The 69984-nt window shown below is 52.1% G+C and overlaps 1 protein-coding gene across 3 annotated transcripts; it reads left to right on the forward strand.

Annotated features, from left to right (window-relative positions):
* The first annotated feature begins 6338 nt into the window (after positions 1–6338).
* Positions 6339–56495, forward strand: SLC9A1 (solute carrier family 9 member A1). Of its 3 annotated transcripts, XM_081225629.1 has the most exons (13): positions 6339–6601; positions 6950–7488; positions 43051–43511; positions 46571–46821; positions 47728–47945; positions 48930–49132; positions 51094–51183; positions 51658–51728; positions 51847–52020; positions 52257–52371; positions 52524–52625; positions 53943–54015; positions 54637–56495. In XM_081225629.1, exons 2-13 carry the CDS (start codon positions 7137–7139, stop codon positions 54975–54977), a joined length of 2451 nt encoding a protein of 816 aa, XP_081081755.1. In that variant the 5' UTR covers positions 6339–6601; positions 6950–7136; the 3' UTR covers positions 54978–56495. The 3 variants fall into 3 exon arrangements, with proteins under 3 accessions (XP_081081755.1, XP_081081754.1, XP_081081756.1); XM_081225628.1 differs by having other exon boundaries at positions 6339–7488; XM_081225630.1 differs by having other exon boundaries at positions 6339–7488; positions 54691–56495.
* The last annotated feature ends 13489 nt before the right edge of the window (positions 56496–69984 follow it).

The following is a 69984-nucleotide window of genomic DNA, read 5'->3' on the forward strand; positions in this document are numbered from 1 at the left end:
TGGGTTCAGTCCCTGGTCTGGGAAGATCCCACATGCCGCGGAGCAACTAAGCCCGCGAGCCACAACTACTGAGCCCGCGAGCCACAACTACTGAGTCCACGTGCCACAACTACTGAAGCCTGCATGCCACAACTACAGAAGCCTGCACGCCTAGAGCCCGTGCTCCACAACAAGAGAAGCCACCGCAATGAGAAGCCCACGCAAAGCAACGAAGAGTAGCCCCCACTCACTGCAACTAGAGAAAGCCCGTGCGCAGCAACGAAGACCCAAAGCAGCCAAAAATAAAACAAATTAAATTTTAAAAAAAGCATTATGCTCATGATAGAGATTGCCCTGTCATTGGTAGATGCTGATGTACATTACTTTTTTTTTTTTTTTGGCCGTGTAGCATGTGGGATCTCAGTTCCCCGACCAGGGATCGAACCCTCACCCCCTGCATTGGAAGGGCAGAGTCTTAACCACTGGACCATCAGGGAAGTCCTACATTACATTCTTGATAGAGGTTGATGTCAGTGAAGGTTCAAAGAGACTTTAAAATTTGATAAAATAGTGCAGATATCTGTAAAAAAAAAATTGAAGGCAAACAGAACAAATGTAACAGCTGATAATTCAGAAAGGTAAAAAGTTTGATGTTTGTTATATTATCTTTACACTTTCAAATGTCTTTATAAATAATTAGAGGGCAAAAAAAGTTTGTGGCCCTGAATGTGTGAAGGCCCTTGAGTGCCATGTCAGGAATGGGGTCTACAGCTGTCTAAACAGGGGGGCCATGGCTCAGAATGTTCTCCCTGAAAGCTGTGTATAGCGCAGACTGGATGTGGGAACAGTAAAAAGTTTACTTTAATAGTCCAGGCCAGAGTTTTCCAAAGTGTGGACAGGACCATCTGCCCTCCCAAGGGCACTCAATAAAATTCAAACCCTGGGCCTTTCCCCTCCAGCCTCCTAAATCCTAATGTTTCCAGCAGGGCCAAGCAATCTGTACCTGAGAAGGTGGAGTAGTAGCAAGTTCAGGGGAAGGTGGAGGGCTGCGTTTAGTACCTGTGGAGATGGAGGTACCCACAGGACTTCCAGCCTGTGAGTAGATATAAGAGTTTCAAGTTCACTGATGGGTGTTGATCAGATCCATAGTCAAGTCTCCCACGGCAGGAAGCACAGGGACTTGCACACAGTAGGTGCTAAAAGTTTATTGAGTGAATTATGACTTTAGCTTAAAAGCCATTCACTGGATCACAAGTTCTACCTCCTTACCAACTCTCTCCTAGTTGCCGAGGACGTGCATGTTTTTTCATGCTGGCTATCAGCCCAGAGAAGTGGGAAAAGCTTGGATTTCAGAGTCAGACAGACTTGGATTCTCACCTGGCTCCCCTTCTTCCCAGCTCTGTGGCCACAACTGACTCTCTCCTTGGAATCTTAGTTTTCTCATGTGCAAGTAATATACCCTGTCATTCATTCATTCATTAGGGCTCTCTTGCTCTCCTGGAGCTCACATCCTATGGGGGGGAATGGCAGTAAACAATAAATACAGTAAATAGGTTTATTATATCATATGTGAGAAGGTGGCTGGGCCTGAGTGGTAGTGGTAGTAGTGGTCAGGTAGGGGAAGTATCAGGAGTCACCACATAGTAGTGGTGAGAAGGAAGATTTGTGGAAAGGCTTGAGGGATGTGATGGAGTAGGCCAAGTGGATATCTGGAGAAGAGTGTTCCAGGCAACAGGAACAGCAAGTGCTAAGGCCCTGAGGTAGAAGTGTGGCTGGCAGTGTTTGAGAAATAGCAAGGAGGCAGTGTGGTTGGAGTGAAGTGAGTGAAGGGGAGACTGAAAGAAGAGGGCCTTGGGACTTCCCTGGTGGTCCAGTGGGTAAGACTCTGCACTCACAATGCGGGGGGCCTGGGTTCGATCCCTGGTCGAGAAACTAGATCCCACATGCATTCCGCAGCTAAGAAAGTTGCATCCTGCAACTGAAGATCCCGCATGCCACAACTAAACATGCTGCAGCGAAGATCCCGCGTGCTGCAACGGAGACCTGGCGCACCCAAAATAAATAAATACATACATAAATATTTTTTAAAAGACTATTAAAAAAAAAGAAGAGGGCCTTGCCGGGCTGTGATGTTATATAACAAAGGAAATAAGGAAATGAACTCAGTTACAGAGTGCCAATAATGTGTAAGGACCTGAGCTTGACATACATCAGCCATTTAATCCTTGCACTAACCTTAAAGGCAGGTGTTCTGACCTCACCCACTTTTTATACACATGAATAAACTGAGTGACATAAACAAAATATGACTTGCTCATGATGTACAGCTAGTAAGTGGCCCAGAGGATCCTTTCCAAGCACTACACATTGTTTGCTATGTATCTGTCATAGCTATAGCAATTCCATAAAATTCCCATTACTTTTAGCAAAAGGAGTCAATGAGGGGGACTGAGGAGCAGACATGGCCTAAGCAAGGGGGGATACCACCCAGGCCCAGGCACCTTGCAACTGTTCTGGATCTGCAGGAAGAAGAGTCTGCAGATATATGGCCCCTCTGAGTCAAGAGCAATGTGGGCCTGCAATGGTTTAAAAATGAGGACTTGCTAGACTTCCCCAGTGGTCCATTGGTTAAGACTCCGTGCTTCCACTATAGGGAGCATGGGTTCGATCCCTGGTCAATCCCTGGTCCAGGAAATTCCACATGCCGTGTGGGGTGGCCAGGAAAAAAAAAAAAAAAAAGAGGACTTGCTAAAACACGGTTACAAATATTGCAGCATATTTTAACTGATTACCTTCAACAAAATCATGCTTTTAACATGCAGAGGGACTTCCCTGGTGGCGCAGTGGTTAAGGATCCACCTGCCAATGCAGGGGACACGGGTTTGAGCCCTGGTCCGGGAAGATCACACATGTCGCAGAGCAACTAAGCCCATGAGCCACAACTACTGAGCCCGTGTGCCACAACTACTGAAGTCCACATGCCTAGAGCCCGTGCTCCACAACAAGTGAAGCCACAGCGGTGAGAAGCCTGCACACCACAATGAAGAGTAGCCCCTGCTCACTGCAACTAGAGAAAGCCTGCATGCAGCAACAAAGACCCAAAGCAGCCAAAAATAAATAAAATAAAATAAATAATAAATTTTAAAAAACATACAGAATACACAGCAATATAATTTATATAAAATTATTAAATTTATAGCATACCACAGGGGGAGTGGTCTGATGATGGGACCAATTTCACAAACGTGAGGGACTTCTTTCTAGCCTGTGTTTCTGTGTCTGAATGTATAACTTCATGTGGCCCTAACACAGAAAATCTACATTTGAGGCCCTCAGTACATGTAAATAAAGATAAAGATGGTAAATATATGTGGTACTTGCTGGCTGCTGCCCTGAGTTCTATATGTACATTGGCTAAGACCCTTAGCCCCATGAGATTGGCATTATTGTTTCCATGTGTTGGAGGAAGAAACAGTGAATCAGGGAGGTTGACTGATTTACTCAAGGTCTTCTAACTAGTGAGTGGTGGTGTGGGGATCTGAACCTAGACAATCTGGCTAGATTCTTTTTTTTTTTTTTTTTTTTTTTTGCGGTACGCGGGCCTCTCACTGTTGTGGCCTCTCCCGTTGTGGAGCACAGGCTCCGGACGCGCAGGCTCAGCAGCCATGGTTCACGGGCCCAGCCGCTCCGCGGCATGTGGGATCCTCCCGGACCGGGGCACGAACCCGTGTCCCCTGCATCGGCAGGCGGACTCTCAATCACTGCGCCACCAGGGAAGCCCTAGATTCTTAATCTTAATTCTTATGCTATACTGCCTGGTCTAGGCTGGGCCTTGGCCATGGGCTGCCCCAGGTGGTTTTTCCCAAGGGCTCTTTCCTGGCACTGTCATGTTGATACAACCTTCTCCAGGCTGTGGAGGATCTTAGGGCTGCTATTTCCTGGTTCTCATGGGATCTGCTACCTCCAAGGTTGGCACCCAAGGACTGACTGAGGACCAGAATGCGGGAAAGTCAGAGAGTGAGGAGGATCAGAGTGCATGGGTGAATGTTAACCTCAAGACTGGAAAGGACTGGGAGTTCCATGATGATCTAGTGGTTAGGATTTGGCACTTGCACTGCCGTGGCCTGGGTTCAATCCCTGGGAACTGAGATCCTGCAAGCCACACAGCATGGCAAAAAAAAAAAAAAAAAAAAAAAAGAAGACTGGAAAGGACTATAGGTCTCAGGGTTCTGGCCCATGTCACCTGCATGAAGTCCCTCCACTAGCCCCACCTTTGCCTCCTTTTTTCTACACTGAACCTGTGGTGTTTTGAAAGAGCTCTGGATTAAGATGTCAGAAAACTGACTTAAGTCCTGGATCTGTTACCTAATAGCTGTGTGATCTTGGCCAAATGGCTTTATGTCTGTGAGTCCTCAGTTTTTTCATCTGTAAAATGGAAATGAGAATAATAGCTACTATTTCTTGAGCACCAGGACTTGGATCATTGATAAACCTGGGGCACTTGGTTGTAAACTATAAAGGACCGAACCATGTGAGACATATTGTCATTGTTTTGATCCTTGTCCTAAATGCTTTTCCTCTCTTTGGTTATTTCCATTATAGCTGATGTTCTCCTTTCATCTGCTCCAGGTGACACAAGGCCCTTGGATTTCTCTGAAGGCTTTTCTAGGCTCTTCTGTCATCTCCCAAATGGCTGGACCTGTGCCAGGAGAATGTGAAGTACAGAGAGTTCAGTTTAATGTTGGCACCTTCAGTCACAATCACATCACTCTAGTAGCATTTGAATATACTTTTATGTGAAAGGAGAGCATATCTCATTAAAAGTACACAGATCATGAGTGCTCAATGAGTTATCACAGAACAACTACATCTGTGTAAACTTTGTAACCACCACCCAGTAAAGAAAATGTTATCAGCACCCTAGAAGCCCTTGTTGTATCCACTTTGTGCCCCCTCCTAACCACTGCCACCTCCTTCCTCCCCATGTCTATGTCTGTGTTGCCAAAGCCCAGCACAAAGCCTTGTCAAGAGGCCCATAAATAGTTGCTAAACTGAACTAAGCCCTTTGACATCATTTTGTGATCTCAAGCTAGTCACTTGGACTTCCTCTGCCTTGATTCACTCTTCTGCAAAACAAGGGTGGCATTTCAGTAATCTCAATAATTCTCAACCCTAGTTGAGAATCACCTGGGGAAACTTTTGAAAAACTATCCATCTTGCTTGGGCACTACCCTGGAGGAAGTGGATACAAACCTCTGAAGGTCCCAGGCAATGGTAGTGTTTAAAAGCTTTCCAAGGATTCCAGTGTATGGCCATGATCTCTCAAACCTTACAAATTCCAACCAACACTATATGTTCCAATCTCAGTTCCGCTGCTGCTGTGGGTTGAATGGTGTCCTCCACAAAGATGCTGAAGTTCTAACCCCCCAGCACCTGTGAATGTGGACTTATTTGGAAGTAGGGTTATTGAAAATGATCAAGTTAAGATGAGGTCATTGGGGTGGGCCCCTAATCCAGTGTGACTGGAAACCTTATAAAAAGGGGAAATCTGGACCCAGAGACAGAGACACAGGGAGATCACCACGTGAAGACTGGAGTTATCAAGGAGCACCAAAGATTGTTGGTAAACCACCAGAAGCCAGGAGAGACGCATGGAACAGATTCTTCCTCACAACCCTCAGAAGGAACCAACTCTGCTGACACCTTGACTTCAGATTTCTAGCCTCCAGGACATGAGACAGTAAATTTCTGTTCTTTAAGCCACCCAGTTTGTGGTACTTTGTTACAGTAACCTTAGCAAACCGATATAACCATTTACATACTAGTTAAGGAACGCTCTTTACCTGTTTCCTCATCTGCAAAAGTGGAACCATAATAATTGTTCTATGTGCTGGGCTCCATTCTAAACACTTTACATAGATTATCTCATTTAGTCATCACATATACTATACTACAGCAGATCAGCAGATATAGGTACTCCTGTTATCCCCACTTTTTCAGATGAGAAAACTATGCAACAGAGAGGTTAAGTAATTTGCTCAAGATCACACGGTAACTAAATGTATAAGATAATACTACATCCTTCACAAGATTATTGGGGAGTGTCCATGAGACTGTGGATGTGGATGTGGATGTGAAGGCGCTTTGTAAATAGTAGAGCATTTTACTCATGTTAGTCAGAATCTCTGTAGATTCCGGACTTTTTTTTTTGCCGTCTCTGACGCTCCCTCCTCTTTCGACGCGATACTTCCTTTCCGCGGCGACAGGGGTCGCTGCGTTGAGCGGGCGCTGACAGGTCCTTCTAGCCCGCTGCACCGGCTGCTCGCTGGTGCCTATAAGTGGCAGCGCCGGGCTCAGAGAAGCATCAGTCCGCCGCCGCCGGGGCTGGGGCCGGGGCTGCAACTGGAAGTGGAGCCGGACGCGGAGGAGCTGAAGCTGGGCCAGGGCGCAGGGCAGCACCGCGCCGGGGCCGCAAGGAGGGGCGATTCGCTGCTGGCCCACCGCGAGCCGCCCTCAGCGCGCGCCAAGGCGCTCTCTCGCCAGGCCGCCTGCCTCCGCCTTCCGCCTCCCTCCATTTCCCCGGAATCTCAGCCCGGCGCGCCTGCACCCGGTCCTTCTTTGGGTGGGGAAACTCCCGGCCGCTTTCTGGCTTCACTTCCTCGCAGCCTGGGCTCTCAGCCCCCTCTCTTCTTCTCCACGACTGGGTCTCACCCCCTTCGATCCCCTTCCTTTAGCTCAGGCTCCCTGCCCCTTACCTTAGCCGAGTCCCAGCTCATCAGTCACTTTCCTCAGCCGAGGGTCCCCACCCTCCCTTTTCCTTTTCCTTGCCTGGGGTCCAACCCATCCTGTCCCTTCCTCTGTCCCTAGGGTGCAGTCTCTCCCCTCCCCCACCCCCTTTCCCAGGCCTGGAGTTCCAGACCTTTTGGTCTTCTCTTACGGTCCTAACTGAGTCCTTGTCCCTCTTCCCCAGTTTGGAGTTCTAGATCGTGAACCCAGCCTTCCTCCACTTCCAGAGGACTGCTTCCACAAAAACACATCTCTAAAACATGAACTTTGCTTAGAGACTCCCCCAGTCTCTCTTCCCCCGCTGCTGACTCCCTGCTACCTATGTTCCAGGTCTTACTCTCACTCTGCTAAGCGTTGAGGGTGGCAACAGGATGCTTCTCTGGTCTGGTGTCTCTGGCCTCTCTCCGCCTCGAATCTTCCCTTCGCTGCTCGTGGCAGTAGCCTTGGTGGGGCTGCTACCCGTTCTTAGAAGCCATGGCCTCCAGCCCAGCCCTACTGCCAGCACCATCAGAGGCTCAGAGCCGCCACGGGAACGCTCCATTGGGGAGGTCACCACCGCCCCGCCGGAGCTCGCCCCCGAGAGCCGCCCTGTTAACCATTCCTTCACTGAACACAGCCTGAAATCTCGAAAGGCCTTTCCAGTCCTGGGCATCGACTACACACACGTGCGCATACCCTTCGAAATCTCCCTCTGGATCCTGCTGGCCTGCCTTATGAAGATAGGTAAGTGCAGTTCGCCCCTGACGCTTCCGCCGCCACCAAACTAATGAGCTTCTTGAACCATCCTTACCACTTGAGGCTGCCTAGGAATAAAGGTCTGGACTACTGTAAAGTAGGCAGCCTCTATCCCATCATCGTGGTCCTTCTCAAACTGGAGCTCCGTGGCCTCTGTGGTCTGAGGCCTCCTAAGATTGGAGCCAGCATTGTTCATGGGAGAGAGCAGGACCAGAGGATGGGATGCTTCAGGTACTAGGTACCTTCAGCGAGGCTTCCAGGCCTGGCAAGTCTCCTCTGGCTGGGACAGACCCCGAGGGGAGCCAGGCATCCAGCTGTGTGAGACAGGAGTGTCTTCAGCAAGTGGCACAGTCCGCTCTGTCAACAGCGACCAGTGTAATTACATGCTTCATGGGAGGGTGTTCCAGGATGGAGGCTATTTCTACTTGGTTTGTCTAAGGAGTTTGAGTGTAGAGGGGGACCTGTGTGCTGGAGACTTACAGGTGTGGTGGAAGATGAGGCATCCCCATATCCTCACCTTCCTTCATCCCCAGAGTGTTATCTGTCGGCTTTGCCTGCCCAGGCTGGTCAGGAGCCCCTGAGTCAGTTTCCTGCCTGGGAATGCCATTCCTTATACAGTTTATGGGACAGGGGCCTTGGGAATTCCCGAAGTCTGGTTTGGGGGTGGAGGGAGAGTGGAGGAGGGTCAAGCTTGGTCTGGCCCCAGCTCATCTCCAGGTTGCACCCAGCTGTGTCTCAAGGTGCTGTCATGTTGGCCTGCCTGCTGCTCATCCAAGAGGGAGAGGGACAGGTGGAGGAGCTCAGCATGTTCTGATCTGAAGAGACTTTGAAACGTTCTTTTTGGGAGAAGGAAACAGAAAAGTTGTTCCCTTCCAGAGGATTATCACCCTGCTAGGCCTGAGCACTCTGTTCTGCTGGGTGGTTGATGGAGCTCACCAGAGCCTGCATAGCCCAGAAGTCCCTTGAAGTGGTGTCCGGGGGGCAAGAGGGGGGGGGGGTTTGAAAGCTGCTTTTGCTTTTCTAGCCCCCAGCTAGCTGTGGAAGGCACGGGGGCCTGGAACTCTGCTGGTTTGGGTTTGGAGAGTTCGTGACTCTTGGCAGGAAGCCTTGCAGCTTTCCCAAGGACATGCAGGAGCTGAGTGGTGATGCCAGGCTGGTATGAGGCAGGCTCTGGGACATGCTGCAGGAGGGCACTCGTGCTTCTGTTTTGACAGATCCAGGAGCTGGCTTCCTGATACGGGGCTTTGGTCCTGTGACAGTAGCAGGCCTGCACATGGAGCTGGGCCACCAGCACCTACCCCTGAGGGCAGCCAGCTTTCCGGAAAAAATCGAGGTCTGGGCAAGGGGAGCCATGTGTACCGATTCGGACAAATACATGACCTTGAACAAGCTGGGGCCTTTTTCTGCAGGTCTCGCCCACCTGTGAAACTGGCAAGAATCTCTAAATTTTACCATATCAATTGAATCATGAAACCCTGTGTCTTAATTTGTTGGTAAGAAGCTGAAGTGACTGATGTGTCATTTGCCTGTGTGAGACCAGGAAGAGGCCTCATAAGCACTATTTATAAATTGCCCTCCTCTTTCCAACCCCCTCACCTGACATTGTGTTAGGGCAGTAGAGGCTAATGCACACACTGTGGGTCTCAGTGCCTTCTGGTGGGTCGACAGCATGACCACAAAGATCCTACTCTGGATAGTCAGGAGTTTGTCTCTGCAGGCCTGATTACCTCTAATCCTAATGGGGTCAGGCTTGGCCTGCTTTGTCCCTGCCAAAACTGTGCCCGGGACCCTGGGCAGCTGGCAGAGGTGGTGCTATGACAAGGGTATCAGTCTAGAAGTTAGGAAACTTGGCCTCTAATACCACCTCCCTCTGTGACCTTGGGCCAGTCATGCCTCTCCACTTGTCAGTTGATCTTTGTGGCCTCTTGCAGGTCTGACATTTCTGCCATTCCACTGACTTGGGTAACCCTGGCAAGTCACCCTTGGGCCACAGTTTTCTCATCGTAAAGTGAGGAGGCTGGATATGATCTCTGAGGGCATTTGTAGTTCCAAGAGACTGTGTCTCTGGCTTGATAGGGCAATTTTCTGCCTCTGAAAACAGGGGTGCCCTAGCATCTGGCCATCCTGGAAAGAGGGTAGAGAGAAAGATGGCCAAAAGATCTTAAGGGTCCCAGTTCAGGTGGCAAAAAGTGAAAGCCCATTTTTCCCTTTACCTTGCAGTGTTTTGGTTTTTTTGTTTTGTTTTGTTTTGGCTACACCGCTTGCGGGATCTCAGTTCCCCAACCAGGGATTGAACCTGGGCTGCGGCAGTTGAAAGCCCCGAATCCTAACCACTAGGCCACCGGGGAACTCCCCCTTTGCAGTGTTGAATTGAGGTTGGCACCACTCTGCCACTTACCCTCTCTGAGCCTCAGTTTCCTCAAGTATAAAAAGGGGGAAATAATAGTATCCTGCTCTAATGCTGCTGGCGTGATGACATAAAGAAACGCACAGTAAAGCTGGCTTTGTACCTATAGGAAGCACTCAGTGAGTTGCAGCTGCTCCTGTTGGTATTTTAACCACCTAAGGTAAATGCATCCCTACCTCAGCCCCTCCTACAGTCTTCCTCTGAGGCTGGAGGATTACAAATCTCTCAACCTAGGCTGCCACCAGCAGTCCTTCCCTAAGGTTTGAGGAAGGACTGAAAGTCAGTCCTACTGACTTTGTTCTTCCTTCACTTAAGCTGCCTCCAGAGCAGGTCCTGTGGGGAGGGGACATGGCACCAACCGACTTGGGGGATGGGGGGTGTGCCGAGGCCATGCTCCCTCTGTACTATCAGTTACCCAGGAGCCTAGGAGTTCATTTGGGGGTCTTGCCTATTCTCTCAGCACCCCAGCATGGGTAGGAGCTATGTTGGAGGTCTCACTCTGTCATCTGGGGCAGCTGCTTCCCTTGCAAGTTATCCCTCCTTTAAAAATAGAAGGTGCTGTGTGCAGTTCTCACTCCTATCCTAATTGTTGAGCAGAGCCTCAGGTAGATACTGTGGGAGATGCGTGTGGGAAGGGTAGGGTTAGAGCTGAAGTTCTAAGGTAGATGCTTCTGGATTCTTTCCTAAGTGACTCAGTGGGTCACATTAGGCAAGTCACTTCCCGTCTCTGGGCCTTTTTTCTCTGACAGTCAGGGATTCTTGCCTTTTCCTTGGTGAGGAGGGGCTCGTGACGTGAGTTGGAGTTAGACTATTGGGAGAACTCTGAGAATGACTCCAAGCCTTCGGTAGGCCCCTTCCCCTCCCCCACCTCCGCCTCACATTGTGGTTTGGACCCTGCATGAATTCCACGTTGTCCCTGTTTACCTGCTCCCAGTCCAGTGCCTGTTTCAAGGGAGAGCCTCACTGTAACCCAGCTCACCACTGGCACCCCCTGTGTTTGTTTACGGATATCCCGGACCCGGAACTCCTGGCAGCCTATGAAGCAGGTATTCATCTCGTCTCCTGACCAGAGACAAAAAAACCTTCCTTTGTCCCAATCACATCTTACAGCTTTTTCTGGTTTTGGTGTTTGCAAGGTGTGTTCTGCCATGTCCTCCTTAGAGCAAGTCTGTGAGGAGGGGAGATGGGGATCATTATTGCCCACTTCACATGCGTGGATATCAGACCCAGCAACTGGTTTCCTGTGTAAGACTAGAACTCGCCTCTCTCACTTCTCAGAAGTTGAGAGGAACAACTTAAAGGTCACCTTGAAACTGTCTCTAGAAGCCCAGATGGAACTCTCCAAAAAGAAAAAGGTGACCTTTTCCTCTTCGGGAAAACAGCTGAGTGACTGCAGGATAGTGGGAGGGGAGGTCATCTGGGGACTTGGAAGAAGCTTCAGGTAGGACATGTGTGTCCTGAGGCTCCAGGACACTTAGGGGGCCTCTGTTGGTCATATCGCCTGGACTTCATTCAGCTGAACACCCAGGAGGTGCACCTTGCCTCTCCTTCCCGCCCCACCTAGCCCCTCCAGCTCTGGTGGGAAGGACAGACGTTGTCACAAAAGCCCGGGCTCTGCCTCTGCCCCTCTGTACCTGTGTGACCAGGCCCCTGGTTTCTCTGAACCTGACTTGCCTCATCGGGAAGGTAAGGATGCCGTCTCTACCTTCCAGGATCGATGTAGAGACCAAACGTGGGAATGCTAGCACAGAGCCCAACGTGCTGTGGCAGCTTTCAGGGCCTGTTCAGATTCCTCCACTTTGGGCGGTCTTCCCAGCCCACTCCAGCCCACAGCCGTTGCTTTCATTTCTCCGCTAAAACCGTATCCCTTACTGTTTATCCACAACTTTGGCATTAGGCCTGGCCTGCCCTGTGACATCTCTTCTGTTGGCGGGGGGGAATGTGTGTTTTAGTAAGAATTACCATTTATTGAGTATCTACAGAGTGGTGTCAGGCACTTTATAAAAGTAATCTCATTTAACTCCTACTATCATCCTATGAGATAAAGGCTCTCTGTCTCACAGATGAGGAAACAGCCCAAAGGGGTTATCTGCTCTGATGCTGAATTGCCATTTATCTTCTGTTTGAGCCTTGGCACAGTCTCCTCTCAGGGTGCAGCTGCATCTCCTGCCTCTCACGTCCTCCTCAGCAGATGCCCGGGACCCTGCACGGGGTGGGTACCCAGCTCACTGCACCTGCCTTCCGGGATTTTAGGACTCCCTCTGGGGGCTGGCACTTGTTGATGGTGGAAGCCCTCTCCCTGCCCTGGGAAAGCTGTAGGGGTTCTGTGCTGGCTTTGGGCCCATCCTCTGTCCCTGTGAGTCCACATATGTGTACCTGAATCCCGCAGCCAGGCTGGGCCTATCCCTTGTCCTCTGCTAGTGACCCTGCCTGCCATCTCTTTGCTCTCTCAGTGGTCTGACTGAGCTTGCTTCTTCCCTGCTTGGGCAGGGGAATGCCACTTAAAGAGTAGTTTCCTTTGCCCAGCAGGGGATGGCTAACCTTGTGATTACCATCTCCTGCTTCTGGGCTGGAAGGGTACTGGGCTGCTTTTGGTTACCCTTGGGGCCCAGCAGGATCCCCTGAGAGGCAACCTCTGTGCTGGAAGCAGATGGCACAACTCTCTTTAGCCCTGTAAGGCAGGTGGAGTTTAGTAGTAATTCTCATTAGTATTGTAACTTGTTTCCAAAGCACTTGTGTGTACAGTATTTAATTCCGATCTTCTCAATGGTCCTGTGGGTTAGAATAGCAGGTGGAATTGATGTAACCATTTTACATCGAAGGAAACCGAGCCCCAGGTTGTGACCTGCCTGAGGTCACTTAGCAAGTAAGTGGCAAAGGACACAATCCCTGGATTTCTAACCCAAGGCGGTGTCCTCTTTCCTGCCTGGTCAGGTCGTTGTGAAGATCAAGGGGGACCAGAGGTCCCAATGGTCTTTAACTAGAGTAAATGACCAGGCACAGCCACGTTGGTAACTTGAGTGGTTGACAGGAGAGACACTGTTTCCTCTTGGAGGAGCGAGGGGCTAAAGGAGCATGGTGGTTTGGGTTGGTCTGGAGCCCAGGTCAACTTAACTCCAAGTTCTTAACCCCTCAAGCATGCCTGTATTTGTACGAAGAAAGTGTGTGAGAGTGTGACGGCTGACTCAGCCTTGGGACCTGTCATTCTCACAGCCTGTGGAGCAGCAAACTTTTGAAATGGAAACTTTTCCTTTCCCTTGATGTGTTGTAGGCCCTCTGGGAGGAGAAAGGAGAGGCAGAGAAGTGAATTACAACAGAAAACATGCTGAATGGGGCAGGAGAGGGAAGGGGTCAAGAGACCCTGAGATATGGTGTGGTGCTAGCTTTTTGCTGCTTAGCTGTGTGACCTTAGGCAAGGCACTACTTCTCTGAGCCCTCGTTTCCTAATTTGTAATATTTATGTTAAATATTTGTTAATTATATTAGCTGTCACTTATTAAGCTCCTGTTTCAGAGGCTGTGTCAGGTACTTGCACAGCTAGAAAACAGTGGGGTTGAAGCCCAGATCTGTCTGACTTTGGAGCTCTTGTTCTTTTTATCATCATGCCCTGATTCCCTTTCGGTTCAAAAGTTTTATTTTTCCCATGATCATTTTGAACAGGGAAGGATTAAAGGCATTTCAAGTCTTGGCTGCTCTCTGTGGATCATTTCTTGGGGTGGGGGGAGGAAACTGTGACCCCCCCCTCTCTTCCAAGTCTTACCATGAAGCAAATAGCCCTTCTCAGAGGTGGTGGCATTCAGAAACACAGGAGGGACAGGGCATTGGAGCTCAGCAGGCCTGGGCTCCCTTCGGGAATGCCAGCCTGTACACAGCTGGCGGGCCTGCCTCCCTCCCTCCCTCCCTCCCCTCCTCCTGTCACCCTCCCCCACCTGCCCCCCTTCCCTTCCGTGGTGGGGAGAGAAGGCTCACTCAGCAAACCCAGGACCTGGGTGATTCCTGAGTCATCCATTGCCTGTGTGGGCCTCCTTCTGCAGCACTCACTCCCCCTGTAAACGTCTGAGTCAGACATGTCTCCCCAAGATTGTCTGCACACACTGCGCTGGGCCCAACCATCTCTTTAGATGCCGACAAACATCAACTGATACTTTAAGGCAGGCCGTGATTATATGTGAGTATTTTTAATCTTACAGGCTAATCTAATTTTAACTGAACTAAGTTTTGAGTTGGGCCGGGATCAGTGGGCTGCCCCGCTTCCCTGGGATCGTACTGACTTCATTTCCTTCCCCGGAAAGCTCTTTCAACATGCGGGGCCAGTTTTGGAGTCTGTTAGGTCATACATGACCCCTGAGTTCTGACACTGACTTTCTGAGAACCTGGAGTTTCCCCAAATTACCCAGGCAAGCTCTTTCCTGAAAACATACAGCCTTAAGCAGCTCTGAGTGAGCTTCAGCATGAGAATTCCTATTCCTTCCCAAGTCCCCTTCCCGGTCCCTTGGGGGACACTTACCCCTAAGCCCAGACTGGCCCTTCCACAGCGCTGGGCCTATCTGAGGCCAGGCCACTGAAAAGCGGAGAGGTGACATCACAGCTGTGTCAGGCAGAATCTATGAGCTCACCAAAATAATAAGTAGCTAACACTTACGTAGCACTTGCTGTGTGCCAGCAGACTCACAGAGGCTCTGGCTTTGGGCTGGCCAGCCAGGACTGAGAGCAGCTAATTAATTCATCTGTCCAAGGTGGGGTCGTAGAAGCAGGTCAGCTGAAACCAGCCAGCGGGCTCTGAGCTTGTGGCACATCGGGGAACCAAGAAGAGTGAGACCCAGGCCTGGCTCACCAGGAGCTTCCAGTCTGTTTGGAGAAAATGGTCCACCTGTGCTGAGGTCTCGGCAGACTCCTGGCAGAGGCAGAGTTCAGAGGGAACAAGCAGTCCCCGAGGGCACAGGTGGTTAGGGAAGGCTTCTCAGAGGAGGTGGAATTTGAGCCAGTCTTGAAGATGGAGAGGAATTAGGCAAGCAGGCGGGACAGAGAGAGCTATTCTTAGGACAGGCTTCCTACAAGAATGGAAGCCCCTTGAGTGCACAGCCTTTGTTTGCTTTCTTCTCTGTGCCTGGCACAGAGGGAGGGCTCCTAAATACTTGGGGGACAAATAAGTGCATGACTGACTTCCGTGTAGAGATCGTGTCCATGTGAAGCCTTTGAGGAAGACAAGAAACCAGCCTGACACAGAGTGATGCTCTAGGCGTCAGCCAGCACCTGTGTAAGTGCTGTTGCCACAGCCGCCTTCCACCCCCTCTGCCCCCCTCGGCTTGGCTCTAATGGAGGGTCTTCTAGGGCATCCTCTCTGGGCTGGGTGGGGTCTCTCTGGGAAAGTCTGCATCTGTTTGGTTTACCCTCAATTTGTATAAGTAAAAGCAAGATACCAGAGCTTCCTCAGGGAGCTGCCGAGAGCCCTAATTGAATTAAGCTTTTCCTAGGAAGATTCATCGAGTCATCAACCGCACTGTGACTGTGAATTAATGAGACCAGTGCCGTAAACCATGCAAAAAGGCAGTCTTGCTACTTTATAGTTGTACCTAGACAGGTTGACTTATGTCTTCTCTTTGTTTTTGTGTGTGTGTTGGGAGTGGGCTGGGGCCAGAATCTCCTTTCTGTGGCAGGTTTATTTTTATAATATGAATAAATAAAACATGTTCAACAGTAGACAGGGGTATTAAGGTAAAAAGTAAAAGTTTTCCTCCTCACTTCTCTGACCACCTCCACTGTCATACTCCCCAGAGGTTACCACTGTTAACTTTCTCATGCATCTTTTCAGAAATTTTCTGTGCGTTTATGAGTGTGAGAGTGTGAAGGCAGATTTTAGTTTTTAATCTTTTTTTTTTTTTTTTTTTGTGGCTGCGAGGCTTGCAGGATCTTAGTTCCCCGACCAGGGATTGAACCCGTGCCCTCAGCAGTGAAGGCATGGAGTCCTAACCACTGGATCGCCAGGGCATTCCCAGATTTTGTTGTTCTTTGTTTTTTAATCTTAACATCTTTATTGGAGTATAATTTACGATGGTGTGTTAGTTTCTGCTTTATAACAGAGTGAATCAGCTATACATATACATATATCCCCATATCCCCTCCCTCTTGCGTCTCCCTCCCATCCTCCCTATCCCACCCCTCTAGGTGGTCACAAAGCACCGAGCTGATCTCCCTGAGCCATGTGGCTGCTTCCCACTAGCTATCTACTTTACACTTGGCAGTGTATATATGCCCATGCCACTCTCTCACTTCGTCCCAGCTTACCCTTCCCCCTCCCCGTGTCCTCAAGTCCATTCTCTACGTCTGAGTCTTTATTGCTGTCCTGCCCCTAGGTTCGTGAGAACCATTTTTTTTTTTTTTTAGATTTCATATATATATGTTAGCATACGGTATTTTTCTCTTTCTGACTTACTTCAGGCTGTATGACAGATTCTAGGTCCATCCACCTCCCTACAAATAACTCAGTTTCATTTCTTTTTATGGCTGAGTAATATTCCATTGTATATATGTGCCACATCTTCTTTATCCATTCATCTGTTGATGGACACTTAGGTTGCTTCCATGTCCTGGCTATTGTAACCGGATTTAGTTTTTATAAAGCCACTTGTGTAAGGAAAAGAGCTCCAGGCTGGGAATCAGGGACCTGGGGCCTAGTCCTAGCTCTGCCTCTTTCTTGAATATTGTCATCTTGCCTCCCTGGGCCTCAGTTTCCCCGTCTGTTGATTTCAGTTGTTGAAAGGCTCTCCGGGACTTTCCAGCAGGAAAGGCAGTCGTCCCACAGGAGCCCCACCTCTGGTGAGGCCTGGGCAGACTGAGGCCCTCGGAAGGAGATCTCCACAGCCCCATCCTCTGGGGGAATGGGCCACTGCTGTCATGAGCACTGGCTTCAAAGCACAGAATTCTCAAGTTCATGGTAATGGTCATCTCCAACTGTAGCTCAGGGTTATGGGGTTAAATGAATGGGTCTGCAGAGAGCCAGCTCTCTTGCTGGGGAAGTAAGACAACACACAGGGGAGAAAGCACAGGTGGGAAGTTGTGTGGCTCTGGCTAGGATGCAGAGGGGCTCAGAGAGGAGGGGGAGAGACAAGGGAAGGCTCCCTGAAGGAGGTGATCTTGAGCAGTGGGCCAGGTGGAGAAGAGAAACATCACTCAGGGGGCCTTGCTGTTAGAAGGGATCCTGGCTTAGGTGGGAGAATGGACTGGGTGACCTGCTGTTCTTCTAGGATCTAGATCTAGGTTTCTGAGATTCTTTCTGAGTTCTTGATGGAGTTCAGGGGACCCATGGACCATCCCCCTCCAAATATCTGCAGACATTTGTTTGTTTGTATCAGAGGAAGAAAGCCCATAGTAGCCACAGATTCTCAGCAGGATTTGTGCCCCCACCCCCCGGCCAAAGGTTAAGAGCTTTGGCCCTTGTCCTGTGGGAATCTGAAGAAGGGTAAAGGGCTTTCCTTGGACGAAGTGGTACTTACCTCTGGGAGGAGAGGGGTTTGCCTGGGGAACTGCAGAACTCCTTCTAGGCAAGGGGAGTGAACCCAGTCAGAATGAACAAGCTGTGTCCCAGGAGAAGAGGAGGGAAGATGATTCTGTAAAGTAGAGAAAACCTTTTCCGGATTGAGGATCAAAGCAGATGAAGCAGGCTCCCCCTGCCCAGTGTAGACAGGGAAAGTACTGGGTTCATTCTGCCCCTGGCTCTGGTGGGTTTCCAAGGTGAGCTCAGCTGACACCCTGGGAGGTAACTCAGTCCTCCTGCCCTTTTTCCTAAAGTGGCCAGGGCCCAGACAGTCCTCTGAGACTCTGTTACGGGAAGCAGCTACGTCGGAGGCGGCAGAAACAAGGCATTGCCTCTGAAGGAGACAGGCTTTGAGGGCACAGTACTAGGCAGCCCCGATTGGCCTCTGCTGTTTCTTGGATTGAGGACCCCCATCTCCTGCTCTGACTCTGCTTCCGGGAGTGAAAGTAGACAATATTATTCTACCTGTAGAATATTAGCCTGTGGCCCCAGGGCCCAAAGGAGAGATGGAGATGTTTTGACCCAGTCCTCTCATCTCCCCATTAAGGCCGAGAGAGGATGTGCCCAGAGCCACAAGTGAATTAACGGCAGGGCAGGGAGGGCTTTCCCTGCTCTGTTAACTAACTCAGGGGTCTCTAGGCAGTAAGAGCTGGACCAAGAAGAGGGGCTGTGGTCTTTGGCCTTGATGTTGGTACCTAAGCATTGGTACCTCTCTAGTGGGCCCTAAAAGCCTAAGGAAGGGCAGCTTCGCGCTGGACTATCCATCAGAAGAGCTGTTCCTGGCCGAGAAGCCATTTGGCTTTGGTCATACAGGTCCTTGCAGGAGAACCGAGTGCAAGCCTTGGGACCCAGAAGCTTCTGCCCTCACCCATCAAATCCTTCAGGCTTTTGTGCTCCTTCACAAGCCAATACGGAGCCTAGGTGCTCTGCTTTTTATAGCATCTTTGCCCTCAAACCAGGGAATGAGATCTTATCTCCTGGGGCCAGGGCCCACAGGAATCTGGATGCCGTACCAGGTAGGCAGGATGCCAGTGTGGAGGCAGGGCCAGCTCACCTCACCGAGCCCAGCCCAAGACTCAGATTACAGCTCAGTGGGGGAGGGGAGCTGGCACCCTACCACACCCTTCGGGGCCTGCCTGGCTGGTGGAACAAACAAAGATGCCCAAGAGCTGCTTCTCTCAAGGAGCTCAAGGACTGGTCTGAGAAATTCAGTATAGTTGCAGGAGAGTCAGGCAGTAGACAGTGGGTGCGAGTCGAGGTGCAGATGGAATTTTCTGAGGGTTTAGAGGAGGCAGAAAGACCTTCCCACCTGGGAGGATCAGGGAGGCTTTATGGAGGTGACTGGTGAACTAGGCCTTAAAGCATAGGTAGGATTTAGATGAGATGCTCGAGTGAAACAGGGCTCACTGGGCACAGCCAGAAGCTTCTACTTGGGGCAGGACCTTTGGATTGCAGAGGAGTGTCCGAGAGCAGTTTCCTTTGGAAACATGGTGGTTAGGAACACAGGCTTTGCAACTTGACAGACCTGGGTTCAAATCTAAGCTCTACCACAGTAGCACCTTAACTATGGGCAAGTCACTTTACCTGTTTGTCTCATTTTGATCATCCCCAACATGGGGCAACACCTGGCAGGGATGTTGGGAGGATTCAGGGAGAGTACCCTTGTAAGATACATGGCACAGGTTTGACACATTCTGAACATATGATAAATGGTGGCACTTAGGAGTCCTTCTAGAATCAGGAGGAGGAGAAATACCAGCTTCTTTTCTGTGACTCCTGAATCTCCCAGCAACTGAAAAATCACTCAGCAAGACTTACTGATGCCCTGCTGGGCATCCAGTGCTGTGCTAAACACAGGAGGCAGGTGGCTCCAGGTAAATAAAATTTATTATTATTATTATTATTATTTTAATTTATTTTATTTATTTAGTTTTGGCTGCGTTGGGTCTTCGTTGCTGCGTGTGGGCTTTTCTCTACTTGCGGCGAGCGGGGGCTACTCTTCGTTGCGGTGCGTGGGCTTCTCACTGCGGTGGCTTCTCTTGTTGTGGCTCACGGGCTCTAGGCACGCGGGCTTCAGTAGTTGTGGCACACGGGCTTGGTTGCTCCGTGGCATGTGGGATCTTCCCGGACCAGGGATCGAATCCGTGTCCCCTGCATTGGCAGGCGGATTCTTAACCACAGCGCCACCAGGGGAGTCCCAAAATTTATTATTTTAATGAAGTGGGTAGAGCCCTTTCCGGCATGCATCAGGAAACCTTTTGGGGAGATACTGTCCTTCTCCTTTCTACAGATGAGGAAACTGAGGCCCAGAGAGGTTAGGTGACTTGCCTAGGGTCACATAGCCGGACTATGGCATAGCTGAAGCCAGACCCAGGGCTTCCCATTCCAAGTCCTATGCTGTTTCTCCTACATAACAGTCCTTTCACCACCCAGCTGGAGTAGCAAGACTTTTCACTTGAAACGTTTAATGAGCACGATTTTGTATGACAATTTGATGTGTAGCTATAAAAGCACTAAATTTTGCAGAACAGATGATGGTTTTTTAATAAATTTATTTATTTACTTATTTTTGGCTTTGTTGGGTCTTTGTTGCTGTGTGTGGGCTTCCTCTAGTTGCGGCGAGCAGGGGCTACTCTTCGTGGTGGTGCGCGGGCTTCTCATTGCGGTGGCTTCTCTTGTTGCGGAGCACGGGCTCTAGGCATGCGGGCTTCAGTAGTTGTGGCACGCGGGCTCAGTAGTTGTGGCTCGCAGGCTCTAGAGAGCAGGCTCAGTAGTTGTGGCGCACGGGCTTAGTTGCTCTGCGGCATGTGGGGTCTTCCCGGACCAGGGCTCGAACCTGTGTCCCCTGCACCGGCAGGTGGGTTCTTAACCACTACACCACCAGGGAAGCCCCCAGATGAGGATTTTTAAAATAGGCCCAGCTGTGATGAGGTGCCAGGTGATCTGTGCCAGCGTTAAGGGCAGAAGATTCTGCCACTTCGTAACCACCCCACCCTGCGAGCCTCAGTGTTCCCAGTCAAATGCGGTAATGTCTGTAAAGCCCCGAGCACATCATAAGCGCTCAGAAATGGGAGTCACCACTGTCCTGTAACATTAAAGGAAAAGGAGGGAATTCCCTGGCAGTCCAGTGGTTGGAACTCCACGCTCTCACTGCCAAGGGTGTGGGTTCAATCCCTGGTTGGGGAACTAAAATCCCACAAGCCGCGCAGCGCAGCCAAAAAAAATTAAAAAATAAAAAATAAAATAAATAAAATAAAGGAAGAGGAGATGAGAGTGAAGTCTAGCAGTGGAGGATGGTTTTAGGTAAGGGGGCCGGAGGACATTGGGGTAGGGCTGAATGTCACCAGGAATGGGGTGGGCATAAAATGAGACTGTGAGTTGAAGTGTCTGAGTTTGGCCTTCAGGTGGAAGACGGGGAGACGCACACTCAGTAAACACTGATGTGTGCGTGATAAATGCTGTGCTGAAGATGGAAAGATGAATAAATATAATCCCAACCTCATGGGAGCGGCTGACATGGAAACTGGCACTTGCCATGTGCTGTGAAGTGCCACAGTAGGGGCCCACAGGACTGTGGGTGCACGGGAGGAGTTGGGTGGGAGGCGGATCGGGAAGGCTTCCCAGAGCTTGAAGGTTAAGCAGGAGTTTGCTCATTTCACACGGAGGGAGGAGCTGGAGAAAGATGAGATGTGGATAATGCAGAGCATAGATAAGGCAGAGCCATTGACTTTTGCTTTTGAAAGCCGTTGGGGCATTCTGCATCCCCTCCACCTCACTCACCCCCAAACGTACTTAACCCACGTGCCTGGCTGGGCAGAGGAGCCGAGCTTCCATGTGGGACAGTGGGCACCAGGGATGGGAGTCCTCATATGCAGGCGATAAGGAGGAAGCTACCATTGAGTGAGACCTACCGAGTGCCTGGCCTTGTACTGAGGGCTCCACACGGCGCATCACTGCCTGAGTGTCACGACAACCCCGAAGGGTGCGAGTCATGGTATTTGCCTTTATCCAGCTTACAGCTACCTCGGGAAAGTGGAAGAGGGAATAATTAAGTGCTTGATGTGCCACTGTCTCAAAGCCCAGGAGGACTTCAGAGGGGAGAAATGTGGCTGGAATGAGCAGGGAGCAGGGGCCTTTGTGCAGGTGCCTTCACTAGACCCTCATAAGGGGAGGGCAGGTGGCAGGTCAAGTGAGGGTTGCAGCACCTGCTGCAGGTGTGACTGGGCAGCTGAGAGGAGGCCCAGCCAGCTGGGGGGAAAGTCTGGGCTGGGGTTTACTGAGAAATAAGATTGGGTAGGTGGGCTGGGCTGGATTCCCAGGCGCCTAGAACTCCAGCCAGAGGGATATAGAGTCGGCCAGGCCTCTCAGGCCAGTGGACAGATGGCTCCACGGATCGAACGCTTTCCTCTTCCCTCCATTTCCACCTCTGCTCTCCCTATCTAAGCCACAAGCATCTCTAACCCGGATGCCTCCAGTGGCCTCCTGGCCCCACTCCCCTCTGCCTGTAATCAGCTCTCCACAGAGCGGCCAGTGGGGTCGTTTAGAAACGTGACTCACAATGTGGTGTTCCCCTGCTAAAACCTTTCAGTTGCTTCCTGATGAACTGGGATAAAATCCAGGAGAGGTGTGGCCTATTCCTCTCTCTCCTTCACTCCCTGCTGCTCTTTCCCCACCACTCCCACCAACCTTCTTGGGTTCCTCAAACACACAAAGCCTTGCCAGACCTCTTCCCCTTCCGCAGGGCCGCGGCGCTTGCTTTCCCCAACCTGGAAAACTGCCTGGAGATGGCCACAGGCCGTCTGCCTTATTCATGCTCTGGGTCAGATGCCGTCTCTTCAGAGAGGGCTCCCTGGCCACCTAGTCTAATACGTAACACACGCCTCACCACCACCGGCCCCGGCCCCGGCCCACATCAGACAGTCTTCTGGGTGCTGAGGACACAGCCGGGAGCAAGATGAGGAGGCTCCAGATGTCAGGGGGCTCACAGGCCAGTGTGGGGTGTTGCACGGTGGACACAACGTCAGGCAGTGATAAGTGTCCGGAAGAAAATAAATATGAGAAAGATGTGCTACCTTGGATGGTCAGCGAAGACCTCTCTAAGGAGCTGGTTTTGAGCTGAGCCAATGGCAAGAAGGCACCCACATTTCAAAGATCAGGGCCCCTGTGGAGAGCGTCTTTGAGGAAGCTGGGGTGGAATAAGAGGGAGGCGCGGTGTGAGGACAGAGAGGAAGGCGGGGGCCAGACCCTGCTTGGCCCGTGGGCCTTGGGTTAGGCATCGGATTGGATGCTAGGTGCGTGCAGTGCCACTGAGCTGGGGAGGGATGTGCAGAGCAGCCGAGGGGTCAAGAGACGGCTCCCAGGGTCGGCTCTGGCTTTGGGCCACAGCGAGCCAAGCAAAGCAGGGCCCTGGCCCAGGGCTACTCAGCAAGGTCTGTGAGAGCAACAAGAGCAAAGCTTCCCGGCAGGCACCTCTGGCCAGGCCAGGGGCGGGATGGAGAGCCGTGCCCAGGGAGGAGTGCCTAGGGAGCGGAGCAGGAGGGGGCGAGAGCACGTGGCGAGGGGAGGGGCTGAGTGAGGTGCCAGGCTTTGCTGGACTCCTGCCCCCTCCCCTGCCCAGCCCCAGCACCTCCAGGCAGGATGTCACCAGACCTGTCATGTGGGAGGCGTGGCGCCGCCAAGCGCCAGGGCCCTGACATGCCTCCTACCCCCTGAACCTTACGGTCCCACGTGGCCTGGGGAGTTATCAGGCCCAGAAAGGGCAGGCCTGGAATCAGAGAATTGGACTTGATTGTTGGGAGGGATGCTAGAGACGGAGTTAGGAGTCCAGGAGGTGTAATGGAAAAAGATAAGGGCGTCGGGGGTTAAAAGGCCTGGACTCGAATCCCGGCTCCTGTCCTTGCAGCTGTGTGGTGACTGACGGGCAGAGATGTGGAGGTTCCGTGACAGCGCCGTGCAGGGCCCCGAGCAGCGGCGAGGCCTCCTCATCTTGCAGAGGAGGAAGCAGAAGGCCAGAGAGGAAATGACTTGCCCACAGGCCACAGGGGGGCGGTGGCAGAGCTGGGCGAGTGCAGGTCTTCAGCTCCTGGTCCGGAGCTCTTCTGTGACGGAGTGAGTGGCCCTTCCCTCCTTCCCTCCTGCACTGTTCCTCTGGAACAGTCCTCTGGCCCTTCTGCAGGCGTGAGGCTGCTGGCCCTGGGCGTCCCACCTCCTCCTCAGCTTGCCTCTGAGCACCTACTACGCAATGGCAGGGCTGTGTGGGAGATAGACATGTAAACAGCTTAAATACAAGGCAGGCTGAAGTGACACAGGGAGGCGGCACCATGCAGCGTGGGCCCTGGTGGCAGACGGTCTCAGTTCTGGCGCCGTCACTTAGAATGTAGTGGTGATGAGGCCCGCACCGAAGTTGGGCCAGATCAGAAAGGCTTCTGATTCACTGCAGAGCAGCGAGGACTGTAGTGTAGTGGTGGGAACTGCGGAGGTTTAGGAGGGAGGTGTGACCGTGACTGACTGGCTTGTGTTTAGGACAGAGGCTTTCCTGGCAGGTGGAGAATGAACTGGATGAACTTTTCCCCAGTGTTCTTGGCTCTGGGAATTTTCCACCTCCTCCCTCCCTGGATAATTATGCTTCTTAAGAAACTGATCAGATGGGAAGCTGCAGGAAATGATTTGGGACAAGGATTGTGTAGGAGTTGGGGAGAGAGTGGAGAGGATATAGCGGGAGAGAGAGATCCATGCCAAGCAGCAGGAGGTGGCTCCCTTTGGAGGGGGAGGGGAGCCTGGGCAGGCTGGAAATTTAAAGCAGAATGTGGTGGCTCTGGGGAAGCCAAGTTCCTCAGAGCTCCCCTGTTCCTGGTCCCTGGTGGGGAAGAAGGGTGAGATTGACTGGCAGGGTCTGGCTTTTCTGGGTCAACAGGAGCTGAGGTCCTAATGGGAGAATGTGAGGCAGTGAAGCCTCGCGGCTGGAGCGCTGGGCTGGGTATCAGAGCCAAGCCCGGGCCCAGCAGTGCTGCTTAGCTATCCTTACACATCTGAAATTCCATCACTGTGGGCCAGGGCCTATTATGGTGAGTGGGTGTGTACCAGGCACCCCCTCCTGGCACAGGGCACTCCTCGCATCCCAGCTTCCAGTGGGCCCAAGACTTTAGCTGTGGGTGTGGCCTCTGCTCCTGTTTGGCATCGCTGGTTAAACCGCAGCCCTCAGTGTGCCGAGCCTTCCGGGGAGCCAGGCTGCATCCACTTGGTGTGAGCAGGTGACTGAACCACAGTGGTAACAGTGAAGAGCCAGATGGTCTTAGACGGTCTTGAACCCAGGGGCAAGGCTGCCTTTGTAGTGACACAGGGACCCACTGGGAGGTTCAGGGCATCCTTCAGGGCAGTCAGGGGTCAGTATAGCCTGGCAGCTTAAGGTCTTCAGAATCTAACAAACCTGGCTTTGAATCCCAGCTCTACTACCTGCCAGCTGTATAACCTTGGGCTGAGTACCTGACCTATCAGCATCATTTTTATCTGGAAATAATTCTCGCCTGCATGCTGTTGTTGTTTTAAATTTTCTTTTATTTATTTATTTATTTATTGGCTGCGTTAGGTCTTCGTTGCTGTGCGCAGGGTTTCTCTAGTTGCAGCGAGCGGGGGCTACTCTTCGTTGCAGCGCACGGGCTTCTTATTGCAGTGGCTTCTCTTGTTGCAGAGCACGGGCTCTAGGCTCATGGGCTTCAGTAGTTGTGGCTCACTGGCTCTAGAGCGCAGGCTCAGTAGTTGTGGCGCACGGGCTTAGTTGCTGTGCGGCATGTGGGATCTTCCCGGACCAGGGCTCGAACCCATGTCCCCTGCATTGGCAGGCAGATTCTTAACCACTGTGCCACCAGGGAAGTCCCTCGCCTGCATGTTTTTTTTAAACCATTTTCCCTCTGTTCATTTAATCGAGGAATAACATACATACATGCCATAGAGTACGCTGATCTTAAAGTGTACTTATGGCTCACTGATTATTTACAAATGTTCACGTCCAGATGTAGATAAAGGACATCTGTGTACCTCCCCAAAGTCCCCTCTGCCCTTCCCAGTCTGTATCCCCACTCTCCCCTGTGGGAACCACCGTTTTGTCTTCTGTCATTGTCACTTGGTTGTACCTGTTCTTCAACTCCATATACCTGCAGTCAGACACAGGTACCCTTGTGTCTGGCTTCTTTTGCTCAGCATTTCTGGGAGGTTTCCCTTTATCTTTGCATGTCCCAGAGGTTTGTTTTTTCCGTAGCTTTGCGGCATCGCCTCGTGTGAGTAAGCTGCAGTTGGTTCATTCTCCTGTTGGTGGGCATTTGGGTTGGTTTCCTTTTTTGACAATTATGAATAAAGCTGCTATGAATATTCTTATCCTCCATAGGGTTTTTGTGAAAATTAAGTGAGATAATCAATTACAGTAACATGTTTAATGCTGAGTTTTGACTTAGAGCTGCTGCCCAGAAAATTCCCCCCAGATTTTTGTTGTCGTTTGTAAAAAGGAAAAAAAAAAAAAAACAACAACAACCAACAAACACTACATAAGTATTTAAAGAAAAAAATGCAAATCATACCTTTCACCCCAGCTGCTCCTCAGAGCTTATCAGTCTTCACAGTTCAGTGTGTCTGCCTGGACTTTTCCCTACAGTTGTATGAAGTTCTTTTTAATAAAAAACAATTTCACAATAATAATCATGCTGTCCGTAATCTTTTGCAACTTACTTTTGTCATTAAATCTGATCTTTTAAAAGAGTCCCCTTCTCTGTGTCAGTGGAGCAGCTTTGAGAGAGACAGGCTAAGTGAGCTCCTGAACCGGTCTCTCAGGCCTTTCACCCTGGCCTGACTGGACTGCCTTCAGCTTTCCTCAATGTGGAGCCCAGGGTGCAAGTTCTGGCTCTGTTGCGCCCTATCTGGATGTGTTCTTGGGCTTAAATGCCCTGAGCTTTGGTTTTTTCATCTTTAACCTAGGAGAACCCATACTTGCCTCTGAAGCATGCCATGAGGCTTAAATGAGACGAAGTATGCGAAAGTACAAAGCAAAATGGAAAGTGATGCATGTGAGCTGGCTATTATGTAAAATCAGGGGCTGTCAGAGCTAGAGGAGGCCTCTGAGAAGCTAACTCAGCCCACCATCTTAAACGTGAGGAAACGGTGGCCCGGGAAAGGTCACAGAGCCAGCAAGTGATGGAACCAGATCTGAACCAAGGGAGGCGTAGGAGCTACAACTTCACAGGGCACCCCACTTCACCCCCGCCTGCTGCCGCCACCCCCCTCCCCACCGTTCCCACTCTCTCTGGACCAGAGCTTGGCTCTAACCGGTCCATCTCCTATCTGTGGGGACTCCCTGCTAGGCAGGAAGGGTGCTCTCCCCCTGGTTCCTGACTGAGGCCACTGGGGACTAGAACTTCCAGGCACTTATCTGTCCCCACCCTCCCCTGGTCCAAGAAAGCAGAGAAGCAGGGAGGTGGGGCACAGGAGCGGGGACTTGGATGGGACTTGGGTGGATAGGAGATGCAGCCCTGGTCTAGGACCCCCAAACCTGGGGCTGTGTGAGTCCCCCAGCCCCATGGAGCTCACTTCCTCCTCCTAAGAAACCAAGTTAGCACTGCTGTCCCTGTCCTCAGGTAGACAAAGGCCTGGATCTGAGTAGTCGCTCAGACAGCTTCCAGCTCAGTGTTCAGGTCTCCTGAGGCTTCACCCTCACAAATTCTACGAGAGGGTAGAGGGCGGTTTTCCAGGCCTGTGAGATTACAGCCTAGGCTGAGGTCAAGAATCCGGAAACAAAACCCTGACCAGCATGGGCTGGGCCTTTGCCTCACTAGCCAGCCCCTTCCCAGGAAGAATTTGGCATGATAAGATTTGCACGGTACCAGCCCAGGAGGGCCCCACTTTCCTCGGTGTTTAGCCACCGCACGTGGTGCCAGGCACACAGCAGCAGAAATGGCTCCTGTGCTCTGGCTCCCATCCGTCTAGGAGCCACAGCTCATTATGAAAGCACCAGGGCAGTGAATATCAGGGAGCTGGCAAGGCCCCGCCTGGGAGTGCCGTGTTGGTCCAGGGTGGGACTTGGGGAGGGGCTCTGAGCCCTGGTATCTGCTTTCAGGGTGAGGTTGTGGAGTGACACGTGTTCTAGAGGCGGTGAATGGTGACATCACAGGAGTCCTGCTCAAAGAATAGGAGGCATCACCACCTGGTGCTTGAGCCTTACCTCACAGGCCCTTTGCCTTCATCCACACAATGGGGCTCACCTGACCCTGTGAGGTGGGTGGAAGTGTCCCCATTTATAAATGAGGACCCTGTGGTCTGGAGAGGTTAACTAGCTTACCCAGGGTCACACGCACCAGAAAGTGGAAGAACTGAGTGACCTTGAATCCTGGGAAGTCAGAGTGAAAGACCCATTTGAGGTTCCCTGGTCCCCTCCGCTCACAGGGGAGCAAACCCGAGGCCCATAGTTAGGACAGTGTGGGGACTGGCATTCAGGGACAGGGTTCTTCCCTTTCCACTGATAACAACAATAGTTATTCCATACTGAGGCCCCCAGCCTGGTCCTTTGAACATTCTGAGACAGTTCTAGTTAGGTCCGTCCTTCAGAGAATTGAGAAAATGGTATCCAGATCATTTTCTCTGTGGCTCAGATGAGGAACCTGGCTGAGAAACACCCTGGAGGATGAGCACCTGTCAGCTCTGGAGTCAGCTTCCTGGGCTGGAGTCCTGTTTGGCCCTGCCACTTACCGGCTAGGAGGCCTTGGGCAAGTAACCTAGCGTCTCTGAGCCTCAGGTTCCTCATCTGTGATGTGGGTGTGATAGGGCCTCCCTCACTGGGTAGTTGTGAGGACTAAGGAGCCCTCAGTGAGGCTGTCATCATTAACATCCCCATCTCAAGCAGAAGCTGGGCCACTGAGCTAGCTGATTAGAATCGGGGCTCCAGCCGGAGTTCCAGGCCCTCCGTGTCCTGCCCTGCAGGGGCTACTTTCCCGGCTTCTGCTGCCACAGGTATCCCCACTTCTGTACCATGTGAAGGATCATACGATGGCCCCTGCCCAGGGGGAAGCAGGTGTTCATGGTGACTTTCTTTACTCCTTCCTGGGCACAGGGCACTGCCTTCTATGGGGCAGGCTGGTGGCAGGCAAGTAGGCAGGTGGGCAGCCTCTCAGCCTGCCTGGGACCTTGCCCCTCCATGCCTGGCTCTTCACTGATGGGCTCCCAGCCTCCAGCCAGGCTCTCCCCGCACAATCTGAGCCAGACTCTGGAACCTGTGCCCTGAGGACGAGAGTGATAGACAGTAGGAAGCTGTTACAGGTCGTTTCCTACTGAGCAGCCTGGCTAGAGGGCAGAGCTTGTCTTTGGGGATCAGGTGGTCCTGGGATCAAATACAGCAAGCAAGTTGTGTTGCTTGCTGTGTGCCATCTGGGCAAGTTCTTCAGGCTCTGAGAGCCTCAGTTTCTCCTCAGAAAATGGAAACCCTGCCTATCTCATGGCGTTACTAAGGCAAAATGAGAAAGCACAGGGCTTGGTGTGATTCTCCCTTCCTGTGCTGGCGGGCAGCTGGAGGGCTACGCTGTGCCCCTTGAGGCAGTGCACACAGGCCCGACCCAGGCCTGGGAGGTGCCTCTGCAAGCGTTCCATTCCTCTTCACTAGGGTACCAGATAGCTCCTGGTTCTCCTTCAAGCAAAGCACACGCAGAACCAGGGCACGTGGGTACTGCTAGGGGTTACCTAAAGGGAATCAGAGGTTTAGAGTGGGTGGGTGGCTTACCTCCAAGGTCACACAGCAAGGGAGTGACAGAGCTGGAAGTAAACTGAGGCTTCTGCTCCCAGCCAGCAGGACAGAAAGCCAGGGCTCAGAGATGGAGGCAGCCTAGCTGAGCCGTGGCTCTGGAGTCAAAAAGACCAGCTGTAGGGCCTGGGTTAAGTCCCTTCACCTCTCTCTGCCTCCGTTTTCTTAGCTGCAGAATGAGGATGACAATACCTGTATCAGAGAACTTTCAGGAGAACCATGCAGTTAATGTGTACAAAGCATCACAGTGAAGTGCTAGAAAAGAGGTGGTTCTTTGAAAAAAGGTGGGAGTAGTATGAGGGGTGGTATTGTGTTCCAAGTGAGGACTGGCTTTGGCATATTGAGTCCTGGGTGTGAATCCTGGCTCTGCCACCACTTTGCAGTGTGACCTTGGCCAAGTCCCTGCCTGTCTCTGGGCTTCATTCTTTGCATCTGTGAAATGGAGGGGTCAGATTGAAATGGTCTGGGGAGGCCCTGCCTCTTCTAACCTCCTGTGGCTTTTTGCTGCCCATCTCCTTTGCCAGGAGAGGTCCAACTTCCCTTTGATGTTTCTGGAGCCCCAGGCCTTCCTGGCACCAGGACCAAGGCCTGCAGCCGGCTGTGTCCTCATCTCTGCAGTGTCCTCTAAAGGGCAGCCTCCTCTGAGCATGCTCAGCTCTCCCATCCACTCCCCATATCTCCTGGCTCCCAGAGGCCTGAGGTGGCAAACTGTCCACTGTGGACAGAGAGAGGAGGCAGGGAGAGGCCCGCCAACGCTCCCTCTGTGTCCGCCTCCCCGCCCCCCCCCCCCCAAAGCTTTGCGACGCTCGGCCAACTGAGCTGTTTTCAGGAGAGGTGTGTGGAGACTTTCAGGGCAGACCCGAGATGAGTGCCTCGGGCACCTGCTTAGGGGGAAGCTCCTGCAGCTTAACCGCAGGGACTCTGCTGCCGAGGATTCAGGGAACCTGCATCCGCAGGGCCCCAGCCGCACCCACAGCTCTCAAGATCTGTACTCAGGTACCCTGGGAGAAGGTTTTACAGGTCTTATAGGGGACGAGAAGCAGGTTCAGTGGGGCCTCTGCCTCTCTTCAGCGTCCCCTCTGTCTTCTCTCAGCACCTCTAGAAACTCCTGCCAGCCAGACTCAGCCTGGAACCAGTGACGACAGGGACAGGGCACCAAGCTCTGCTTCGGAGGGGCTGCCTCAGAAGGTGCCCCGGTCTCCTGACAGCTGCTTCCCTGGCAGCCGTGCTCTGGTGCCAGCGGGTCCCCTCTGGCCTGGGATTGGGGAGACAGCGATGGGACCATGCCCTTTGCTGAGCACTTTCTTTGGCAGCCCTTTGCTCCAGATACATCATCTCCTCGGACCCTCAGGACAGCCCTTTGACACAGAAATGATTGTGAGCCCCACTTTTCAGATGAAGAAATGGAGACTCAGTGGTTGAGTGCCTGCTAGTAGGTGGCAGAGCCAGGAAACCAGGCTGCTGGGTTCTCAAGACCAGCCTCGTGCCTCCTCTGGTAACTGAGTTTGAGTTGAAACTTGGGACAGAATTCTGAGGCGACACCCCGGTGTGTTTTTTCAGCGTCTCCCTTCCCAGCCGTCTCGCTCCCAGCCTGCACCTGGACTGCCTCCCCTGGCCCAGCCCTCCTACAAGCCCGGGACCAGCCCCTCTACCTCAGTCCCCCAGAGAGCTGGCTGCCGGGCCCCCAAGAGAAGCTGCCTCTAGCGCAGACTGCCGCCTGACCGGGGCTCCTCCTCTCACTAGGGCCTGGCTGCCTGGCTGGGCCGAGGCTTCAGAGTGAGTCTCTACTCCCGCGGAGGGCCCAGCACCTCTGGTGTCACCATATTCCTGCTGTGCTCTTGTGGATCCCAAGTCAGGTGGCAGCCACGCTGGGCCACACAATAGGCTGAGCCCTGGAGGGCAGACATGCCCTGCTCCCCAGGAGCAGAGAGGCCCCTTGCCATCCCACCCCTCCCTCCAAGATGTGTCCTTCTCCCTCCGCATCTTCCTTGAAAGCGGAGTCGTCACGGTGATTGCCGCAGCTCTCTGGGTGTTTGTTTTATTTTCCTCTCAGTCTTTTTGCCTCCATTCCCTCCTCTTTCTCACAGCCACCCTGTGCCACGGTATTGCTTTATCCCCATGCTAGAGGGGAAGGAAGTGGGGTTCAGGGCAGTACCATGATTTGCCAGAGATCACAGAGAAGTTCAAGTTTGGAACAGAAGCCAACTCCCTTGTCGGCAGACCAGGACTCTGTACACTGCCCCATGCTGCTTGTGCAGTCTTGCTCTGCATGAAGACTCTTCTGGGCCCAGACGTCATGCTTGTTGGCACGGACAGAGACGGTATTACAGAGCCCCAGCTTTGTCCATGAGCAGGGCTCATCGGTCAGATGTCAGAGCTGGAAAGGCTCTCAACATGCCTCTGAGGATGGGGAAACTGAGGCCAGAGAAAGGCAAGGGCTTGTTCAAAGCACCTAGTGAGGTGGTGGCAGGATCTAGACTGGAATCCGGATCTCCTGATCCCCACCCTGGGCTTGGCTCAGGCCCTTTTCCTCTCCCAATGTTGCTTCCTGGTCTCTGCAGGCATTTGGAGGTGAGATGGAGGCTGGGCTTCTCCACCTGCTGGAATCTGCAGGAAGCAGTGCCGGCTGCCCCTGGATCCTAGACTTGATGGCTAGGCAGTTGGAGAGCTCTGCCCCACCCCAGGGTGCTGAGCCTGGGGGCAGCACCCTCTCCCTGACTCCCTCCCCAGGGTGCTTGCAGGCAGGACTTTTCCGCCACCTCTGTCAGAGCCCTCCAGCAGTCCTGCCTGGTTCACCAGGTTGACCCAGAATTCTCTCTCCAGGCTACTTAAGGCCTTTCACAGTCTGGCCCTGGGTGAGCACTGGACTGGGTCAGTGGTCTCAGCTTTGTGACCTGGCTCTGCTATTACCCGTGATCTTGGGTGCATGTCTGGATCTCTCTGAACTTCTGTTTCCTCATCTGTTGTCTACTGCCTTGGGTTTTAGTGAGGACCAGAGGAAAGGCTGCTGTATGACCATCTGAGTAATGGTTTCCTCTTCAGCCTTCACTGTCATTTACACCCAGTAGAAGTCCTCTGCCTACACCACACTCGTTCCGCCTGTCCTGCCTTTCTGGATGCTGGGGCTTTGCCTGGAAGGCCTTCCCCGTGTCTCCCTAACCCCAGCCCTTCCTTCAGGCTCAGGCCAGTTCAGCTAGTGTGTAATGCACACAAGCTTAGTACCAAACACTGGAGATTAGGTTAAATTAGCACAGGAATTCTGCCCTCAAATAGTCATGCAGACTCAACAAACAAGTTTTACCCTTGCCCTGTGCCAGGCTCTGTGCTAAGTGCTGGAAAGTCAGCGGTGAGTAAGACAGGGTCCCTGCCCTTGAGCAATCTGGACGGGAGATGGCCAGCCACACGGTGTGAGCAGACTCTTTCGGTCTGCTCAGTACTCCCATGTCTGGGTCTCATGTGGTCCTCACAACAACCTTGTTAGGTCACTGAGGCAGGAGACGACCATCCATTAAGCAAATACTGATTGCAAGCCTACTGTGTGCCAGGCACAACTCTAGGTGCGAGGGACACAACAGCGATTGGGACAGTCTGCCTTGATGGGGTTCGCATTCTGGGTCAGGGGAACCATCAGTGAGCACATACAGACAGGAAGTGATAAGTGCTCTTAAGGATGATAAAGCAGGGTAAGCGGATAGGAGGGTACAGGAAGGCCTCCCTGAGGAGGGACCCGTAAGAAGGGAGGGAATCTGCCATCCATGTCCACGTATTCAGTGTAGAATGTTTCAGGCAGAGGAGCCAGCAAATGCAAAGGCCCTGGGGTGGAATCATATTTGCGTCCAGGGAAAAGCAAGGAGGCCAGTAGCTCCAGAAGGGAGTGAGTGGAGCCAGATCCGGTGTTTGCCACTGGATTGGGTTATGGGTTGTGAGAGAAAGAAAGGAGTCAGGATGATTCCAGGGTTTGGGGCCTGAGCAACTGAGTGATGCTGGGGAGATGGGGACCGTGGGAGGAGGAGCAGGTTTGGGGGTGGGGACCTTGCCACTCTGCAGGTCCACCCTGTGCACACCCAGACACACCAGCCTCAGGGTCACCCCACGCCCATCCCACCGGAAGCCTCCCCATCTTCTCAGGCTCGCTCCAAGCTCTGTCCTCTGAGAGTCATTTTCTTTCATCAGTGTCTTTCTGGCCTCTCTGAGTGGTCACCAAAACCTAGTTGAGGGGTGCCAGGCACCCCTTCTTCATCACCACCCCCAGACGCTGTGAAGCACAGTGTAGACTCTGTAGCCAGTTGAGCTGGGAGGGGTAGAAGGGGCCCTGGATGCCTCCGCAGGGCGCTGTTCCCTCTTCCCCGCCCAGCCAGCACCACCTAAGTCCTGTTCTCTCTCTGCAGCTCTCCCCTCCCTCCTCTGCGGCAGCTGAAAATGGGGCGCCAGGACTTGCTTTCTGCACAGCTGTTGTCCTGGAAATGGTAGAATTTCTCTTTGTGTTGCTTTCCTACGGCCACCTCTCTGTACTCCACCTCTCTCTATCTGAGTACGATGATCTCGTGAGCAAGTTCAAGTTATATCTAATGAATTTAGTTCATTGTTGTGCTTCTAAGTTAAGTGACTTTCAGCTGGGACATTAAGAACAGCAAGTATTTGGTATACTCAATTTCAGTTTTCTCTTAAATTTGGATTTTGCAGACTACACACCACCCCCACCAAAAGGAAAAGCAAAACCCAGCTTTCCCAGGGCTCTAAGGTTTCTGGAAATAGAACCTCTATTATTGAACCTCTTGTTTCTTCCCCACCCCAGGCGTGGGGCAGACTGGTGCTTGGCGCTCCTGCTGCTGTCTGTAGGTCCTGAGAGCAGTCTGGCAGGAGTCACGACAGGGCTGGGGCTGGGGCTGGGGCTGGGGCTGGGCAGGGCAGAGCCCGAGCTCGGGAGTGGCGTACCTGGGGCACCAGCAAAGGAAGGGGATGGTGGCTTGAAACCAGACTGATGCCGGCTTCTTTTCCAGCTCAAGCATTCTGTGCTTTCCTCTCCTCCACACTCTGTGGTTGAAATCTGGGGAGCCCAGCAAGGCCTCCTTTGAGAGGGATGTGATTTAGATTTTTCTGATACCAGTGGTACCACAGAGTCAGGAGAAAGCAGAAGCCGAGGCCCTCTAGTCTCACTGCCAGCCACAGAGGTGAGGCCTCCCTGGAACTCTTAGTGGAGGATCTCAGAGTATAAGGAAGCAGGCTTCAGCCTAATGCCATCGTGGAGGGACCATCCAATATGTGATGGCACAGACAAGGCCGTACATACAGTGAGGTTGCTTCACAGGGGGCAGGGCTGGGGGGCTGGGGGCGTGGGGTCAGCCTGGGTCTGAAACACTGCTCTGTAACCCTGGCTTTCTGACCTTGGGGCACGTAAGTGGTCATTCCTCTGACCTTCTCTTTACCCACCTTAAAATGGGGACAATAATAGTACCTACTGCAGTAGGGTTGTTGAGAGAATTGAACAAGATGCTGCAGTGAAGTGTTTAGCGCAGTCTCTGCCCCATAGAAGCAGTCACAGCACAGTGTGTAGCATACACTATTTACACAAAAATTTTCAACTTACAGATACAGAAAAGCTTCGAAGTTTATATATCAATCTGTTTCGGGGGTTAGGGGGTTGTAGAATGGGTATAGGAAAAGGAGAATCACTGGCGGATTATTCTCCTTCGACTTAATGAACTTATATTCTTTTGGAAAAAAGTTTTAAATGACCGTGATTTCATTTAAATCACCAAAGTAATATATTTCCATTTTGAAAAAAATCAAAAGAAACCAGTGTGTATCACAAGGTCCCCTGCCAGGGACCCAAACCAGCCACGAGTCTTTGGAGCCTGAGGTCCTACCCACCCCCCTGAGCTGCTGCCCTTTCTGGCTGCGCGGAGACCTCTGCTGCCTGCCCTTGCCTGCTGGATCTCTGTATCTTGTCAACACACACAGGCTGTTTACTGCCTGTCCCTGTCCGTGTCCCTACCTCCCCGCCCCTCTGTGAGTCATCCTCCGCCTCACCGCATGGGGACTCTGCATCCAGCATCTATCCTGTGGGGGGGTGGGGAGAATCTGCGGGAGTGAAATTCATTCAGCAAATGTTCATGGAGAGCTTGGGTGACTGGGGAGGCTGGACTAGGTACCTAGAGTTGCTGTTCCAGCTCAGGGTGAGGTGAGGGGGAGTAGGGGGTACTGAAATGGGTCTTGAGACCCAGGGAGAAGTCTGGTGGGAGTGAAAGGCAGGGCAGGAATAGAACCTGGCTCAAGGGCCAGGCCTGAAGGTCAGGGGCCCCTCGGAGGCCCGCAGCATCAGCTCGGGCCCCTTGACTTGGGTCCTTGCATGCCTGCCTCCTCCAGCTGTGCTCCAGCACCTTCCTCGCTTCCAGTCTCATTTCCAGGCTGGCTGGAGGCCTCAGGGTCCTTGGAAGGCTTTTGAGACGCCCTCTCTGTACATTTGTTCACTGTTGCCCCATCAGCCCCCTGCCCTCCAGACCCAACTTCAATTCCACGTCCTTTAGGAAGCTTCCATCATTCCCTTAACCCACTCATCCTGAGCATTATTTTCATGGGGCTCAGGATATTTGGAAAGCCACCTCAGATCCATTCGACAAGATTAGTGCCAGCCCCGTGTGCTGGGCTGCCAAGTCGACTAGCACACCAGCTACAGAGCTCTCACTCCTCAGTTTGCAGGAGCTCCTGACTCAGCCTGGGGGTTCAGGGAAGGCTTCCCAGAGGAGGGAAAAACCCTGCACTGGGTTTTGAAAGGTGGGTAGAAGTTCAAGGTGAAGGATTTCCCTCTGTGTACACAGAGATGGGGTTTGGGGACTTCTAGCAACTGGAGGACAGGGGTTGATAGGGATGGGAGGTTAAGTGCTAAGCGTTAACGAACCTGGAATCCTGATCACAGCTTCTCCTGCCAGGTCTCCGAGAGGGCCCGGCAGTCACAGCATCACTCTGCTTATTGCTTTCGAGTCTCCTTGTCCACCCCCTGCCCTCCGGCCCATGTGGCATTTCTGCCCTTACCTCTCCTTTATCAATCATCTCTGAAGTTTGTCTGCCACGTCACAATGTACAGGTGCTTCTGTATCCAGTCCCTTGATTTTCACTTGTCTACACCTGAGGAAACTGAGGTCGTCTGTGGTGTAATGATTTGCCCAAGCCTCCTGGTTACTAAAGGGCAGAGCTGGGCCTCAAACCCAGGTTTTGACCCCCTGGCCTAGTCCTTTTTTCCCCATGCCTCAGGTGGCCCAGCGTATGTTGTTGTGTTCTCAGCTAGCTTATTAGCTAATTTCCCACCCAGGCTCGATGTTCCCAGAGGGTGGGACCCTGTCTCCCTGAGATGTGGATTGAAACAGGCAAGAGATAGAGGCACCACTTGGAAGAATGATGGGAAAAGGCACAGAGAGAGACTGACTCCACGAGCATGGGGAACAGTTCTTCTCCAGGTACTTGGAACAGATTTATTTTTGGCTGTTTTGCAGGGGAGGCATATTGCAGACTTGAATTCTCTTCCTGTTGATGCTCACAGGTTTAGTTTTCATTGATGCAGCCTGGCACAAAGAACTGGCAATTAGGAGACCTGGGTTCTAATTCTGACTCTGCCACTTCCCAGCTTGGTAGCCTTGGGCAAGTCACTTCACCTCTCTGAGCCTCAGTTTCTTCATCTGTCAGATGGGGGTCAGGATATGAGATGAAATGAGAGGAGATATGTAAAAGCCTTGCATCAGACACTCTAAGTGTCCAGTAAGTGTTTTTCTCCTTCTCTGTGCTGGAGATTGTATCTTAAAGTGGATCATGATCAAATATAGTCTTACTGAGTGGGCACTGTTGGTTTACATTTTTTTTAAATTGTTGCTCATTGGGTGACTCCTGTGGGCCAGGAGCTCTAAATAAATGATCTCAGCCACCCTGGTCACTGGGTGACCAGGTCAGTCATCACCCCAGTGACAGAGGAGAGACCAAGACTCAAAGAGAAATGTAACAGGTATTGTGCTAAGTGTTTTACATACACCATCTCATTTAATCTTTTCAGCAACACTCATATTTGGATATTGGCAAAGGCTTGGTGAAGTCAAGCCTTCCTATTTGTCTTTTTCTTTCCTTGTTTTTCATTCACTCATTACCCATACATCCATTTGCTACGTGCAGGGTACTTATGCTGGGGTCTTTAAAGAATACAGACCCTAGAATGCCTTTTTTCCTGCTTCTCTCTCTGGTAAACTTCAAAGCCCAATTCAGATGGTCCTGCTCTGGGAGCATCACCTACTCTTGAAATTTCAGAGCCCCCTTCCCTTTTCCCACACTTCACATCTGAAAGTCAGTTTTATCTCAATTCACAAATAGTTAGTATGCCTACTCTATGCTGGCAGCTGGAGACCCAGCTGACTCTAGAAAGTTCCTACCCTTAGGGAGCTCAACACCCAAGTGATGGACAAGTGTGCACCAGCAGGTCATGATAATGTAGAGTGATTCATGTTATACCTGGGTTTTGAAGATTGTAATAATAATAGCAGTCACCACTTTTTTGCTAGCATTGAGTGCCAGCATTGTTTGGCATTCTTTGCCCTGATTATGTCCTCTTGTGCTCCAGAAACCTTCTGAAATAGGCTTTTACACAGATGGGGAAACTGAGGTTAGGGGATGTAACTTGCTCAAGACCACCAAGCTAGTCAGTGGCTACACCCTGAATGGAACCAAGGGCAGAGTGGCGAGTGCCACACATCTTCGTCTCTGCCGGTCTGGCTGCAAACCTACTGAGGCGCCGCCAGCTGCATCTGGTTTATCTTTCTCCCTGGTCCTCAGAGCTGACGTTGATGGTGGGAAGAATCAATACTGAGAGGAATCTGACTCAAGAACAATCAAGAGTCCCTCCTACCCCAAAGAACCCTCCGGCCCCAGTGGAGACCGGAGCTGAATACAGACCAGGCAGGCAGGGGCTGAGCAATCTGACAATTCCCTCCTCCTACCCTAGGAGTTTAGGAGAAGACTGACCCCTTCTGGCTGAGTTAACTGGGGAGTGAGGCGGCGGGCTTAAAAGATGGGAAAGATTCCCCAAGGTCTTTCCTCGGCCTCTAGAGTGGAAGAGGAGCAGTGGCGCGACTTCCCTGGAGAAGAGCTCCTGGAAAGAAACACCTCTGGCACCCTGGCAACCACTTTGGGGCCCCTCAGTCCTGGGTTCTGACGCTCCCCTTAGAAACAAATAACCATAGAACCAGGGATGATGTAGGGAGTGGCTAAGAACACAGACTGGAGCCAGACTGTCTGGATTTGAATCAGTTACCAGCCGCTTGACTTCGAGCAAGTTGCTTCACCTTTCTGTGCCTCAGTTTCCTCATCTCTAAAATGAGGGGATGGTAATTGTGACTTCCCAGAGCTTGGTGAGGTGCAAGTAAGTTAGACGTGTCAGCACACTGCTGTAAACTATGGAGTGCCAGGCTTTCCTTGGGAGGTATTACCTTTCATTACTATAGTTGAGACTGGTTGCTGGGGCAGTTGAAGAGGGAGTTAAAGAAATGGAATTGTTGTGCAACCAGGAACCCCTTGGGACCTGGCCGAGTTGCAGCCCCAGAGCAGTCCTCAGGCATGGAACTACGGCGGCAGAGCCCATCGCGTGCCCCTGGGTCCCTGGTGACCCGGCCCTGGTGGGCCAAGGAGGCTCCTCTTCCCGGCACTCTCCTCTGACCGCCAGGGCAGGGGAAAGATTCGGGAAGTGGGACTGGGGTGTCTGGTCACCCCGGCAACCAAGGGTGACGTGGGACAGCCTCGCCTGCCTGCTCCACTGTGCCAGTCTCAGCAGATGGGGACAGTCTGAGGAGCTGTAAATAAAATATTCTCATGGTGGGGAGCAGAGAGGCTGCAGAGGACCAGGAGCCCCTCATCAATCTGACGTTTAGTCCAGTGCCTGTTCCGTTTACGTGTGTCTGTCAGAGAGTATGTGCGTGTGTCTGTGTAAGAAGGAGAAGAGGGTGGGTGAGTGTGTGTTTGTCAGAGTATGTGTGTCAGAGAGAGCAAGAGTATGGATGATTGTGTGCATGTGTGTGTGTAAGAAAGCGAGTGTGTGTGTCAGAGAGAGAGTGTGTGTGAGTATGTATGTATGTGCGCGTGTGTGTGTTCCCACAGTGCCCCCACTTGCCCAACTGCCACCTACAAGAGACAGAGTGAGAAACACCTCTCCCCTCCCCCAGCCTCTTCACATCAAAGGGAGGCCAGCCCCAACCTGTGTCTGCAGGTTTGCCCCATGGCGGAGATGTTGAATTCCACACCTTCTCCTCCTGTCCTTGCTCTGGGAGGCCTGGGTGCTCCTGAAGGAGGCCGTGTGGCTTGAGCGATCACTGGACTTGGAGCTTCACAGGTTCTCGTGGTGGGACTGGTCGTGACCACTGACAGGTCACCGCTTCTCTTTGAGTCTCAGTTTCCCCAACTGTGTAATGGGGGATTTGGATGATCTCCAAGGTCTGTTTCACCTCTCACGGAGCTGGATCTGATTCTAATTGCCTCTGCCCCACCCCCGATTCCATCATGGTGACACCACCACTGCCACAAGTTCGAGCCTTGGAAGTTTTGCCTCATTTCTTGGCATCTTGGGGTCTTGCCTCAGTGCTGGGCCTTTGTGAGGGGACCAGGAACCCAACTGTCCCCCTTTCACCTCACTCAGTGTCAGCAAGCTTCCTGCACTTTGAGGGGACTCTTCAGGGGTACAGGTTGGGGACTCCACAGGGTGGAGTCAGGACCTTGGGAGAGGGACACCCCAGAACAGGCCCTCAGGCCCCCTTCCACCGTGCTGATGACAGAATCTACCCCCTCCCCCTGAAGCTGCGATCCCAGACCTTCCTCCCCAGCTTGGGCCTGCCCCCCCACCCGCCCCACCCCCCACCCCATTCCCTTGCCTTCGGGGCCGGGGCCGGAGTTCCTTCTGCTCCCTGAGAGGCAGGGCCAACACAGGAAGACCTGGGAGGATCTGCTCCGGGAGCAGGGCTCCAGCCCCAGGTACCCTGGGGGCTGGCTTATTTGAAGAAAGTAAGATGCTCTGAGCTAGAGTCAAACTCCTCCATTAGACTCTGGGGAGGCTACTGAATTTTGCCAGAGCCCCAGCTTTCTCTTCTGCAAAATGGGGACAATACCTATCCCACAGGGCTGTTGTGAGGACTAAAGAGGTGACATGTGCCATGCTCCCTGCTCAGGGCCTGGCTCCTGATGCACCTTTAGGAGTAAAGAACATTCTTTATGTTATTGTTCTTGGCTTGTTTCACACAAATACACACACACACACACACACACCCAACCCCCCACCCCCACCCAGGGGCTGTGGCTTATTTGTCTCTGGGTCTCCGTGCACTGCCTGGCACTTCCTGGGGCCAGGAAAGCTCTGTGGATTGGTTGATGGCAGAGAGGGCGGTGAGACAGTTTCAAAGCCTAACATGCTGGGTGGAGGTGGAAGCTGTCCTCCACCCGCCCTGGGCTGGCTCTTTAGACTCTGCCTCCTCTTGAGGCAGCCGTTGGTGCCCAGCTCCCGGGGGGGGGGGGGAGGGGTATGGAGGCCAGCTGGCTGGGTTTGGCTTCCCCAAACTCACATCCTGTCTCCCCAAGGATATGGTGTCAGCCACACGTGGTGGGGGGGTAGAGGTACAGGAATGGTGTTCTGGAGAGGCAAACTAGACTATGCAAAGTTCTGCAGGCAAAAGAGGATGTAGCTCATTTGCAAGGAATTTGTCAAGGTTGAAACATAAGAATAAACAGTGGGGGGACTTCCCTGGCAGTCCAGTGGTTAGGACTCGGTGCTTTCACTGCTGTGGGCCCAGGTTCGATCCCTGGTCAGGGAACTAAGATCCCGCAAGCTGCACAGCGTGGCCAAAAAAAAAAAAAAAAAAAATTGACAGTGGGGAGCGGGGAGCATGGGGCATGAACAAGACCAGATGATGGAGGCAGTGCTGAAAGTTTGGACTTTAACCTTTTAGCAAGTGATCAAGGGAGACTCCGACTCAACCTGACCTACCCTTCCCAGTGTACCAGCCGGGTGAACACTGAGGGTTACTGAAGGGTGCTCAAAGACAGGGGACGGCAGGGGGGGCGCCTTTTTAGCTAAGAGGTGACTTTTGGTCAGGTCTGTTTTCAAGTCTCCTGGCCTAGGATGGTGATGCGTTTTTTCCAACATGTTTTGAGTATCTCCTGGGTGCTTGGCGCTGTGACAAGGTTCTGGGCCAGATAGTGTACTGAGTCTTGAATTGTAGCTGTACTGGCACCACCCAGATCAGTACCTGAGAGCAGGAGGGCTTTGGGCGTGGGGAGGGACGTTCCTCTTCCTTCCCAAGGATCTCAGGGATGAAGAGAGCAGAGACCTGGCCAAACAGGTTATCGGGAATCATGTGGGCCCTGGCCAAGCCCTTTGCATTTTCAGATCAGTAGATACTTGTTGAGTGCCTACTGTGTCCCCAGCCCTGGAGATATAATCATAAACAGATATGGAATCTGCCTGCACAGAGCTTACAGGCTAAGGAGGGGAGGAGAGCAAGAGCTTTCACCTTGAGCAAAGTGTCAAGCAGACCCTCTTAACCAAGAGGACCTTGGGGGTTATGTGCACGATGTGCAGCTAGATGCCCAGGTCTTCTCCACCCACCTCCTCACCCCAAACAAACCAAAAACCCATAGCCAAACCCATAGCATTGAGAGGTGCCCTCTCTGAAGGATTTTTGCTACCTCCCAGCTCTGGGTTTGGAACCAAAGGGGCCCGCTGCAGAGAGTGGCCTGCTGCTACTGCTGGTCAGGACCTGGCTTGGGGAGATAGTTGATGGGTCTCAAGCAGAGGGGCATTTCATGCCTTAATGGGGAGGAAGGAGAGGTTTACTTAAAGAACTGTGGAATTTGATGGGAGCTTCTGAGTCAGACCTGGGTTCTGTCCTGGTTCTGCTACTGATTTGCCCTGTGACCTTGGGCAAGTCCCTTCCCCTTTCTGAGCTTCAGTTGCCCTGTCTTTAAAGTGGGTGGAATTGGGCTAGAAACAGGGTGGCAAACAGGTTTTGTCTCACATGCAAAAATGATGTATTGCTGTCGGCTTCCTGAGCAGCTCTCTGGGCTCAGCAGGAAAGCATGCGAGTCTGGGATTGGAAGTTGCTGCGTGCGTTCTGCACGTTTGCAGGCCCCCGGCGGTATGATTCCCCAGGCTCCTCCCTGCACTGATACTCTTTGACTCCTCTGTGCTTCTTCCTATCTCCTGTGTCACTTCCCCACCAACCATTGTCTGCCTTTTGCTTAAATACCTCCATGATGAGGAACTGGCTGTCTTCGCTCAGACAGAGTTGTTGGATTGTTAGGCCTGGTCTTGAGCTCACATCTGTCTCCCTGAACTTGTGCCTGGAAAGTGACTTGGGTTCAGGTGTAGGTAATGCCCTTAGGATTGCAGATAGAAGTTGTGAGAGGAGAAGGCACCAGAAAAGAACTCCTACACTGACCTGGGCAGACAGGGTGGTCAGGGAACTTGGAGGTACTTGGAGCCTCAGTAATCAGTGTATAATTTCCGCTTTCTGGAGGCATACAGAGCTGCTTCTTTCTACTACTTTATGACAGTGACAGAGATAGCATCTGTATATCCTTTGCAAAAAGCACTTTAACAGCATCATCACTTAGTTTATACAGCAACCCTCTGAGGCTGGTATCATCAGCTCTGTTTTACAGGCGAGGAAGCTGAGGCTCAGGAAGTTAACGAAGCGGCCTTCTGAAGCCAAGCCTGTGCCCCTCTCACCAGCTCCCCTCCTCGTCCCCACCCCCACCCCCAGCCTTCTGTTCTCCTCGATCCCCGCAAGCCCACGCCTCCCATTCTCTCTCCCTCTGCAGGTTTCCACGTGATCCCCACCATCTCGAGCATTGTCCCAGAGAGCTGCCTGCTGATCGTGGTGGGGCTGCTGGTGGGGGGCCTGATCAAGGGCGTGGGCGAGACGCCCCCCTTCCTGCAGTCAGACGTCTTCTTCCTCTTCCTGCTGCCCCCTATCATCCTGGATGCGGGCTACTTCCTGCCGCTGCGGCAGTTCACAGAGAACCTGGGCACCATCCTGATCTTCGCTGTGGTGGGCACGCTGTGGAATGCCTTCTTCCTGGGCGGCCTCATGTACGCCGTGTGCCTGGTGGGCGGCGAGCAGATCAACAACATCGGCCTCCTGGAAAACCTGCTCTTCGGCAGCATCATTTCAGCCGTGGACCCCGTGGCCGTGCTGGCCGTCTTCGAGGAGATTCACATCAATGAGCTGCTGCACATCCTTGTCTTCGGGGAGTCCCTGCTCAATGATGCCGTCACTGTGGTGAGGGGGCAGGGACCACACCCACGTGCACACAAGACGCAGATCCGAATTCAGGTCCAGAGTGAATCCCACATCCACCCGCTAATGGTAGTAATAAGATAGCAAATGTCCATTCCTGCTTGCTGTGTGCAGACATCATGATGGGCACTGGCCACGGATTATCTCCTTTCATCCTCATGACCACCTTAGGAGGTGCTTATTATTCTGACTTTACAAAGGAGGAATCAGGCTCAAAGAAGTTAGATAACTCGCTAGAATATGATAGAACCAAAATTAGAAGCCAGGTCTGTCTGACTCCAGGGCCTGAGCTCTTGGCCTTACCAGGTCATATGCTCTGACCCTGATGGATTGTGGTGTGACCTTGTTAGATTACTTATCCTCTTTGTGCCTCAGTTAACCCTTCATAGACCATTTAGTCTCTGAGGGGCGTTTCGGCTTTCATGTTAGCTGTGTTTTAAGTTAGAGTTTAATTTGTGCAGAGTTCGGGGGCAGCAATTGTAGAAGGGGACCTTGCCTCTAAAACCTCCAGAAAGTGACAAGTAAAGTGGGTTGGTTTGGGTTGGCCACTTCCTTACTGTGTGAGCTTAGGCAAGCGACTGTACCTCTCTGGGCCTCACCTTTGACAGCTGCAAAGTGGCAGAGTAGTTAGTGCTTTCCTTCCAGGTCTAACAAGGACAGACACCCCCTAATGCAGGGTCTGCATGTGGCAAGGCCGTATATGTTTGCACACACCCTTCCTCCCCGTCGGCTTCCTCAGGAAACAGATACGTGTATGTGCACACTCACGTTGTGTTGTGAAAACGCCTACACCCCCCTCCTAGCTGGAGCCCTCAGAGAGCAGCTGCCCGCACAGGAAAACACAAGGACATGCGTGCACGCTCGCACACACACTCCCACTTCCCCGCCAGCCCCTCAGGAAGCCGCACCTGAAAGAAGTGACAGACGGTGGTGGTCGGCTGCAGACAGCCTGGGCTTCCTCTCCCTCTTCCTTCCCTGCCGCCCTCGTCAGCTCCTTGTGAGGCTGGTGGAGCAGCAGCCTGACCTGAGCAGGCTGGTGTCTGTCCTGTCTCTTCTTGCCCAGGGTTACCAGACCAGCCTGTTGCCCCATCTGTAACAGGGATTGCAGTGCTTAGCCTGTCATCCTCCCGGGGTTCTGACAGGAGTCACACTCACTGATGTCTGCAAAATCAGTCAGTGCCAGAGACGAAGCCCTCCCCAGAGGATCTGGGTGTTGGGGTTCAGGTTGGCACTACTGGGGAGCAGCAGGGCGTGGTTACAAGAGTGGATACCTCAGTGCAGCCACCTTGGGCCACGGCCACACCTCCCCAGGACGGTGGCAGCGTTGGTGGTGATCGCTGGTGTTCACTGAGTGCTTCCTGTCGGAATATGTATTGTCTCATCTAACCTGCACAGAAACTCCGTGAGCTTAGCATGGTAATTTCCCCCAGTTTTCCAGGTGAGGAAACTGAGGCACTGAGAGATTAAGGAACTCGCCCAAGGTCATATTAGCTGATAAATGATGTCACTGGGATTCACATCTACACAGTCTGAGTCCAGAGTCCAAACGCTTACCAGTATGCTACTCTGCTTCTCTAGTCCCAGGGACAGTGGTACCAGGCCAGAAAGGAGGACCTTGCCCTCTATACCTGCCCCACTGGCCCAGGTGGTGCACTTTAGGGACCCATGAATTTCCTCAGGCCAGGAGTAAGTTTAGGTAGCCCAGGGCTGAGAATGCACTGCTGTCCGTCACCGGAGCCCTGCCCTGTCTCCCGGACGGCTGTGTCCTGGCAGCCCCGGGGACTGGGGCCGGTGTTTGGCATCTCCCCTTCCTGTCTAGCCCCAGTCAGGCCCTTTCTAGAGCTCTGGGCATGGGTGTGAGTGCCCCATTTTCCAGACAGTAGAGCTGAAGGCTGCCCCAAGCTGAGTGGCCTCAGGCCTTTGCCCTGGAGCAAAGGTGCCCTGCTTCCAGGTGCGGCCCAGGTACTGGGGGCTTTGGAGGGTTCTGTCTCAGGGACCCTCAGGTCCTCTTCCCCACTCCCTCAGCATCCCCTGGGCCTGGACACTCCCCAGCTGGTTTCTAGGTAGAGCTGTTTAGGAGCAGGCCAAGCAGCCAGCACCTAAGAGGGGGCAGAACCTCCAAGCTGAATCCCCAGGGAGGCCCCATCCACTGCTGTCAGGGAACAAGCTCTAGGCCCAGTTCTGCTGCTCCTGGGCTGGGGGCCGTCTGGCAAGTCGCTTCACTACTCTGAGCCCCTAAGTTTAGCAAGGGAACAAGCATCCTTAGCCTGCCTACGTCTTCAGGCTGTAGTGTGTTGAGCAGGATGACCATAATCAAAGGGCTTTACAGTGTATGAAGTGCCACTTAAAGTCTGATGGTAGTGTTACAATGACCGTTTATTTCCCCCGCCCGGAGGTGGGGAAGCCATGGAGAGCCTCTAGTCCCACAGTGCCTGAACTTGGTGGTTCATTGCAACCACTTGTTGAGCAGAGATTTCTGGGCCCCACTTCCACACAGTCCAAGTCGGGTATGTATGGCCTGGCCATGTATATTTTCAGAAAACTTCAGCGGTTAAGTCCTGTCCTAGTTCATTACCTGAACTTCCCCTGCTTTGTGCTGAAGGAAAAACCGAAATCCAGGCAAGGATATGAGAGGCGAACTTGGTGCAGTAGCAGCTAATACTGTGATAGGCACTTTGCCTTCATCGACTAATTTAATCTCACCACAGCCCTGTAAAGTCGGTACTATTACCCCTATTTTCTGGTCAGGAAAACTAAAGCACAGGGAGATAGAGTAATTTGCCTCACGTATACAACTGGGGAGTGGCAGAGCCAGAATTTCAACCCAGGTGGTTTGGCTGCAGAGCTGTGCTCTTTACCTGCACAGCACGTTGCAGGCCCGAAGACCCTTTGGCCCCGAGACCGGTGGTTTTGGCACCTGCTTGGTGCTAGGGTTTCTCTGCTACCACATGGCCGTGGTCAGCGGAGGGGATAGGATCACCCTGGGTGGACCCCCGGGAGCCGTGGGGCATCCTGCCGACCCGCCTGCACACTCTTCCTAGGTCCTGTATCACCTCTTTGAGGAGTTTGCCAACTACGACCGCGTGGGCATCGTGGACATTGTCCTCGGCTTCCTGAGCTTCTTCGTGGTGTCCCTGGGCGGGGTGTTTGTGGGCGTGGTCTACGGGGTCATCGCAGCCTTCACCTCCCGGTTCACCTCCCACATCCGCGTCATCGAGCCGCTCTTCGTCTTCCTCTACAGCTACATGGCCTACCTGTCAGCCGAGCTCTTCCACCTGTCGGGCATCATGGCGTGAGTCTGGGCGTGGCATGGGGGGCTGCCAACTCAGATTCCCCAGGCTTGTAGGGTCAAAGGGAGCTACCCAGCGGCCAGCCCCCAGATCCAGACTCCAGGTCCCAGGGCTTCCCCTGAAGCACTGAGTTTAAGGTTCTGGAAGGTCTCAGCCCAGCTATTTCTTCCCTTCATTTGTCGCAAAGGGAACCCCTTGGTGGTAGCCGGACGCAGTCACTCACGCTTGCTGCTGCCCTCAGCAGCCCCAGCAAGGAGGCTCCAGGCTTCCCTTGAAGTGACGGTCCTGGAGGTCCTGAGGCCCCAGATGGGTCTTGAAGCCGGGGGAGTGTGGAGAGGCAGTGAGGTGCAAAGGTGCTCAGAGTAGGGGAGACCATTGGAAGTGTAGAGGCGGGGCCGGATTGGGGCACTGGGGGTGACCACGAGGAGGCTGGGCCAGCAGGAATGGGGCCCAGGGGTGGGCACCAGGCTGGGAGGGCTTGGGCTGCTGCTCGGAAGAGAGCTCCCCGTGGGGACCCCCACAGGTTAAAGGGACCCCACACTCGGGGGGGATAAACCTGAGGCCTCAGACTTGACTTCTGAAAGGTGGAGCGGCAGCATGGCCTCGGGGAGAAGGCACAGGCCTAGGAGTTGGGCAGCCCTTTGTTTGCATCTCAGCTCTGCCACTCGCTGGCCGTGTGGCCGTGGGCAGGCGACTTTATTTCTACAAGTCTCAGATCTCTCGTCTAGAAAACACAAGAATATGCCTGTGTCTACAGGGTTGGGTGAGAGGATTGAGTGAGAACAGGGCGTCTGACTCGTAAGGGGAGCTCAGGAGACGGGCACCTGTCTGCCTCCCTGGCAGTGGAGGCGCTTTGGGAGGGTACAGCTCGACTCTGAACCCCTAACCCCGCACTTCCCTGACCCCAGACTCATTGCCTCGGGAGTGGTGATGCGCCCCTACGTGGAGGCCAACATCTCCCACAAGTCCCACACGACCATCAAGTATTTCCTGAAGATGTGGAGCAGTGTCAGCGAGACCCTCATCTTCATCTTCCTCGGCGTCTCCACCGTGGCCGGCTCCCACCACTGGAACTGGACCTTTGTCATCAGCACCCTGCTCTTCTGCCTCATCGCCCGAGTGCTGGGTGAGGTCCCGGGCCCGAGCCAGGGGAGGTGTGTGTGCGTGGTGGGGGTGGGTGCTGTGTGTGTGTGTGTGTGTGTGTGTGTGTGTGTGTGTGTGAGAAGTGCGCTGGGTGGAGGGGCTGGGTTGGCTCCTGGCTGGGCTTCCCCGCTCTTGCTGTCTGCAGTGCTGAGGCCATAATGGGCCCTTGAGGGGAGAGGGACGTGCTTGAGGTGCATCCGTGATCTCTGGGGAGACAGTCATGGTGTGCCAGTGGAGGGGCCTCAGGAGCCCTGTGATTCTGAGCCTGTCGGTGTCTGGGGAGGGGACCGAGGCCCACAGAGCCAGGTCTGTGAGTGTCTGGACTGTAGCACTTTCAAAGCTGCCTGCAGTTCCTCCCAACCTCTGCTGCCAGCCTGGGGTGCACACGGGGACCAGGCCTTAGGCCCTTGGGTGCTGCTTCACCTGCCAGGCACACATTACCTCAGTGATTGCATGGCTTCCCCGCTCTGGATCTCACCTCCTCTCTGCAGTTAGGTCTGGGCGTCGCATTTACTTGCTGCACTGTCTTAAAACCCCTTTAATCCTGGGCCTCATCCTGCAGAAATTCTGGTTCTGTGGGTTGAGATTGGACTCTGAACTCTGCATTTTTAAATAACTTTTTATTACAGAAGATTTCAAACACACAGAAAAGTAGATCCATGTACCCATCATATTTAATAGGTATCAACTTGTGGCCATCTCTTTTCCCATCCCCCTCCTGACCTCCAGCCACTGGAGGCCTCTGTAATGTCTCTAAAATATATCCAGATTGAGGGACCCCCTTAAACTGAAGATCCACCCAGCTCTTGGATTGAGGGATCTGGAGCATCTTGGGCTGAGGGACCTGAGAAATGAGTGAGCTGGGTGGGCTTACTAGTGGAGGCTTCCTCCAGACAGAGAAGTCTCTCTGCTGCGGAAGCCAGGAGGGCCTAGGACAGCCTGACCCCTCTCTTCCCCTCCCCGGCAGGTGTGCTGGGCCTGACCTGGTTCATCAACAAGTTCCGCATCGTGAAGCTGACCCCCAAGGACCAGTTCATCATTGCCTACGGGGGCCTGCGAGGGGCCATCGCCTTCTCCCTGGGCTACCTCCTGGACAAGAAGCACTTTCCCATGTGTGACCTGTTCCTCACGGCCATCATCACCGTCATCTTCTTCACCGTCTTTGTGCAGGTGCTGGACAGGGTGGAGCAGCCCTGCCTGGGGACCCTGACTCTATCAGGAAAGAGGAAGCACATGACCCAAGAGGAGGCCCATGGGTTCTAGTCCCAGCTCCACTGATAACTAGTGCAGTTATCACAGGGACAAGCCACTCCCCCTTTCTGGGCCCCAGTGTCCTAAATTGTAAAGAGAGAGTTGTGATCATGCGTCATTGAAAAGTGACCAATCAGAATGTAAAGTAACCAGACTGCTGCCTAGTTTAGTTGGGAATCCAGATAGCATTAAGAGGAGTGGGTCCAGTCAGCAGGCCCATGATGCTCAGTGTAGGGGCTTAAGGAAGTGGTTTAATGTCTTAGGATCTTAGTTTCTGCATCTGTAAAATGGGAATAATAGCACAACATGGGGAACTGGAAAGGTCCCTGAGCTGGCCAGCAGGAGGTCTGGAGTTAGCCAGAGCTCTGCTGTTGTCAGTCTGACCCCAGGAAAGACTCTCCTCCTGTCTCTGGGTCTCAGATCCCCATCTGTGAAGTGAGGGGACTGAACTGGATGATCCTGAAGAATCCTTCCAGCCTGCTGGCTGTGATTTCTGTGCATTTAAACAACCCAGACTTAGCTGAGAGCCTCACTGCCCTCAGAGTCCCCAAGGAAGCCCAGCCTGAGATGATGTTAATTGCTTTTCCTTATCTGACCTGTGATCTTGGGCAAGTGAGAAACACCCTGTCTGGGCCTCTGTTTCTCTACCATCCCCTCCATCTTTCCTGGACACTAATCCTGGCCAGGCCCTAGATGGGAAACATCATTGCCTTCTTGGGAAAAAACAGTAGAGAGGAAATTTCCTGGGGCTGGACTTGTTTTCTGTCCTTTAAAAGGAGAGGGGACTGCCTCTTTTGTCATCTTGCCCTGCTTCCATCTTCAAAAATATTTTATCACCTTGACTTTGCAGTTGTATATGCTAATGGTTTACCAAGCCCTTTTTTAAAAATATAAATTTATTTATTTATTTATTTATTTATTTATTTATTTATTTATTTATTTATAGCTGCATTGGGTCTTAGTTGCTGCACGTGGGCTTTTCTCTAGTTGCAGCTAGTGGGGGCTACTCTTCGTTGTGGTGCGCAGGCTCTCATTGTGGTGGCTTCTGTTGTTACGGAGCACGGGCTCTAGGCACACGGGCTTCAGTAGTGGCTTGCAGGCTCTAGAGTGCAGGCTCAGTAGTTGTGTCGCACGGGCTTAGTTGCTCCGTGGCATGTGGGATCTTCCCAGACCAGAGCTCGAACCCGTGTCCCCTGCATTGGCATGCGGATTCTCAACCACTGCACCACCAGGGAAGCCCTACCAAGCCCATTTTTAATGAAAGCAGCTTTGAGGTAGGGACCTCCCTGCCTGAGTTTGAATCCAGCTTTACTACTTCTATGAGACCTTAGGAAGTTACTTAACTTCTTTGAGTCTCAGTTTTCTCATCTGTAAAATGAGGATAATGAATGGGCTTACCTCTTAGGGTCATTGTGGGTATTGAAGTGCTAATCCTAGTAAAACACAATTGGTCCTGGCACATGGCAAGTATGCAGTTAAATTAGTTGCTGCTGCTCTTACTAGGTCCTCCTGGGTGTCAGTCCTGCAAGGGGGGCAGAGCAGAGGTGGTCCTCCCTGTTAGCCAGGCCTGACTTCCCCGGGGTGACAGAACGCATCTGTGGTGGAGCTCACGCTTGAACCCAGGCCCTCTGACCTCTGACCTGGGCTAGATGCCTGTGTATGAGTCACTCGGCTGGATGGGCTGTGAAACCGCTGGCTGTGTCTTTGGGAAGGAGTGGGCCTTAAGGACCTGCTTTATATAAGTGCTGCTGGGAGGTTGGGAGATGGGGGACCTCAGAGCAGAGGGCATCCCAGACTCAGGGACCCTGGGGTGGGGGACCTCTGTGGCCTCCCTGCCAGAGTAGCAGAGCTACAGTGCCTGACACCCACCTGCCCTCCAGGGCATGACCATTCGGCCCCTGGTAGACCTTCTGGCTGTGAAGAAAAAGCAAGAAACGAAGCGCTCTATCAACGAGGAGATCCACACTCAGGTACTGGAAGCTGGGCCTGGGCCCTGTGTTGCAGGAGGAGGCTCCGGAAGCTGGGGAGCAGCTAGGCTTCACGTCCATGCCCTCAGTCAGCCCCTCCTCCCTCATCCCAGTGCCCAGGTGGTCCTTCAGCCTCCTGAGGTCACCAGGTCACACAATAGGGAGGTGTGGTATGAGCAGCCGAGAACTTGAGGAAGGGGCGTCATGCAATCTCTGCCTCTGCAGAAACCTATCCCAGGCATCGGCACAAGTGGGTTCAGAGAAGGGGTCTCAGCCCGGCCCCAGTGGCCAGAGGGCTTGAGGTTTCCCTGGGGTTCAGGATGAGTGAGGTATAGGTGCCACCTCCTGGCTGGTCCTGGAACTATAGGGCTGGGCTGAGCAGGGCTGCACTAGGGTGGAAGGGGGGCGCCCATTCAGAAGTCTTGGTAGGGGAGGAGCCCAGTAGTAAGGCTTGACCTGGCCCTGGGCCCGTTTCAGTTCCTGGACCACCTTCTGACAGGCATCGAGGACATCTGTGGCCACTACGGCCACCACCACTGGAAGGACAAGTAGGTGGCAGGCCTTGTGGGCAGGAGGGTGGGGAGGGGCAGGTAAGGGTCTCCCGGGGCCTGGGCATCAACCCATCCCAGGAGGTGGCTTCATCCATGTCCTCCCTCCTCCCACCAGGCTCAATCGGTTTAATAAGAAGTATGTGAAGAAGTGTCTGATAGCTGGCGAGCGCTCCAAGGAGCCCCAGCTTATCGCTTTCTACCACAAGATGGAGATGAAGCAGGCTATCGAGCTGGTGGAAAGTGGGGGCATGGGCAAGATCCCCTCTGCCGTCTCCACCGTCTCCATGCAGTGAGTGCTAGTGGCCAACCCTGGCAGCCTCTGCAGGCACACTGACCCCTCGACACCCACCTGGAGCAGGCCCCCTGGGGCATCCTACTGGGGTGGGCGGGAGAGCTGCAGGGCCACACTGAGGACCTGAGGCTTAGCCCACCCCCCACCCCGGCCATCCTCGGAGGACCCTTCTGGCCCAGCCCAGCAGGCCCCAGGGTCCCAGGAGTTTTCTCATCTGTGCCCCGTTATCCCAGGAACATCCACCCCAAGTCCCTGCCTGCCGAGCGCATCCTGCCAGCACTGTCCAAGGACAAGGAAGAGGAGATCCGCAAGATCCTGAGGAATAACTTGCAGAAGACCAGGCAGCGGGTGAGGAACTGCTCCCCACCCGGCCCCCCTACAGCAGAGGAGCCCCTCCGCCCGCTCCCTGCCCCAGCCCCGCGCCACACGCCCAGAGCCGCCCAGCCCCTCCAGGCCCGGCTTCTGGGGCCTGCCCTGCCTGACAACTGTTCCTCCCACAGCTGCGGTCCTACAACAGACACACGCTGGTGGCAGACCCCTACGAGGAGGCCTGGAACCAGATGCTGCTCCAGAGACAGAAGGCCCGGCAGCTGGAGCAGAAGGTGTGTCTGGGACTGGAGCTGGCTCCCACCTTTCTCCGGGAGCCTGGGTTCTTCCTCTTCCTGCACCGCCACCACCAGGCCCTTTTGGAGATAGAGCCACTCGGATCTGATTTTTTGGACTCCTCCACTTGTTTCAAAGACTGAGCCCCAGGGCGGGTTCCAGAAAGCTGCCTTCTCTCCCCCTTCCCCACTCAGAGCAGCAAAGAGGCCCCCTTCCCCATTGTGTCCTCAGGCATCAGAGCTAGAAGAGTCTGTCCCTGTGCTCTAACCCCTCATTTTCTAGTGAGAAAACTAAGGCTCAGGGGAAAGTGACCTGTCCAGAATCACAAAGCAAGGCACACACGCCTTCATTCATTTGTTCAGGAAGCATTTGTGGAGCGGTTCCTAAGTGCCAAGCAGCAAAGTATCCTCTGTGAATCCGGTGGTGAATTGGCCCAGTCCCTCCCTTACGGAGCTTCTCATGCAGTAGCCCGTGCAGGACAGGAAGTGCAAGGGGCCCTGAGCACCTTGAACAAGGAAGTGGTCAGGGTATGCTTAGGAATAAGAGCCACAGGGGAGGGAGTGTGGCAGAGGGAGGTCCAGGCGGAAGGAAGCAGCTGTGCATAAGTTCCTGACCACAGACTAAGGGGGCTCAGCTTTCCAGGAAGCTTGTTAATGGTGTAAGGGTTTGAGCTGTATTCCAAGGGCGTGGAGAGTCATGAAGGAGGGTTCTAAGCAAGGGAACGACATGGGGAGCAGTGGGGGTGGCCCGGCTTAGGGCAGTGGCAGGGGGAGGAAAGGAGCAGGTAGATTCGAGGGACATTTAGGAGGTGGAAGCAGCAAGACTTGGTCACCAGACTGAGGTGGGACTGAGGGAAGAGGAAAAGGAGTCAGGGGTCACGTCTAGCCTTCCATTGGGGTAGTCGGGAGTGGTGGCTGAGAGAGGGTCCACCAAGGAAGGAACAGCTTTTGAAGGAAGATAAGAAGCTGAGTTCAGTTTCAGCGTGTTGCACTGAGATACCTGGGGGCCATCCAGGGCCCAGGTGACACTCCTGAGTTGACTCTCTGGGTCTGTACCTCAGGGGTAGGTGTGGGCTGGAGCTAGAGTCTGGGCAGGTGTCACCGTGGGAGAGGTGGGGCAGCGAGGGGGGTGTTCAAGGCCACCCCGGAGGTTGCAGAGCTTGACAAGAGGCTGGGCCGAGCCCTCAGGACCTAGCACTGGCCCGGGAAGACAGGGAGCGGCACCCCAGACACACCAAAGGAGGGTGTGGCCACTGGCCTTGGGTGCCGTCCAGAGGGGCCGCCCATGCTCACCCCTGTCTGCTCTTCCTCTATCAGATCAACAACTACCTGACGGTGCCAGCCCACAAGCTGGACTCGCCCACCATGTCGCGGGCCCGCATTGGCTCAGGTAAGGCAGGGTGTAGGGTGCTGGGCGAGGGGCCTCAAGGCTGGGCACACAGTGCCACCATCTCGAGGATGAGGCTCCAACAGGAACGGGCGTCAGAGAGCCCGCGGGGAGGACGGGCTGCTCCCTCCCTGACCTCCTCCCAAGCTCCTCCTACATTGGGTAGATTTGGGGGTTCACCAAAGGGGGCAGAAGAGTGGCCCTGCTGTCCTCCCCAGGGACCGAGCGCTCCACGTGGGGCTCATGCCGAGGAGCTGGGTGCCTGGCAGGGAGGCCGGAGGCGGCTGCACCGTTGGGGTCACCAGCATGTGGGGAAAACAAGGGCAGGCCTTCCAGGACCCGGTGACTCAGGACGGAACCTGAATTCTTGGTCTGAGGAGGGGCTCCTACGGGAGCCCCAGGGCTGAGGAGGGGAGCACAGTCCTACCTCTCAGACCCCAGTCCGAGGGGAAGAAAAGCAATCTGCTGTGTTGACAGGGGCTTGGAAAGGCCCCTGTGGAGTGACTTGAAGCGCTCCAGGATTGCTGAGGTTCTGTAGGAGTCGCTGGCACGGGCTGAGGTGGGGCGCACGCTGGGCAGGGCTCAGGGGCAGAAGCCAGCTTGTGCCTGGCTCTCTGTCCCCAGACCCGCTGGCCTATGAGCCAAAGGCCGACTTGCCTGTGATCACCATCGACCCAGCCTCCCCACAGTCGCCCGAGTCTGTGGACCTGGTGAACGAGGAGCTGAAGGGCAAGGTCTTGGGGCTGAGCCGGGATCCAGGAAGGGTGCCCGAGGAGGACCATGAGGACAACGACAGGGGCATCATGATGCGGACCAAGGAGCCCTCGTCCCCAGGCACCGACGACGTCTTCACCCCTGCGCCAAGTGACAGCCCCAGCTCCCAGAGGTTACAGCGCTGCCTCAGTGACCCAGGCCCCCATCCTGAGCCTGGGGAGGGAGAGCCTTTCATCCCCAAGGGCCAGTAGCACTGGGGCCAGCGGGCGGTGCTCGTCCCACCACAGACTCTCCCACCAGAGCAGGGGTCTGCTGGCGGGGCTCCCCTCGTCCTTCCCGACCTGGATTGGCCCTGCCCCTCCCCCTGTCGCATGGCAGCTGGGCCCACAGCCCCCACCGCAGCACGGCTCCCCCTGCCTCCTGGGAAGCGCCCTCCCTCCCAGCAGAACTGCCTTCCCAGTCCTTTGGCAGACCTGCTGGGCTGAGGCAAACCCTGCCCTTCCTAATCCAAGCTCTCTCCCATACCCAGACCAGGGCCTCTGAGTTTCCCAGACCTCGGAGGGCCCCCTCCCAATCTGTCACCCTCCTCATCGAAGTCAATCTTAGTTTCTAACCAAAGAGCCTCTGGCTCAGCCTTGGTCCCTCCTGGAAAGGGAAGGAGCCGAGGCCTCTGTTGGCCTAGGCCGGGCCCTCCATTAACAGCGTTAAGACTAGGGGACCAGGCATCTGACTGGGGGAGGGATCAGTGACCCATGGCCGTCCCACCCTCCTCCTGCCAGCTCTGTCACCCTGGCCAGCCACCTGACCTGTCCTTACTCAGAGCTGCAGGCTGAGGGCATCTCTGAGCTCTGTGTGGAGCTGGGGCGCTTTGGACGATGATATGACTCAGCTCTCCAAACTGTGCTCCAGCGGGGACCACTGGGCCTTCAGGGGCCACTGTCAGGGGCACTAGAAAGTGCTGCCTTTTTATCTGTTTTGTTTGTTCACACTTCCATGTATGATTCTATTTGCACAGAGGGCATTCCTGTTTTTAAAACATTTTTGAAAACCTCTAGCTGAACAGAGCTCCAGCCATCCTACTCTGGAGCATTACCCATCCTCATCTGTGCCTGTCTGCCCAACACTGTCCCCCAAAACAGCCCTCTGTCCCCAGGGCTCTGATTTCAGAAATGACCTCACCCGCTCACATACACACCCTAATCATGATTTTCTCTAACAGATGCCGGGCCTCCTGGCACCTTCTTTCTCTTGGGCCTGACCCTCAGTTCCCGCTGGCCTATTCTTTCTCTCATCCCTCTCCCCTCCCCCATTGGCCCCTGGAACCTCTCTTGTAAGCACTGCACCCAGCTTGCTGTGGAGCCCCGTCCTCAGGGGAGGGGCCTCCCCTGAGCATCTCCCACCGGCCAGGGCTGGTGGGTGGGCTGAGTCCTGGGCCCCCAGAGGCCTTTGCTCACAGGCACACACTTCTACTCCCACTGCCACCATGGGCCAGGCCCAGGCCTACTGGTGTCTGTCCTTCTCCCAAGGGTACTCCTTTCCCCAGGATTGTGCAATAGTCAGAGCGTCCCCCTTCCCAATGGACTGGGCAGTGGGTGCTCACCTGTCCCCCCTCCTCTCCATGTAAGTGCTGTTTTGGGCAGGAGTCACCATGCAAGGGTGACGTTGACAACCATGTTCAAAGCCACCACAGCTGCTGCCGCTCTGCCGCCTGTACAGAAGAAACCGAATCTTTTTCATATTCTAATAAATTCGTGTGAGTTTTTGATAGAGTCGAGGGCTGCTCCCTGGGGACCAGGGACTTGTGGGAGGAGGGTGGCCCAGAGCCCCGAAGGACTTGGCTCAATGGCTGGCACAGAGAAACACTTAATCCATGTCGGGCTGGTGTGGTTATTACTGTGGGTCCAGCACCAGGAATACAGCTGTGAGCAAAGCAAGATGCTCCCTGCCTTCAGGTTCCTTCAGCCTCTGGGGAAGAGCAACATTAATCAGTACTGCCAGGAAAACCCGTGTGTGTGTGCGTGTGTGTGTGTGTGTGTGTGTGTGTGTGTGTGTGACAGTGAGGGGAGGAAGGGGTGACGAGGAGGACTTTCCTAAGTGATGGATAGAACTACAGGATGAGCTGAGGTTAACCAGATGAAGGTTTCAGAGAGTGCCCGAATGTTCTAACTGGGAGCTGCATGTGGGAACACCCTAGGATCTGAGGAAAGGCTGATGTGGCTGGATCAGAGTGACAGGAGGGGAGGCAAAGATGGGACCTTGCAGCCCATGGTCGAGATTTTGGTTTATACTAAGGGCAATGGAGAGGCTCTCCGCTGTAAAGTGGGGACAATAACCCCTGGGTGAGACGTGCTCAGGAGTGAAATGGGCTCAGCACCAGTGCCCCGTGGGCTGAGTTCAGCTGAGGTTGGGTATCTGAGGTACATTTTCAGGAGCTGACCGCCAGAGGGCAGTGAGGCCTTGGTACACACCCCCGGCACCCTTGGAACCTGCTTTGTGGAGGAAAGCATCTCCTTTGCCCAGACTGGGACCTGTGAACAGAGCTGGTTTGATCCATAAAATCTGAAGTGGTCCATGCCAAAAGGACCATATGGAGGGACCACACCATCCATTTTTGTATCAGTGTCCCAGGTAGAAACGGATGGTACACTCAAAGGGTTACTGAAGAGCCTTCAACTAAGGAAGTCTTTACAGAGGTAGGGGCAGGGTTAAGGGAACCTACCAGGGGTGGGACCCAGGGAGTTCACATTACAGGAAGCCGTTACAACTCCTAGACCTGAAGAGCAAAAGGAGGGAGTTGTTACTATGGGGGCGGGGCGGGGGGAATGCCCTGCTGGGGCTGCAGCCATGGGGAGCAGAACACAGCCTCTGCCAGACGGAGCCAGGGGACAAATATTCTGACGTTGATCCTGCTGGTGCCTCCCCTTGGTCAGACCCATCTGCAAGCCAAAAGCGGAGGCACCTGAGTGACTTCACTGAGTGTAGTCCACAGAGGTCAGCCTTCCAGGAATGGAACAAGGGGAGAGTGGATTTAGAGGGGAGACAGGGTATCCAAGCAGAGCAATTCCTTACCCCCCCCTCCTCCCCCACCATTCACTCTTGTCCTTGTTAAACTCATATTCCTATTGCTTAATGGGTACAGAATTTGTTTGGGGTAATGAAAGAGTTTTGAAAATAGATCATGGTGATGGTTGCACAAATGCCACTGATTGTTCATTTTAAAATGGCTTGTTTCGGGCTTCCCTGGTGGCGCCGTGGTTGAGAGTCCGCCTGCCGATGCAGGGGATACAGGTTCGTGCCCCGGTCCGGGAGGATCCCACATGCCGCGGAGCGGCTGGGCCCGTGAGCCACGGCCGCTGAGCCTGCGCGTCCGGAGCCTGTGCTCTGCAACGGGAGAGGCCACAACAGTGAGAGGCCCTAGTACCGCAAAAAAAAAAAAAAAAAAAAAAAAAAAAGGCTTGTTTTATGTTATGTGAATTTCACCTCAATACTTAAAAAAAATTAAGGGGTAAAGAAAGCTCATCCCTAACAGGGAAAAAACAGTCTCATCAGCCACCATATCCTTGTCATCCTTCAGTCACACTTACCTGGAGCCTAACTTAGTCGTCATCAAGGCTCTTTCAATCAGACAGCAGAGGGGGGATAATGTAATGTAAACATGTAGTAAACATGTAAGGTAAACATCGCTCCAGCAGAAACCTGCTCCAGCCCCGCTTCTGTAGCTGGTCACAAGGTCACGCTGATCACAACATAAATATATTTATAGCAGTCACGCCTTCTTCCACCCCTTCCATGCTCCTCTCTCCAGCTGCCAGCACTTTGGCTAATCTGGTTCTTTACCAGGTGTGTGTGTGTGTGTTCTAAGTCTTTATTCCTATGCGATTCAGGTTCTTATTGGTCTTTGGTCTATTGGGTTGCTGTTTCCCACTGTTGTTATTAGACATGGGAGATCTGAGAGGTACCCAGTGAATCCTCTGGATTCCAGACGTGGCCTTCCTGCCCGCCTTCCATTTTCCAGATTCATCACTCTGTCTGGTACAGTTGATGCCCACTCTGCCTTTTAGTTAAGCAACATACAGAGCTCAAAATGACCGGAAGGAAGACTCTACTTCCAATTTCAAGGAACCACATCTGTGTTGCCTGGAGAAAGTATTCCTCCCTTGGACACTAAGGACTCCAGACCCACTGAACACAAAGTTGAACGATGGACAGCAAAAATTCCTCCAGGAGGTTAATTGGAATAATAGTGAGAGGAGCCACCTTCACTTCCACCCCTTGGTCCCTGGGCCTCTGCATTCTGGCTGTGAGAGAGGTGGAGCTGCTGATTTTATACTGCGTCCTACACGTCAATAACCTAACCTTGAAGGTTGCTGTCTCCCAGCTGGAGCTGAAGATTTCTCTATCCAGTCAGCTGCTTTTGAGCGATGGGGCACAGTGTGCGTCCAGTGCATTCCATGGGTGAGACCATTGCTATGCGCCCTTCACCATAAAATGAAAATAGGCAATGTGTGGGATAGCATAGTGATGAATAAGCAAGTCCAAAAATGATGAGGCTGGCAGAAGCACTGCAGGCAGGGAAGCCAAGTCCGGAGCAAGAATCCATATTCATTACCATGAGGTCATAGATCCCTTACGAAGGAAGGGGACAATCAACCTACCATTAGGTAAGTAGCTGGTCCCCCTAGGGTAGTGGCTCTCAGATTTTTTAGGTCTCAGGATCCCTTTACACTCTTCAAAATTATTGAAAAACTATACTCTTAAAAATTGCAAAGGGCTTTTGTTTATACGGTTTATATCTATTTTACTGGATTAGAAATTAAAGCTTTAAACTATTTAAAATGAATAAACCCATTACATAGCAACGTAAATAAAATATTTTAATGAAAAACAACTTTCAAAACAAAAATTGTCAGAAGAGTGGCATTATTTGACATGTTTGCAAATCTGTTTAGAGTCTGGCTTAATAAAAGAGAGCTAGATTCTCAGATCTGCTTCAGCATTCAGTCTGTTGTATACACGTCGTGTAGCCTCTGGAAAATTCCACTGTACACGCATGAAAGAATAACAGTGAAAAAGGCAAATACTGTCTTAGTATTAACAAGGTAGATTTGACCTCATAGAACCCCTGGAAGAGTCTTGGGGACCCCCAGGGCTTCCTGGTCCACACTTTGAGAACTGTTGCCCCAGGGAATAGTGCCATACAGGGGACTCAGCTTGGTCTTTGCTGCTGGCAGCTGGGGCACTCAACAGTGCCAACTGCCCAATCAGATTTGGTGAGGGAAATCTGTTGAGTCTATGTGTACTAGTTTTATATGGCTGCTGTAATAAATTACCACAAACTTAATGGCTTAAAACAACACAAATTTATTATCTTACATTTTGGGAGGTCAGAAGACTGAAATGAGTTTAACTGGGCTAAAATCAAAGTGTCAGCAAGGGTGCAGTCCTTTCTGGAATCTCTAGAGGAGAATCTGTTTTCTTGTCTTTTCCAGCTTCTAGAGGCTGCCTGCATTCCTTGGCTTGCTCCCACTTTACATCTTCAAATCCAGCCACGGCCAGTAGAATCTTTCTCACCTCACACCACCCTGACTCGGACTCTGCCTCCTGCTTCCACATTTAAAGACCCTTGTAATGGCACCGGGTCCACCCAGGTAATTCAGGATAATCTCCCTATTTTTTTTTTTTTTTTTTTTTTTTTTGCAGTATGCGGGCCTCTCACTGTTGTGGCCTCTCCCGTTGCGGAGCACAGGCTCCGGACGCGCAGGCTCAGCGGCCATGGCTCACGGGGCCAGCCGCTCCGCGGCATGTGGGATCTTCCCAGACCGGGGCACGAACCCGTGTCCCCTGCATCGGCAGGCGGACTCTCAACCACTGCGCCACCAGGGAAGCCCAATCTCCCTATTTTTAAGGTCAGCTGGTTAGCAACCTTAATCCTATCTGCTACCTTAATTTACCCTTTGCCATATAAAATATATTCACAAGTCCCTAGGATTAGGACATGGACATCTCTGGGAGGTCATTATTCATCTACCACACTATGAATAACCCCTATCCCTGCCATGATGGCCACTCTGTATGTGGGCCCATTGAGCAAGACCCAGGGCAGATGGGGAAACAAGTTGACATCAACAGGATAGGTCATCTTGTCCACCTGCTCACTGAGACCCTCCCTCAAAATGGATGCCCTCTCAGGACATTTGTGTGGGTTAAAAATAACTTCAACACCTGTGCCCATTTCAAGCAATTCATCCATATGTCTTTCCCTTAGACCTCTTAACTCTTCAACACCAATCTCCCAGTCTTCTTATTTTCAAGTCCCTGAACAGCTAGTCAACTTGTGAGCCACTGCTCATGAATCAGAGTAGATCTGTACCTCTGGTCATCTCTCCTTCCATGCAAAATGGACAATCAGTATAACAAGAACTTCTGCCCATAGAGGATACCTCTTCATCACTGTCTTTTAGAGACACTCTGAGTGTGGCTTTAATGTGGCAGTTATCCATTTGTGGCTGGTGCTCACATACCATGCAGACTCATTTGGAAACCATGTCTGCTTTTTCCTCCATGATAACTTGCCATAGCAACTTCCCGACCTTTGGGTTGAGAGAGAAGCGGTGAAGCACTGAGTACCTACCACAGGAATTTGAGCCACCTGTTCCTACAATTTCCTTGTGCCTTCTGGACTTGCTCAGACCTGATCTCATATATACTATTTAATAATAGAATGTTGCCATGCATGTCCAATATGATGATTAGATGGATCAGAAAATGTCCAGTTCCGGTTGCATGGGTCACTTGGTGTCCCACAGTCAGGCATTCAGTCTTTATCATGCCCAGCTGTGAGCCAGGAGCTGTTTTTAAGTGGAGAATAGCTATTGGCAGAAGAGGGCATGAATTAATCCAAAACCCTAAGGGTCTGTAACTGTACTGCCACTCTCCTACTGGAGCTTGTCCCTACAGCATCTTTTTCTGCCATAAACTTCTAAATCGTAAAGCTCGTGTGACAGAGCAGCTTGCTCTGCAGTCTGGACCTGCTGTAGAGTCTTATCTTGCTGCAGGCCTCACTCAAAACTTGCAGTATTATAGGTTTTTCCAGTAAATGGGTAGAACAGCATGACCACATGTAGTATATATTGCCTCAAAAATCCAGAGTCCCATCAAATGTTTTCCCTCTCTCTTTGTTGTAGGCAGTATCAGGTTCAGTAACTTGTCTCTCATTTTGGAGGCGATATCCTGACATACCCCAGACCACTGGCTACCCTAGAAACTTCACTGACAAGGCATTCCTCTTAATTTTTGTGGGATGTATCACCCTTCCTTTGGCATACATATGTTCTACTAAGAATCTAAAGTGCTTGCAATTTCCTGCTCACTAGGCCCAATTACCGTAATGTCATCAATATAATGGACCAGCATGTTTGGAACCATGTCAAGATGATCAGTATCCTTTGGACTATATTATGGCAGAAATCAGGAGAGTAAACAAAGCCCTGAGGTAGTAAAGTGAAGATATACTGCTGTCCCTGCTACACAAAGGCAAACTAATTCTGATGATCTTTACTTAGTGGAATAGAAAAGTAAGAATTTGGGGTCAAAGATGTACACAAGGGCAAAAGTTGTGTTGATTCGTTCCAGTAAAGATTTCATGTCTGGAATCACAGTTACAATTGGCATCCCACCTAGTTAACTATAGTAATTACAGTAATCTATAATTAATTACAGTAATCTATAGTCTTTCCTCAAGACCCAACTGGTTTTTGCACCAGCCAAATAGGTATGTTAAACTGAGTCTTAATAGGAATGACCCCCTGACATATCTCAGATCCTTGATGGTGGCGCTAATTTCTAGAATTCCCTCAGGGATGTAGTGTTGCCTTTGGTTTGCTGTTTTGATGGTGGGGACGTTGCCATTCAGGGGCTTCCATTTGACCCTTCCACGCCTAAGTGCTCTTTTACCATGAGTCAGGAAATCAGTGGTGGAATTCTGCCAGTTAATTTACATTGAGCTCACTCAGGCTAAAAATGAACTGAAAGCCTTGAATTCATGACTCAGTGCAAGGGTGGACATTCAAAAAGCCTCCAGAATGACTCTGAAGGAATCTTTGATTCTGGTAGTCACAGAGCAGATATAGCAAAGGACCAAGCCCAGGCCTTGATGGTCAGGGCCCCAGGGTTGCAGAGCCAGTTAAATGTGCAACCCTACCAAGTCTCTTATGCTAATGGAAAGGCACTGGTTAAGAAAGAATGGGGGGGCTTCCCTGGTGGCACAGTGGTTGAGAGTCCGCCTGCTGATGCAGGGGACACGGGTTCGTGCCCCAGTCTGGGAAGATCCCACATGCCGCAGAGCGGCTGGGCCCGTGAGCCATGGCTGCTGAGCCTGCACATCCAGAACCTGTGCTCCACAACAGGAGAGGCCACAACAGTGAGAGGCCCGCGTACCACCAAAAAAAAAAAAAAAAAAGAAAGAAAGAAAGAATGGGAAGCCCAGGCATGGGATGGGGACATTTGGTCAGAACTTGGAACCCCCAACACCTCCTGAATCTTCCTCGTTGGTGAAGGCAGCAGCCCTACCCCGCCCCGAACCCCCACCCCCCGTCTTCAGTCTGAGGAAACCAGCCTTCCTAGCATAAATATCCTGCAGGGACTTCACTTGGGGCAGTTTCCTCACAAGGGATGCTGATTTTCCTCAGGATGCACTCCATCACCTCTCATTGCCTCTAGGACCATAATGGGAATTCTTTCCCATTTAGTCCAGTTCAAGGCTTTCCATCTGTTTTTTTTTTCCTTTGTGTGTGTTTCCAAGGGCAATCAAATGTAGAGTCAGAAGGCCACTCCAGTCTTTGTAATCACTTCTGTCACCATAGTGACTAAGTGTCATAGCTACTTGATCTCCCAACATCTTACCAGTTCCTGTCACGCCACCACTAGTCATAAAGGCAGTAACTGTGGTGCCGCACATAACCATCGTCCATTAACCCCGTCAAGGAGGCTGTTCACACACTAATCAAGATGTGTGAGCAACCCAATCCCAGAATCCCAGAATCCCAGCCAAGAATCTGTTTCCCGAGGCTATTCTGGTACCAATTATTGTAGCAGTCAGGGCACTGGATGGAAACAGATGGCACATTTAAAGGGGTAATTGAAAAGGGTTTGATGAAAAGATTATTTCAAAGTAGTGGGCACAGTTAAAGGAACCAAGAAAGGCTGGTGAGATACTCAGTGGCTAGCAGCGGCAGGAAGCTTCACCACCCAGGGAGCAAGGGACAGTCCCAGAACCTGAGGAGAGCTGCAGCCTTAGGAAATGTCAGCCTCTGTTGACCAGTGCAGAATGGAGAAAAGTGAAGAGTGGACCGGTACTGGCACATGGAGAATGCCCGACATGATGCATCATTTTACGGATAAGGAAACTAAACCTTAGCTGCCCTCGTGCAATTCAGCAAATAGGCTCAGTGAGGGGTGTGTGTTGGTGTGGAGAGATGGAAGCACAGAGCCCCATCCTGGAAGAACTGGCAGCCTGGTGAGGCAGACACACTCAGCCTCATTTCCTTGTCTGTAACAAAGGATTCACAATTACTGCCCATGTCATAAACTCAGTAAAAGGATCATGCCAGTGAGAGCCAGGAAAGCAATTTTCCATCAAGGAATATTTTTTGAGGACCCACCACTGTATGCTGTTCTCTGTGCTCAGGGAGAGGATGGGGGTGTGGAAGGGGACACTTGTAGATAGTTGAAGCCCACCTTCTTAGTGCCCAGGGTGTCCTAGAGAGTGATGTAAGGAAGAAAGACCAAGGAAATTGAACCCAGGAGAGGGAGTCCCTGAGTCCAAGGTGGAAAGTCTGGGAGCTGCAGAGAAAGAGATGGGGGCAGCCTTTGTCAAGCACCTCTGGAGCTGTTTCTCCTTCCACATCCCCAAGGGGTCCCTGGTACCAGCCTGCATTGTGGAAGGCGGAGGGGGAGGTCAAGGGTGGCTCTGAAACAAGGTGGCAGGTCATAAGGGAAGACTGTGTTCTGATGTGATCTACGTCTGCTGGGCTGGGTGTGTGCCCTGGAGGACACATCACCCAGACTCACTGTTTCAGCAGCCCGCCAGCCCTGGGTCCACTGGCTGGCTTTCCAGGCCCACTATCCAACCCCCAAAGGTCCCTTTTGCTTAGCCTGTTCCACTGGTGCTGCTTCGCTGTAGTGTCTGAATTTGAGCATAAACGGCGTGATGTTAGATGTGTATTAGTTTAAGCTCTGCTCCAGGGAGCAGACAGTTGCTCTGATTGAGAATTCACACTGAGAGGGGAGAGGGTTGGAAGTTATCAGCTCTCATTTAGCCAGAAGGGCCATTCTGCAGTCCTGACCACTACCAGAGCTTCAGCTTATTTTATTTCCCATTCACCCCAGAAGCTGTGCCAGTTAGCACACTGAATATTAGAAATGGGTCTCACTGAGGGGGAGGGATAAATTGGGAGCTTAGGACTGACATATACCCACTACTATATTTTAAACAAATAACCAACAAGGACTTACTGTATAGCACAGGGAACTGCTCAATATTCTGTAATAACCTAAATGGGAAAATAATTTGAAAAAGAATAGATAGATGTATATGTATAACTGAATCACTTTGCTGTACACCTGAAACTAACATATTATAAATCAATGTAGTCCCATATAAAATAAAAAATATTTTTAATTCATATTTACACTATACTGTAGTCTATTAAGTGTGCAATAGCGCTGTCTACAAAAACAATATACATACCTTTATTGCTAAAAAATAAAATAAATTAAAAAATTTTTTTAATTATAGAAATGGGTCTCATTGATAAAAATAGTGGTGTCAAGGTATATGGATTGGCTGGAGTATCATAGAAACACTCCACTGCCCTTGCCTGAACAGGGAATAAAAATCTAGCTACCGGGCTTCCCTGGTGGCGCAGTGGTTGGGAGTCCGCCTGCCGATGCGGGGGACACGGGTTTGTGCCCCGGGCCGGGAGGATCCTGCATGCCACGGAGCGGCTGGGCCCGTGGGCCATGGCCGCTGGGCCTGCGCATCCGGAGCCTGTGCTCCGCAGCGGGAGAGGCCACAGCAACGAGGGGCCCGCGTACCGCAAAAAAAAAAAAAATCTAGCTACCAACAGCGGTTGCCTGTGGGGTTTGGGGATTGACCAGAAAGGGGAAAGTAGGAATTTTGGGGGTGATAGAAGTGTTCTATATCTTGATCAGGGTGTTATTAAAACCCATTGAAGGGCTTCCCTGGGCTTCCCTGGTGGTGCAGTGGTTGAGAGTCCGCCTGCCGATGCAGGGGACACGGGTTCGTGCCCCGGTCTGGGAAGATCCCACATGCCGCGGAGCTGCTGGGCCCGTGAGCCATGACCGCTGAGCCTGCGCGTCCGGAGCCTGTGCTCCGCAACGGGAGAGACCACAAGAGTGAGAGGCCCGCGTACCGCAAAAAAAACAAAAAAACAAAAACTCATTGAATTGTACATTTAGGATGTGTGCATTTTACTATGTGTAAATTTTTTTTTTTTTTTTTTTTTTTTTTGCGGTACGTGGGCCTCTCACCGTTGTGGCCTCTCCCGTTGCGGAGCACAGGCTCCGGACGCGCAGGCTCAGCGGTCATGGCTCACGGGCCCAGCAGCTCCGCGGCATGTGGGATCTTCCCGGACCGGGGCACGAACCCGTGTCCCCTGCATCGGCAGGCGGACTCTCAACCATTGCACCACCAGGGAAGCCCACTATGTGTAAATTTTATATCCATTTAAAAAATGATATCAAAAAATCTGGGGCTTCCCAGGTAGCGCAGTGGTTAAGAATCCACCTGCCAATGCGGGGGACACGGCTTCGAACCCTGGTCCGGGAAGATCCCACATGCCGGGGAGCAACTAAGCCCGTGTGCTACAACTGAGCCTGTGCTATAGAGCCTGAGAGCCACAACTACTGAAGCTCTCGAGCCTAGAGCCCGTGCTCCACAACAAGAGAAGCCACTGCAATGAGAAGCCCGCGCAACCCAACGAAGACCCAATGCAGCCAAAAGTAAATTTAAAAAAATAAAAAATAAAAAATCTAGTGACCAGCCCTGAGTTCACATCCTGGATAATTCACCCCTGCAGCACTCGCTGTTCTGCTGCTACTTGGGAGGCTCCTGGGAGCCTGGCTGGTTAGAAGTCAGCCCAGTCCCACAGCTAGAATAGCGTCCCATTCTCTGCAAGTTCACCATTCGTGCAAAGGTGAAACCAACCATGGGCTGGTGGGGCATATGGACAATAAATAAGTGCACCCATCAAACAAGTGCCCTGAAAGAGACGGAGGGAGTACTAGGAGGGGACCCTTTAGATTCATTGGAGAGCGAAGGGCTCTCTGAGCTGGTACCATTTAAACCACAGCTGAAGGAAAGAGGGAACCAGCCCTGATGAACAGTAGAGAGATTGTTCAGTCAGAGGAATGGGCAGGACGATGGCATTTTTGAGAGCTTCAGAGGAGACAGTGGTCAGATTACACAGACCACAGACTTCATAGGCCAGGGGGGAAAGTGAATTTTTTTTTTTTTTTGGCCGCTCTGCGAGGCATGTGGTATCTTAGTTCCCCGAGCAGGGATCAAACCTGCACCCTCTGCAGTGCAAGATGGTGTCTTTACCACTGGACCGCCAGGGAAGTCCCAGAAAGTGAATTTTATTTGAAGTGCATTGGGAAATTATTCACATGACTTAAGCAGGAAAGTTATATTACCTGATTTATGCTTTTAAATGATTCCTTTGGGCCATATGGAGAATTGATTTAGGGGGTCTGGGATGGAAGTAGGAAGTAAGGAGACTAGAACAGTAGTCCAGGAAAAGGTGACAGAGGTCAGGACTAAGGTGCAGACAGTACTGATTCAGATGTGTGTAATTTAGAGGTATAATGACAGACCCTGACAAGCTATGTATGAGAAGTGAGGGTAAGGCAGGGATCAAGGAAAACTCCAGGTTCCTGGCTCTCTGACTGGGTGCGGGTTGGTGCAGTCACCCAGAGGGAGAACAGGTTTGGGGAGCAGGAAATCCAGAGTTCCCTTTAGGACACGTTTAGTTTGAGATGCCAGTGAGAGAGCTGAATGAAACTATCAGATAAGTTCCCACAGAAATGAGTCTGGAGCTTGGGGAAGAGGTTTGGGCTAGAGATAAAATGGTGTGAGTCTTTCAGTATCTAAATGGCGTTTAAAGCCACATCACCAGATGAACTGACACTAACCTAGGGAGACAGTGTGGATAGAGAAGCAAGGAGCTGAATTCTGCCACCAACTAGTGAGTTTGAAGAGGAACCTGGGCTTCAGAGGAGATCAGAGCCTTGGCCAACCAGAGCCTTGCTTTCAGCCTGGTGAGACCCTGGACAGAGAGCCCAGCAAAAACCTGCTGGACTTCTGACCCACAGAAGCTGTGACGCAATAAATCTGGATTGTTTTAAGCCACTAAGTCTGTGGTTGTGTGTCATATGGGATAGAAAGTGAATAGAGATATGTGTCTTGTTTTGTCGGGTGAAACAAGAGAGATATTACAGATAGCCGTGAGCTATTGGAAAATGACCCAGTTGAGAAGAAAACACTTTGAGAATGTAAAAGAGGCAGAGATTCAGAGTCAGACACCCTTGAGAGAAGCCGGGCCAGCTTCTCCAGGGCCTGCAGAAGCAGGTGGGTTTGCAGATTTAGTGGTGGGAAGATGAAACATGTCGGTGTGATTGAAGGCTTTAATTCTCTTAGGAAAAAATGAGGCAAGGTCACCAAACAAGAATGAACCTAGGAAAGGAGGTACAAATTTTGAAGAACAAGGAAAAGAAATGAAACTATAATCTTGAGAGAGTAGAGAAGAAGGAAATTGTGCTTATTCAAAAAACATAGAAGAATTTTCCATGTTGAGTCCATTTTCTGTTTGAGAAAAGAAAACCAGTCAGCCTTAACTGTATGATTTTATCAGTGATCTTCAGATACTTGAACACAGGCACCAGAAGGATGAGTTTTGCCAAGTAAAATGAAATGAAAGAGGGGCTAAAGACTTAATATTGCAGGGATGTGATTGTCATAAGAGACCGTAGAATCAAGAAGAGATCCCAAGAGAAGTAAAGATGGGAGGAAGAAGAACAACTGAGGTCAATGGATTGACATCTCCATGAAATGGAACCATTAAGTGGGTGTGTATTAATTAGGGGGAAAGGCAAAGTGCTATAACAAAGATATCCCCAAATACAGTAACTCAACAGAAGTTTGTTTGTTTTTCTCATGTAACAATCCTGAGATGAGTGGTCCAGATTGTTGGGGCCACTGTGCTCCCTACAGTCATTCAGGGACTAGGTCTCTCCCATCCTGTGGCTCTGACAACTCCTAAGGTGTTGTCTTCATCTTCAAAGTCAAATCATGGCCCATGTTTAGCCCAATGGGAAAAAAAAAAAGGGCATGAAGGGGAATGCACCTAAACTTGAAGGCCTGGGCTTGGAGGTGACACCCATCACTTTTGCTCACATCCACTGATAATAATCTATCATGTAGCTACATCCAGCTACAATGGAGGCTGGGAAATGTAGTTTCTAGCTTGGCAGCAAAGTAACCTTACTGCTAATACAAAAGCAGGAGACAACAGATTTTGATGGACATCTGACAGTCTTTGCCATAGGGTGTATTTTAGAAAATGGGCATGGTAATTATCATATATGGATATCATAATTTAATAATTCACCTTTTTTTGAACACTACCTATTCTACCTAATTTGTATGTATTTTAACTAGTTTGCCAATTAACATCTTAGTACATAAGTCTTTAGGAGTGAAGCTTCTGGTAAGCATCTTCCTAAAAACATCTTCCTGAAAAGAAGATTTTTTTAGGAAGATGCTTATAATGAATAAGCATCCTTGAATTCTGACAAGCTTGTAATGAATAACCAGGCAAAACCTAAGCCAAATGAGTGAGGTTAGTCAAGGTGTGGAGCTATCTTTCCCTGAGGTCATTTGCCAACTTTGGGTTTGATATCTGATGGGCTTCAGGTTTGAGATCTCACAAAGCCTAGGACCTAATCAAGAAGGAGAAGCTGATAAGAGACCCCAAGGGGCCACACTCTCACTGTAAGAGTGAAGCAGCAGAAACCATCCCACCCCCGCCCCTGGGGATTACAAGGAAATACGCCATGGTGCCGAAAAGAGCAGGAGGAAAGAAACCATATTCCTGAGAAGTTGCTTCCTGAAGCTGTCCCTTATGCATACAATTCACATCATCTATCATGGTCTCCAAATATTCAGACTGTAAACTTAAT

The sequence above is a fragment of the Mesoplodon bidens genome, assembly GCF_964165515.1.
Source record: "Mesoplodon bidens genome assembly, chromosome: 2".
NCBI lineage: Eukaryota > Metazoa > Chordata > Mammalia > Artiodactyla > Ziphiidae > Mesoplodon > Mesoplodon bidens.

Bases quoted from the DNA above. Each gene is read 5' to 3' on its own strand.
- SLC9A1 (XM_081225628.1), top strand. From the start codon at position 7,137: ATGCTTCTCTGGTCTGGTGTCTCTGGCCTCTCTCCGCCTCGAATCTTC. The intron at 51,184-51,657 runs GTACTGGAAGCT...GGCCCGTTTCAG, and splicing joins ACGAGGAGATCCACACTCAG to TTCCTGGACCACCTTCTGAC. The intron at 54,016-54,636 runs GTAAGGCAGGGT...CTCTGTCCCCAG, and splicing joins GCGGGCCCGCATTGGCTCAG to ACCCGCTGGCCTATGAGCCA.